The sequence below is a fragment of the Callospermophilus lateralis genome, chromosome 10 (assembly GCF_048772815.1).
Source record: "Callospermophilus lateralis isolate mCalLat2 chromosome 10, mCalLat2.hap1, whole genome shotgun sequence".
Classification (NCBI taxonomy): domain Eukaryota; kingdom Metazoa; phylum Chordata; class Mammalia; order Rodentia; family Sciuridae; genus Callospermophilus; species Callospermophilus lateralis.
The window spans coordinates 119048917-119120254 of record NC_135314.1 but is presented as its reverse complement, the minus strand read 5'-3'; the positions used below and the strand labels follow the sequence as shown (position 1 = coordinate 119120254).

Genomic DNA, 71338 nt, shown 5'->3' with positions numbered 1-71338 from the left:
ACAGGAATGCAGGAAAGCTGAATGAAGACTTTAGCCATAAAAAAGGGGAAGACATTGCCCTTCCACGGATTCCACCTCTTGGTAAACTGTTACCACTGTTTACCAGCGATGAGTCCTTGTTTCCCCAATGCTGAAGTAGAACACCAGAGAAGCACGCCGAGGCAAGGTTAGAGTGGGAAGTAGAAGTTTATTAAAGGACAGCATAAGATTTCTCCCCAGAGGAAGAAGGGGGCCCAAGAGGTGGAATCCTGTCGCATTCCTGTCCTTTGTTCTGTTAGGGTGGGGCATAGGTGGGCTAAAGGAGTAATCAGGGCAGGAAGGACTTTTGGATTAGCATCTCTAAATTTGCTGAGAGCTATTTCATTAACATTTCTTTGGGATGGGCTCTGAGCCTTGGGGACATTAACATTCCAAGAGTTGTTCTGCTTTTCCAGGACTCCATTCTCAACATGGCCTTCATTTTCGATTTTACCCAGTAGTAGACCAGATTTACCTAACTACACTAACTGCCTATCTTTAAATCTGGCTTCAGTATCACAAGTTTGAGGCCAGCTTCAGCAACTTAGGGAGACCCTCTGCAAGACTTTTTTTTTTTTTTTTAATAAAAAATTTTTAGGTGTAGATGGACACAACACAATGCCTTTATTTTGTTTATGTGGTGCTGAGGATTGAACCCAGGTCCCGCCCTGCTAGACCAGCGCTCTACCGCTGAGCCACAATCCCAGCCCCAAGACTCTGTCTTAAAATAAGAAATAAAAAGGGCTGGGGATATGGCTCAGTTGTAAAGCACCCCTGAGTTCAATCTCCAGTACCCAAAAAAAAAAAAAAAAAAAAAAGAAAAATCTTTCCTCCCCCAACCCCCAAAACAGGAAAAATTATTTTAGTAAAAGTGGAGTGTCATGAAGGAATGGGGAAATGATTACTGAACAGGATCAAAGAAATAAACAAAAATATTTGCTATACTGGAAAAGAGGTTTTTCCTGAAGGATTTAAATATTGTACTTTAAGGAAAATCTCTAAAACAAAGCTACCCTGTCCCCGCTGTGCTGAGCATAAGGAATAGAGATTCCAAGCGGAGGACAAGGTCCTGAAATCCAGTCTAGCCCTAGGAACTGGGAAGAGGAAGGTGGATCAGGAGCTACAAGGACAGAGGCAGGCAGATGTTTATTTTGCTGCAATCTTCTCCAAGGTCCCCCATAATCCCTGCCCTTTGGGTGCTTAGGATCCTAGAACCCCCCCCTAACCGTGATGGTGACTCGGGACCTCCCACCTCTTTTCCTGCCCTCCCTTGGGTGGGTGTGAGCTCGCTCCCTGCACAGCTTCACCCCTGACCTGTTTCTACTCGCCTCCTTCGCGCGTCCCACCCCGTCTTCCCTCCAGCCCTCTGTTCTTGTTTCACTGCTGTGTGGACGGCCCTTCCTCCAGGTTTCACCCTCAGAGGGGGCGCACCATTTTGCAAGCCTAACCACCCCTCCGCCTGCCCACCACCTCTGAGCTGCCCTGTTCCCCTCTCAAACGCCTTGTGCTCTCCAGCTGAGTTTGTTTTATCCTCATCTGGTTGCAGCCTTCCTACTTTTTTAAAAAAAATATTTATTTTTTAATTGGACACAACGTCTTTATATTTATGTGGTGCTGAGGATCGAACCCAGTGCGATCAATGGTGTGGTCGGTTCACACCAACAAAATCTGTTTTGCAGGGCTGGTCTCGGTTGGTTTATGGGCATTTTCATCTGGTTCTTAGGGTTAGGGTTGTCTGCGGCCTGCCTGTAGCTCTGCTCAGGCCAGTAGCTGGGCCAGGCTGGCCGGCTCCCTTGGGTCTCTTTTTGGCCTTTGGGGCCTCCTTTCTCCGCACCCCCATTCCAGTTTCCCCTCTTCCTTGAGGCCTACCCTCTATATCTATCTTCACGTTTGTCTTCATCCTTCCAGGGCCCAGGAAGCCAGATTTAAAGATAGGTAGATAGTGTAATTAGTTAGGTGCCAGGGTTCTGTTCTCGAGACTAAAAGTCTCAGGGGTCACTCCAGTTGAACTGGGCTACTGGGCTGCACGAAATAACCACACAAGAGACACAAATACCTTTTCCTTTGGGGTCGCTGTGATGGCTCCTCTGACCTTAAGGGTCTGCAGAAAGAGAGAGAGGGAGAGAGCATGTGCTGACCCCTTTTATTGAGGAGAAGCTATTCAAATGAGGCAAGGGGTCAGGTTTCAGGGGGCTGAGTCTATCTTCATGATGTCCACTCTCAGCAGGTTGACTGACACCTGGGTAGGCCACACCCAAGGGCACAGTAAGAGAAGGGGACACACACAATGTGTCCATGGAAGATTCTATCCTAAACAGGGCAAGGGGTTATATTACAAAGGAACTGGTGAGCCTAGCTTCACCCATGGGGCTGTAGCAAGACACACCCATGCAAGAGACAGCGACCCTCGCACCCAAGAAGGGTGGGGAAAGCGCTGCCACATTTCTGTGACTGAGCGCCTCAACACCCAGCCGGGGAGTTAACTAGTCACGTATAAGGTTGGTCTCCCACAGTTAGGTAAATCGGTTTAATAGTGAGTAAAATCGAAAATGAAGGCCATGTTGAGAATGGAGTCCTGGAAAAGCAGAATAACTCTTGGAATGTTAATGTCCCCAAGGCCCAGAGTCCATCCCAAAGAAATGTTAATGAAACAGCTCCCAGCAAACTTAGAGAGGCTAATCCAAAAGTCCTTCCTACCAGGATTACTCCTTTGGCCCACCTATGCCCCACCCTTTGGGCCTTCTCACCTACATTCCATCACTGAAAGATAACAGAACAAAGGACTGGAATGCGACAGGAATGCGGGAAAGCTGAATGTAGACCTTAGCTAAGGAAGGGGAACACTTTCGACCTTCCAGGGATTCCACCTCTTGGGTCCCCTTCTTCCTCCAGGGATAAGTCTTTTATGCTGTCCTTTAATAAAGCGTCTACTTTCCACTCTAAACTTGCCTCGGCGTGCTTCTCTGGTGTTATACTTCAGCATTGGGGAAGTAAGGACTCGTCATCGGTAAACAGTAGTAACACCCACGTGCCACTCATTGACAACCAGGACAATGTCACTGTGCCCACATTTATGCTCCTATACGTTTGTGCATTCTTGCCTCCAGTAACAGGTCCCTTGAGTCTGGTCAGTCCTACCCTCCCCAAGCACAAGGTTTAGGATCAAGCCCAGTGAGAGGTGGGAGGTTCTGAATCCCAAACCTGACACCCTTGATGAGGCCACTAGACTCTCCGTGACTGTTTTCTTGTCTTTTAAATGGAGACATTGTCTGCTTTGCTCAGGAAAACGTAAGATGAGGACCCTTGGACTACCAGTAGAACCTTGGTTTTAAAACAATCACCTTCACATAATACCTGTGTGATCTTTGTTAAGTTACTTCACTTCTCTGTACTTCATTACTCCTACATAGAAAAAGAGGTTTAACTAGCTCCAAATGTGGTCTCCAGGGTTTCCAGGATACTTTTAGGGGATGAATGAAGTCAAACTCTTCCCATAACAACATTCATAGCTATTTCCCATTTTCCATCCTCACTCTCTTGAGTATACAGTGGAATTTTCCAGAAACGATATGACACTGCTCTAATAATAACTTGTAATGGGTCTGTTATTTTTAAACAAATTAATACATTTTATTTTCCTTCTGTTTTTTTGCAGCACTGGGGTTGGACAAGGACACTTTACCACTGAGTACATGCCTATTGCTTTGTACTTCTTAATTTTTGACACAAGATCTCACTAAATTGCTGAGGCTGGGCTCAAATTTGTGAGGGTCCTGCCTCAGCCTCACTCGTCGTTGAAACTACAAGCGTGAGTGACAGCACCGGGCTGAGTTTACACATTTTAAACTTTTTGTTTCATTTTGTTACAAACAAATATCTAGGGCTGGGGATGTGGCTCAAGTTGTAGCACGCTGGCCTAGCACACGTGAGGCACTGGGTTCCATCCTCGGCACCACATAAAAATAAATAAGTGAAATAAAGGCATGCTGTCCATCTACAACTACAATAAATATTAAGAAAATAAATATTAAGAAAAACAAATATCTGTCTATATCCATGTATCTCTTACATAAACAAAAGCCCTTCAGGGTTCTAATAAATTTTAAGTGTAAAGGAGTCCTGAGACCAAAAAGTCTGAGAACCACTAAACGCATTTTCTAGATCTTTCAGGTCATTCATTCATTCAACAAACAACGGTGGCACTTTTAGAGAGAGTCTAAGGTGTTGATGAGACCCGCAGTCCCTGCTCTGATAAGAGTTTACATTTGGCAGCGAAGAGACAAATTAGCAAGGTAGTTTGTAAGAGCTGCAAGTTTAACAGCCGCACGGAGCAGGACAAGGGCCCCCGCACTATCTGCGGCCTGCTCTGAGGTCACGCTCTAAAGCGTAAGGCGCCGGGTTTCAGCAGGGGTCGTCCCGAGGCCTCCAGACCCTGGGAAGCCGAGAACGAGGAGGCGGGGCCACAGTCCCCGCCCCGGCGCTGTCGCAGGGTGACGTCACCAGGCCGCGCCAGCCAATCGCGGGCCGTGCCAGTGTGGGCTCCGCCGTAGCCCGCGGCCTCCGGGCGGCGCTATGGCCCGTCGGGCGGCCCCACAGAGTCGCCATAGCCGCCCGCTTCCTTTAACCCAACGTCCTCGCCGCCGGCTCCGCGCCTCCGCCATGGCCGACGTGGAAGACAGCGAAGAGCCCTGCGCCTTGTCATCCCACTCCGGGAGCGCAGGCTCCAAGTCGGGGAGCGACAAAATGTTCTCGCTCAAGAAGTGGAACGCGGTGGCCATGTGGAGCTGGGACGTGGAGTGCGATACATGCGCCATCTGCAGGGTCCAGGTGATGGGTAAGTGCTGCACGAGAAGCCGGGGCGGCGGGGCGGCCTCCGCGGGCTGAGCCTGGCGCGGGCGGGGAGCGGCGGGGTCGCCCTGCCGGCGCGGGGACGCGGGCCACGCCCAGGCCGCTGGCGCCTTGCGCCGCAATCGGGGGCCAGCGGGGTGGTCTTCCGCGCCAGCGCGGGGGCTGGTGTTCTGCGCGGAGGAACCGAACCAGGTAATTGCAGGTGACGGTGGGTGTGACCCAGAAAATTAAACCGGAAGGCCTGAGGGGAGCAGGGAGGACTTCTTGACGTGCGGGCCAGTCCCTGTTCTGAAAGCAGAGTGCAGAGGGTCAGGGCGGAGGCCGCGTCCGGCTGTGCACTGAGGGTCTCATCACGCGCGAAGCGATGCTCGGGAGTCACGTCCACACAGACACCCTCAATTCAGGAAAGAAAGTATACGGACGGTGCATTTCCTGATTCCTTGCTGCTGCTGCTGCTGCTGCTGCTGGGCTAGTTTTTAAATCAGGATTGATTCAAGACCCAGGCAGATAGACCTCACTTGTTTGAAGTGTGGGTAAAGAATATTTGAATTGCATGGGAATTGAAAAATCTGAACCCTTTATTGCCGGCTGCGGCGGTGCAGGCCTGTAATCCCAGCAATTCGGAAGTCTGAGGCAGGAGGATCCCAAGTTAGAGACCTCCCTGGGCAATTTAGTGAGACCCTGTCTCAAAATAAATACAAAGGAGGAGGATGTATCTCAGTGGTAAATTGCCCCAGGGTCCAATCCCCAGTACCAAAACCAAAAACCTTTTATTCAGAAACAAAACTTCATCTCCATCTATCCTCCTTTCCATAGTAGGATGTCATTTCCTAGGGAAGATGTTGTCCTGCTCTACCATGCCCATATGGTGACCTCTCTTATACAAATAGGTCTTCTTTTTATATTTTGAGTAAAAAATATTGCACCAAATGAAACATTTCAGAACAATCTCTTTGCGCTTTATAGGTTTCTGTTTTGAATCTCAAGACAACTGTTATTTAAATGGATTTAAAATAACTATGAGACTATCTTCAATGGTGAATGATAATGTTTTTTGAAGGTGCATGGAGAAAATTTACGCTTCTTTAGTTTGAAAACGTAGTGGCTTGCTCAGAAAAATAAGCGAATTGGAGAAAGTAAAGTGAATTGTGCATCCTTGTTGGGGAATGAGACTTTGAACATACTACAATTGAGAGAGCTCCCAGCTTACCTTCTCTTCTGCCTTTCATTCCTAAGGACTTGTTTCCAAGATTTACAACATGGGATTCAAGTATTTTTATTTTTACTTTTGGAAGACCTTGATAGTGGGTGTGATCCACTTATTTTGCATATTAAACTATTTTATTTGCATGCAGTACAGCCATCCACAAAGCTAGAATAATAATTTCCAGTTTGGGAGGTATTTTTAACTTATCCAGAAGACTTGACCTTTTGTTCTTTTGCAGAACAAGTTTTACTAAAAAATTTATACCCTAAATTTCCTGTATTCTGGAAAAAGCTAAACTTGCTAGGCAAGCACACCACCACCACTGAGCTACATCCCCAGGTCCCAAATTTCCATTTAATATCTTTCTAGTTTTAAAAGAACATCCCTAAAGAGGCATTTCAAAAGGATCTCTCTCTTAGGGAGCTATTTTCTCCCCAAAGGTGGGGGGGTGGTTAGTAAGTAGAAATCCAGAACCTAAGATATGATTGAGATTTTGCAACAAATAAACTTTACTGGGATACTTAAAGTAGGTCAGAGTGTGGGCTATGTGTGACTCAGGTTCATAATTAACTTTCTAATTATAGCAAATGTTCTGCTTCTCCAAGATTTATTGAGAATATTTACAACAACTGTACTTTGGGTTCAGGAAAGTATCCTGGACTAGACCTTTGTATTTTGTTTATGAGATGTTTGTGGCCACTTGGTGGTCAGGTGACAGCAGAAAAAAATTTTTTTTCTGACTTCCTAGTCCTTAGTCTAGCATCATTTTAAAAGGTGTTAACTGTTATACTCCTTAGAAATGTGCTATTTTAAATATTAGGATCATTATTAAAATAATTTTTTTTATTTGAAACTGTAAGAATTCATGTAGATTTGGGTCAACTTTTTAGAGTAATTCTTAAATCTGTAAGCATGTTTCTAGATTGTGCAACAAGAACCCCCATATTCATATATATTGGAATTTATCTGAAATGCCTAAATGGTGTCCTATATCTCACCATTTACGCATGTGAGATAAATTATTATCTCTGTCACACCTTTCTAGGGTGGGTAACACTCTTGTCCTTGGGTTGTAGCCCCTCCCTGATTCTGGAAGGAGCTGATGGCACGGGGAGTGAGGACTGATGGGATAGGGGAATAGGTTTGCCAGCACAGCCCAGTTGTGAAAGTCAGAGTAACCCTTCGTGATGTATTTTCATGTGGTCATGTCACAGAGCCTTTTGGAGTCTTATTTTCCTGGTTTGTGAAACAGGCACTGGGATCACCAATCCTAATATTCTTAAAATTCAGTGGTTACACAGAACTCAAGCCTGGTAGGGTTGCGGTTAGCGTGGCTTTCCTGTCACATCAGGATCCCTGTGTTCCTGGGCGCTTTTTATTTGTTAGTGAGCTCTTTAAGACACAGCCATGTTCTTTTTTGTGTCCCCAGTGCATAAGTCCTTGCTCAGGGGAGATGCTAGTAATTACAGAATTGAAGGGCTCCCCAGGAGGCAGTGGTTGTTTTTCATCCACACTGGAGAGGCCAGGGCGCTGGTGTTTTTTTAAGGGTAAGAGCATGTGGAGAGGAGCAGACGGATGTCTGAGCATAAACTAGCAGAAGAAGAAAAGCAGGCTTCAGCTCCACTGTTTCTATTTTTACAGAATTATTTTTCTATATTTATTCTGTAAACTGGTTTGTTGTTGATGATGATGTTGTTGATTTGAACTTCCTTTTACCCATCTTGGACTCCTTCCTCTTCCAGCTAATGTAGTACCTTTTTCATCAAGCAGATAGTACTACAGATAGGTTTTGAAAACTTCAGTACATCCTTTAGGTTCCCATTTCTAGTATTTACTCCCAAATAATTTATTAAGATACTTTGCTACCTGTAAAGGGAGCATTTTCTTCTAACAGAGTGTTTAACGTTACCTCCTATCTACTTATTTGGGCTGTGAAGCTCTCACAGGTGAGTATCTCCTCTCTTACCTATAAATAGTCATGGAATGATCGCTTTTTTACAGGAGAGAGAATTGAGGCTCATCTGAAGTTCATAATTGGTCCAGGGCGACAGAACTAGTAAATGCCGCTGAGGCGGGACTTGATGCTAGATCTGCCCAGTTGCCAAACCCTTGCTTTCCCTCCTCTGCCTCACCCCTCTTCACCAGTCTTGTTCACCAGGGTTCTGACCTGTTGGAAACATAGAAAATCACTTATTTTAAAAAAACTTAAAAGTGTCATAGGGAAGAAAGAAAAAAGTTATTTTTTAAGTGTCAGTAAGTATGGAAGACTTAAGAAAATCTGTTTATGAAAGAAGTTTTAATTTTTTGTAGGTTATGTAGTCATGTAGTTAAAAATTTAAGAAGTTAGGCTGAAAACTCCTTCCCATTCTATCCAGTCCTATAAACTTTATAATTGGTGTCTTGGGTATCCATTTAGATGTGTGTGTGTGTGTGTGTGTGTGTAAGGAAATACCAATATATAGGCATGGCTTGTTAAAAATGCTGTCTTAAAAAATAAACTACCCCCCACACACACACACACTGCATGTGAGTGCACAGTAATTTGTACTATAGAGGTGTGTGGTACATTTTCCTCTAGTGGTGCTGTCAAGACTTCTTTTCATCAGAGCTTGTAAAAATAATCCTTAACCCTTGTGAAATTGCTCCTGGTCATAAGTAAATTAGTAGGATGCCTTGTGTTTTATTCCCCTTTAAATAATTATAATCAGATGAGAAGCTAAGTATGAATCTTATCCTCATCTGTAACCTTTAGGGCTTTTATTTCATTTTGAAGTATCTGGGTTTTAAAAATTACATTCTGAGCATCAGAGTGAAAAAGTGCTATTTGTTTACTTTTAGATGCCTGTCTTAGATGTCAAGCTGAAAACAAACAAGAAGATTGTGTTGGTATGTTGTAATTTCTTTCTCCTGCTTTTTAAACTAAGGGTTTTTTCTCAGTCGGGGTGTTTGAATTTGCTATTAAGATTGACTTTATTAATGTACAAAAATAAACTGTAAAGCAGTGAACCATTATTAATATAAAATGTGTTGGTTCTTAAAAGGTCTTAAGGGAATTAATCTGTAAGTTACTCCTTTATTGCTCTAATTAAGAATTGGTTATATAATTTCAAATATAGTCATGGTAAACATTTTGGTAATCAAAAAGAAATAATGATCTCGTTTTAATAGAACTATAAAATAAGGAATTTGTCAAATATCATTTGAATTTTGACTCTAAGTCAGTTTTGATTCTAATAAGGCATTTCTGTTTTCAATTCTCTTAAGGTGCACTAATTAACTTTTTAACTAAGGTAGGAGTTAGAAACCTCAGATGCTAGTGGTAGGTTTCCATGGTGCAGTTGTTCACAGCCTGGTAGATCTTGCTGTCAAGTCAGGTTTGTTTGTGTGTGTTGTGTTTTGTTTTTAGAATGTAGTTTGTATGTTGAAATCTATTAAATTATCTTTATAGTCTTAGACTACAAAAATTGTCTTAATCTAACAGTTTTAAGCAATTCAAAAGTTTTTATGTCCTGGTTCTTAGGGTGATTTTTTAAAATGTTTATAGAGTTTCCTAGAATAAGCTTTGTGCTTGTTGGCATGGCTTACCTTCTGAGTCTTAATAAACAAATAAAATAAAGGCATGCTGTCCATACACAATTAACGCCACCGCCCCCCCCAATTTTTTTTTTAATTAAAAAAAAAATAAAAGCTTAGAATGTTTTTCCTCCCTGCTTCCCACCCTCTCAGCCGGTTTTCATAAATTTTTTTTTCTTCCTTTTTCTCTGTTTCTTCCATATTACCTTGTGCTGTTGTTATATAACTCAGTGGGTCAAGCAAGGGACAAATGAAGCCCACGTTTGATATTGCATTATTTCAGACTGTGGGTGCTGTCTCTGTTTAAATTTTTTCTTTTATGCAGTTTGTTTTAAAAAATTAATTAATATTAATTAGAACTTGTTAAGGCTGGCCTCTTTTATCACAGAGAGACTCCCCTCCATCCAGCTACTTTGATTCATTGTCACATGAGGGATTGCACAGCTTCTGGATGACTTAACAGTTCATCACTTCTAGGAAACAACTCAGTAGATGGATAACTGTTAGTGCTTGGAGGAGTGTCTCTGCCTTATGATGGCCACCTATGAACTGAAAACTTATTTATTTTTTTTTTTTTTAGAGAGAGAGAATTTTTTAATATTTATTTTTTTAGTTTTCGGCAGACACAACATCTTTGTATGTGGTGCTGAGGATTGAATCCGGGCTGCACGCATGCCAGGCAAGCACACTACCACTTGAGCCACATTCCCAGTCCCTGAAAACTCTTGAAACGCATTCTGTCTTGGTAAATAAAAACCAGGAGGACATTTTTCAATAAACCCAAAAGATCTCTAAGGTCAGTGCATGGCCGAGAAGGTCTGAGATCTACAGAACATTCAAGTCCTAATCTCCTGACTTTCTTCAAGAAGAGATCATGTGGAGCTCTTTAGGAACTGGTGGTCATCACCTCACTCGTAGATTCTCAAAACAGGGATGGAAGGTCCTCCAGGTGTGACTTATTTCTTAAATGTCATTTACACATGTAAATTTCATTTACACATGTAAATTTGTATATTTTTATAGATAGAAAAATATTTTGACCAGTCATCTTTATTCAGGATTATGAACCATGACTTTGATTCATAATATAAAATAAGCTATAATTTTTAGCTTAGTAATTTAGATTGAAATGTGTCATGTTGTCTGCTCTTTTCTTTCAGTGGTTTGGGGAGAGTGTAATCATTCCTTCCACAATTGCTGCATGTCCCTGTGGGTGAAACAGAACAATCGCTGCCCTCTCTGCCAGCAGGACTGGGTGGTCCAAAGAATCGGCAAGTGAGAGCGGTAGAAGGCTTTCTTGGTGCAGCTGTTCGCAGCCCTGGTAGATTTGCTGTCAGGTGCCCAGTGAAGGCTAGAACACTCCAGGGAACTAATTCTTCAGATAGGAGTCGCTGGATCTGTGGTTCTTTGGGACTCATCAAAGGCATGGTTTAGCATTTCGACAGTTTTAATTTTCAAGATTCTCCACAATTAAGAAAATAATTTATTAAAGATGGTCTTTCCTACCTCTGTGGTATGTGTCACACACGCTGCTTTTAAAAGTGCTAAAAAGGAGAGAATTCCAGGTGGAATGAAATTTATAATTTACCTATCTATATACAAGGAACTGTGGAAACAGTTCCATTCACAGGAGAGCTTTTTGCATGCTTCTGGTTGATCAGTTAAAAAGAGAGAGAATGTTATAGTGACAAATAAAGTGCAGTGTAAAACCTAACTCTTATCCTCAATTTGTTACTAATATTTTTATGGGAAGAAGGGACAATTCATGACATCTTTATTTGATATAATGATAATTTTGATTTTGGACCAGGGTAAATAAAATCTTTCAGGCAAATGGAATTTTAATTGCCTTTGAAGTTATTCTCTTATCTTTGACTCATCAAGAAAACCAGAATCTATATTTATCTCACAGTTAAATCATTGAGTGTTAAAGGACAGAGCTATTTTCTAGTCCAGGTCAGATTATGTTGTTATTGTGCGTTTTAGACAAAATACTAATGAGGGGGAACTATTTACCAGTGCAGCATTGGATTAAAAAGTTAATCACACAGTGTTTTAATAAATTATTTATTCTGTTTACTTTGAGTTGTTGCAATTTTGTGTATAGCCTTAAACTTAATAAACTTACTTAAGTAAATAATTTGAAAAAAATTCATGCACTCTTTTGTCAGTAAAACTTAGTTTACTACCTAGAAACATAAGTAATTTTGTGTATGGCCTTAAACTAATTTAGTTAAAATAAATAATTTGAAAAAAAAATCATGCACTCTTATTTGTCAGGAAAACTTATAGTTTACTACCTAGAAACATAAATTCAAGAAAATAATTAAAATATTTACTTCACATCTGCAGATTCTAAGGGATGTGAATACATTAAAATGTTTTTAAAATGTAATGATTAGGATAAAAAATAGAATTTTGCATGTTTTCACATTGGCTACTTTTTATTAATCCAATGTCTTTGAAAAATTTTACTTATGTATTTTTTCAGAAATTTCAAGCTACTGGAAAAAAATTACCCAAATCTGGCCATTTAAATGTGCAGTGAACTATTTTAGTAGCTGTTTAACATTTTTCAAAGACTTCTTCCATAATAATGTGAACTAGATACTTGCCTGTGCTGTGGAGAGAGAAGTAGTGTAAGTGTTGTTACCCAGGTCAGTGTGACAATATGTAAATGAAATCTGGAGGATGGTGGAAATAAGTTGATATTCCACACAGCAGAACTACAGTCCAACTACCTAACAAAGCGCTGTTTATACTATACATCAGCTTCTGAGGGCAGAGAGGAGGAGGAGGGCCTGGGACAAAGCCGCTCTGATCCTCCCCATCCTGGGATGATATCAGCTCATCTGCATAGCCATCTTGAAGTTTGGTACATATTGTTCATCAGAAAGAACATGCTGTGACATTTAATTGTGGGTTCTAACACAAAAGCTGAGCGTTGAACAGGTTATTTCATTCTATTTGAATGAATTAGGGTTAGGGTCATTATTTAATTGCATATTTGGAAACTTCAATTAATTGAACTTTAAAATTGCAAAAAAAAAGGGGGGGGGAGTTAGCGTTTAAATTCAGATCATTATAAATAGTTTTCTACCAAATCAGTAAATGTTAGGAAAGTCACATGGAACATTTGTCTGATTTTCCTCATGTGGGACTCTTACATTGCAGGACACCTAACTACCCTGGCTCCTGCCACTAAATACCCATGGTTCCATCTATATCTGTGCCATCTCAAAACCCACATGTAAAACATCCAATGTCGAGGTAGTATTGGTGTCTTGCCTAGCATGTCCAAGGCCCTGGGTTTACCCCCTAACAGACACACACACAAGTCTGAAATTGTTTTAATTGAAATTATCAGAAGAACAATTTTTAAAAAGTGTTCTCTAGGCGATTAATGGAGGCTGGGCATGGTGGCTCAGGACCGTAATCCCAGCTACTTGGGAATCTGAGGCAAGAAGATCACAAATTCCAGGCCAGCCTAGGCAATTTGCCAAATTAGAGAAATAACAATTTAAATTAGGGAAATAAAAAAGACTGGAGATGTAGCTCAGTAGTAGAGCACTTGCCCAGCATGCACGAGGCCCTGGGTTCCATCTTCATCACCACAAGAAAAAAAAAAAGACATCTGATAAAATAATTAAAATATATATATATGATTTTTTTTTGAGAGAGAGAGAGAATGTTTTTAATATTTATTTTTTAGAGGACACAACATCTTTGTATGTGGTGCTGAGGATCGAACCCGGGTCGCACGCACGCTAGGCGAGCACACTACCATTTGAGCCACATCCCCAGCCCCTATATATATGATTTTTTAAAGTTATTGCCAAGGACTAATTTTGGATAATGGACATTGTATATTCTGAAACAAAGAAAAGTCAGTGTTCAGTAAGCCCTTGTTTGAAAAATAAAAGAAGATATAGTGTAAATTTGGAAATAAGGAAAATTGGAATTAAAGTACAGATATATTTAAATTTTAAGCTACTTTATAAATATTCAAATGGTATAGTAAAATACATGAAAATGTTTACATGGGAAGTTCTTTACCATATTTCTAGCTTTCCTTGATACTCAATTGCTGAGACTCTAGAGCCAGGCTATGACTTTGGGTAAGTTACTTCACTACCCCAAACCTCAGTTTCTTCACATGCAGTGTATTTAATTCTTACCTCACTATTCTGTTCTGAGGATTGAGAACCAAGTGGATAAAGGGAACAGTGTCTGGCATGTGGTAGGTAAGTGCCACTGTTACTGTTTCAATTTCTTCCATTTTGGAAGCTTCTTTAATGGAAGTGTTACTTTCAAAACTGTGTTTTCAGGACTGGGGTTGTGGCTCAGTGGTGGAGCGGTCGCCTGGCATGTGTGAGGCGCTGGGTTCGATCCTCAGCACCAACCACCTAAAAACAAATAAATAAAATGAATGTATTGTGTCAGAACAGTGTGTTTTCAGTCATGGGATAAAGCACTCCTGACTGTCCTCAATAAAAAATTGATAAGAGGGCTGGGGATGTGGCTCAGGCAGTAGCACGCTCGCCTGGCATGCGTGCGGCCCAGGTTCGATCCTCAGCACCACATACAAACAAAGATGTGTCCGCCGATAACTAAAAAATAAATACTAAAAATTCTTTAAAAAAATTGATAAGAAAAAGATTAAACATACATTGCCTGTGGCACTCTGAGTTTTGGTGAAGGATGGTAATGAGGCCTTCATGACTCACCTGTTACAAACCTAAAATTAAAATCAGTATAACAAGTCAACATGATTTCCAGATTTTACATTAAAAGTTTTTGTAAATGGGGCTGGGGCTGTAACTCAGTGGTAGAGGGGTTGCCTAGCATGTGTGAGACACTGGGTTCATTTCTCAGCACTCATCTAAATAAATAAAGGTTAATTGACAACTGAAATATATGTTTTTGTAAATGTTGAACTCTGATTTTAATTTTAGGTTTTTCATCTTTGTAGACATTTTCTTGGATTCATACAGATGTGAAGGGTACATTTTTTGAAAATTTGATTTTGAAATGTCCATATAGTGTGGAAAATTGACCCTTTTCCCACAAATCTTCGTTTTCATAGCTCTTGAGAGCAAGAGTAAGTTCTACAATCATTCTGCCTTTTTTGTTTTTTTGGAGGGGGGGTGTCCGTTTAGTGTGTGCACGCCTTATTTCTATATGCTTGATAAACCTGAGTTCACGTTGAGAACAGAATCTGCTTGTCCTTGATTGGCTGCAAGCTAGCATTTGCCGGGGTGGGTGTATCTGCAGGGTGATACAGCAGTGACTGAAATCTTGTCAACCCAGCTTGGAGTCTTGGCTCCATCAATAACTAGCATTGTGATCTTACACAAATGCTTAACTTCTCTTATGCCTCTTCCCTCAACTAAAATAGATTTAGTGTCACTACCTCATAGAGTTGTTATGAAGATTAAATGAATTGTAACTGCTGAAGCATGTATGTAAGCACTCAATAAACATTAGCCATTATTACATCACTAGTGTCACTGCTCATCTTTTGCAGAATTGTGTCAGGTGGTGGACCTGGAGGCACAGTGCTCTGGGAAGGAGAAGGAAGATAGTCATACTCACTTGCAGCTTGTACAGGCTGCAACAAGAAGCCTTTTTTGTGTGTCTTCTGAAAGCCTATTTGTTTAATTTAAATGTATGGGGCATGTAGATACCCCATAGCATTTCTGGGGAGTGGCAGGGTGTCCTTGAAATAACTGTTCACATTGCTTCCAGTTCCTTCCCTTCCTCCTTTCTGTTCATCTCTGTTCCACATTCCCTTCACATTTGCCTGGTCATAACCTTCTACATAAGGAAAGAATTGCCGGGGTGGGGGGGGGTGGGGGGCGGTTCTCACTGACAAAAAGACCCTATTAAAATGAAGAAGTTAATCATTTCCATCTCCAAGGGTAAAGATCTATGCATCCCAATAGTGAAGCCAGTAGCCACCTATAGCTATTAAATTTCAATTTGAATTCATGAAAATTAAAATTCAGTTTCTTGGTTATACTAGCCATAATGCAATGCTCCACAGTCAGGTGGTTAAAGTCTTTGAGCCTCCATTCAAAAGAAAGATAATCTCTGGAGACTAGAATGTTGAGCATGAGCCTTACTTTATTATTTAAATCTTTAAGAAAGAATTATACATTATTAAAGCTGTAGCTGGCCAATTCATTGCACCTGGGGGGTGGGGGAATGAACCAAATTACAAAACCCCAAATTACATGAAACATCTCACTATTAACTTAAAAAAAAGATTATTGACATAGATTGTTATTGTTGGTATAGTATGGTTTTGTAAGAATTTCTTAACTCATCAAAGTGACTTGATAATTCATAAACTTGTGCAGCTGCTAATGTGTCTGATAAATTTATAGTCAAAATTCTCAACCAGGGATAATTTCACCTCATAGAACATCTGACAGTATCTGGAGACCTCTTTGGTGGTTGTACTTGAGCATGGAGCTGCTACTGGAATCTAGAGGCCAGGAACGCTGCTGACCTTCCTATTGTGCACACACAACCCAAAAAGACTTGATGGGCCCCAAATATACATAACCCTAATTAGTAATAATTTACATACACTTTTATGCTTTTGAGAAGTTAGAATTTCCTCTTAGAAACTTGCTAAAAGCGGTCAAACTCTCTATGTCAGATTGTCTTCTAAGAGTTTTTGTATATTAACTCATTTAATTCTCTATTTGTTGTCGTTTGGCTTTTTTAAAATGTATTTTTAATTACAAAAGTAAAAAAAAAAATTACAAAAGTAATAGGAACACCTTGCAGAAAACTTTATTTTAAACGAGAAAGGAGAGGGGCTAGGGCTGGGGCTCAGTGGTAGGGCATTTACCTGGCATGTGTGAGGCACTGGGTTCAATTCTCAGCACCACATATAATAAATAAAATAAAGGTCTATCAACAACTAAAAAATATATTTAAATAAATGAGAAAGGAGAGGAATGGGGGAAGAATGTAAAGGAAGGGAGGAATTAAAACAATAGATACAAGTCAGTAAAGAACACATTCTAATCATCCATTGTTAAACTGAAAATTCCAGGTGATATGTGACAGCCTTGGTTCTATCCCTTTTGTTATTTAAAGTATACCATTTACTTATTTTTTGAGAAATAAGGACATGTATTTACCTATCTTGTAGTATTTACTACATAATCAGATATTATCATCGTTGACATAATTAAAATTTTTCCAGTATTATCTAATACCCAGCTATGTTCAAATTCCTCAATTCTCCCCAACAAATGTCCTTTATAGCTTAAACCAGAATCAAATGCTGCATTTGACTATGATGTCTCAAATTTTTTAAGAAATTTTATTAGCGAATAACAATTACATGGTATAGTGGGATTCATTGTGACATAGTCACACTTACTCATAATAAAATTTGATCAGTTTTGTTCTCTAGTTACCTCCCCTTGCCTCCCTCTCTTTCCTCCCCTAGTCCCCTTCTTCTATTCTGCTGGTCTCCCTTCTGTCTTCACAAGATCCCTTTTTTCCACATGAGACAAGATACACGACCCTTCACTCTTGGCTTTGAACTTTCGATCCTCCTGCCTCAGGCTCCAGAGCCGCTAGGATTACAGGCATGGGCCACCGCATCCAGCCAGACCCTACACTTTTCCAAGTCTGGCTTATTTCTCTTAACACAATGCTCCCCATTTCCATTCATTTCCTGCAAAAGACATAAAACTCCTTTGTATGCGTAGATCACATTTTTTTTTTTTTATCCATTTATCTCTTGACACACACCTGGACTGGTTCCATAGTTTGGGTATTGTGAATTGTGCTGCAATAATCAGGGGTTTAGTATGCTGATTTTAAATTTTTTTGGGGGGTAGTGTTCAAACTTTTTCCTCAATTTTTTTCATTGGTGCCTTATAATTGTACAAGGTAACACATCTTATTGTTTTCTGTGTGTGTTGTCATTCATGATCTAAAGGCAAATATTGATTCGCTGAAAGGGGAGTCTGTTTATGTTAAAATAAGAACATATGAAGAGATCATTGGCAAAAAAATATCCGGTACATTTTTTCATAAATGTTAGAACTATTGGAGTAGGTTATTCCTAGCATTTATCAATTTTGTGTGTGTGTTTGCTTGTTTGGTACTGAGGATGGAAGCCACAGCCTCACACATTTCAGGCAAGCATTTTACCACTGAGCCACATCCCCAGCCTCCAATGTTTTCTAATTTGGTTTCTAGAATAGAACATGTTAAAAATGTTAAGCATTCTTTGAAAACTAATATGTCTGAGATAAAGCCAGGCTCAACAGAGAGATAATGGCTCAAAATATAAATGGTTAATTCCATGTTTAGTGTGGCATCTTCTTTTAAACACTGGTGAATTGGTGGCACATATCTGAACACCTGACTGTAGTGACCTGGGCAGGCAGGAGCTTTCTAGTTTCACACGACAAGCCCAGGACTGGCCCAGTGGGTCATGGTGCCATCAGGAGCCAGGCTCTCTGCTTCCTGCACAAAGTCTCATTCTTGTGCCTTCTCCCTCTGGTGCCAAGGGGACCACTGTCTTCCAGGCAAGCCTCATTTTCACATTCTTGGGGAAAAATGAAGGGCCCGAGGATTTTCATTTTCTTCATCACAACTTTGCCTTTGCCTGAGCCTTGGGAGGTCTGCCTTCCCGGTTTCTAGTCTGTCTCCCTGGATCTTCTGTAGGTGCAAAGGAAAACCAGAGGTGAAGCTCTTGGATTTTCAATCAGAGGAAAGAAAAGGGAGAGAGTAACTGGGAATGGAATTTTAATAAATCGACCTATATTATCTGCCATATCAGCATTTGTAATTAACTTAGGAACAGAAGATGGTAATTCTTCTTCTTCCATCTCTCCCCAATATCCAGCTATTCAAATTAAGCTTGTTGAGAATATGGCCCTCTCTAATGACTATGTTTTTTACTAGAGAAGCTAAATGTTGTGCAGAAAGTGAGGCAGCAATGGTAGAAAGAAAATACTTGGGATAATAAACTTAGTGGCAGTGCTTCCCAGAGCATGCACAGCACCCCCACCACCCCCACCACCTATCTGCTAATGCTTGAGTAATTGATACCATATACATAGATACTTTCTTTTTATTTGATTTTTTTTTTTTTTTTTTTTTTTTTTTTTTTTTTTGCTACTGGGGATTAAACCCAGGCCCTCAATCATGCTAGGAAAGCATTCTAACACTGAGTTATTTCCCAGCCCTTTTTATTTTTTATTTTGAGACAGGATTTCACTAAATTGCTCAGTGGGCCTTGAACTTGGATGCCTTGGCCTCCCTCACTGTCTAAACAACGTTTAACTTCTCTCCTAAAGAACATGATCAGTGAACAGGGCTATATTCTCAACAAGCTTAACTTGAAAAGTTGGATATTGGGGGTTGGCAGAAGAGAAAAAGGAGAAGGAGAAACAAAAGATACTTCACAGAAGAACTTCATATAGGCAGTTATGAAAAGGTACCCAATATTCCTCATTAGGAAATCACAATAAAACACCAGTATACATCCCCTAGAAAAGCTCAAGTTAGAAAGACTGATAACACTAAGTCTTGGTGAAGAGGTAGAGGAATTGGAACTCTTTGCTTATTACTAGTGAGAATGCAAAATGGAATACCAACTTTGGAAAACAGTAAGGCAGTATTTTTAAAAATTTTTTCTATATTTTTATTGGTGTATTATAGTTGTACACAATGATAGGTTGTTGTTACATATTAATACATACACACAATATAACAACAGAATTTGGCCAGTATTACTTTCCAGTACTTCTCCTTTCCTTCCCCTCCTCCTTTCCCCTGGTATCTTTGCTGTACTCTACTGATCTTTTAATTTTTCATGAGATTCCCCTCTTACTTTTCTTTTCATTTTTCTTCTCTAGTTCTCACATATGAGAGAGAACATGAGATCCTTCACTTAATATAATTGCTCAAGTTCCATTCGTTTTCCTGAAAAAGATGTAATTTGATTTCTCTTTATGTCTCAATAAAACTCCATTGGGTATGTGTACCACATTTTCTTTAATCATTCATCAGTTGTGGACACCTAGGCTGTTGCATAATTTAGCTATTGTCAATTGTGCTGCTATAAACATGGGTATGCATGCATACATTACTATAGTATGCTTTCTTTCTTCAGGATAAATATCAAGGAGTGGTACAGCTAGGTCATATAGTAGCTCCACTTCTACTTTTTTGAAGAGCCTTCATACTGATTTCCATAGTGGTTGTACTAATTTATAACTCTATCAACAGTATAAACGTGTTCCTCTGCAAAAAACAAAAAGAAAGAAAGAAAAAAGAAAAGAAAAGGCACTCGACCACTGAGCCACATCCCCAGACTTACTTTGTATTTTATTTAGAGACAGAGTCTCACTAAGTGGCTGAGAGCCTCCCTTCTGCTGAGGCTGGCTTTGAACTCACAATCCTCTTGCCTCTACCTCCCAAGCCGCTGGAATTACAGGCATGCACCACCATGCCTAGCCATTTTTTTCATATATTTAATGGCTATTTCTATTCTTTTGAGAATTCTTTTAGTTTGTTTACCCATTTATTAATTGGGTTATTTGTGGGATATTTTTGTGGGTTTTGTTTTTTGTTTTTTGGGTGTTGATTTTGGTTTTGTTTTTTGAGTTATAGTTGGATACAATATCTTTATTTTATTTATTTATATATGGTGCTGAGGATCAAACCCAGTGACTCACATGTGCCAAGCAAGCGCTCTACCACTGAGCTACAACCCCAGCCCTGGTGTATATTTTTTTGAGTTCTTAATATATTCTGTGCATTACTCCTCTCTCAGAAGAGGAGTCAGTAAAGATTTTCTCCCATTCTGTAGATTCAATCTTCCCATTTTTAATCATTTTCTTTGCTGAATAGAAATTTTTTGATTGATGCCATCCCATTTGTTAAATCTTGGCATTATTTCCTGAGCTTTAGGGGTCCTATTGAGAAAGTCATTGCCTATGCCTATACACCAGAGCGACAATTCTATGTTTTCTTCTAGGACTTGCATAATTTCTCATCTAATTCCTCAATCTTTGATCCACTTTGAGTTTATTTTTGTGCAGGGTGAGTAGCACAAAATGCTTCTCACCATTTGTTTAAAAGGCTGTCTTTTCTCTGATGTTTGGTTTTGGCACCTTCGTCAAGGATCAGATGATTGTGTGGATTTGTCTCTGGGTCTTCTCTTCTGTGACATTGGGCTAAGTGTCTGTTTTTATGCCAGCACCATGCAGTTTCTGTTTCTCCGGCTCTATAGTACAATCTGAAGTCAGGAATTGTGATGCCTCCAGCATTGCTTTTTTGGCTTAGAATTGCTTTGGCTACTCTGGTTCTTTTTATTCTTCCAAATAAAATTAGGACTGTTTTTTCTAGTTTTGTGAAGCATGTCATTGGTATTTTGATGGGGGTTGCATTGGATATGTAGCTCACTTTTGGTAATATGGCCATTTTAACCATATTACTCTACCTATCCATGAACATGGGAGGTCTTTCCACCTTCTTGTGTCTTCTTCAATTTTTCTCTTCAATTTTCTATGGTTTTCATTGTAGAAATCTTTTGCCTCCTTGGTTAGATGTATTCCTAGATGGGATTTTGGGGGTTTTTTAATTGATTTTTTAAAAATAAATCACAGTGGAATGCATTACAATTCTTATTTATTTTTTTTTTTTTGAGAGAGAGAGAGAATTTTTTAATATTTGTTTTTTTAGTTCTCGGTGGACACAACATCTTTGTTTGTATGTGGTACCGAGGATCGAACCCAGGCTGCATGCATGCCAGGCAAGTGCACTACCGCTTGAGCCACATCCCCAGCCCGCATTACAATTCTTATTACACATATAGAGCATAATTTTTCCTATCTTTGGTTGTATATAAAGTATGTCGACACCAATTTGTGTCTTCATACATGTACTTTGGATAAATGATATCCGTCACATTCCACCATCCTTGCTAAACCTCTGCCCTTTATTTGTTTTTTGTTGTTGTTTGAAACTGTTTTGAATGGGGTTGTTTTCCTGATTTCTTTTTTCTTTTTTTAGTTGTCAATGGACCTTTATTTTATTTATTTATATGGAGTGCTGAGAATCAAATCCAGTGCCTCACACATGCTAGGCAAGCACTCTACCACTGAGCCACCAACCCAGCCCCTGTTTGCCTGAATTCTTTCTAAGCAGATTCCTTATTGGTATCTAGGAAAGCTAATGATGTTTATAGGTTGGTTTTGTAACCTGCTCCCTTGCTGAATTTCTTAGCTCTAGCAGGCTTTCAGCGGAACTTCTTGGTGGAACTTTTCAAAATGTAGGATCATATCATCTACAAACAGTGATAATTTGACTTCTTCCTTTCCTATTTTTATCCCTTTTATTTCCATCTTCTGTCTAATTGCTCTGACTAGAATTTCCAGTCCTATATTTAATAGGAGTGGTGAGAGTGGATAGCCTGGCTTGTTCCAGATTTTAAAGGAACCGCTTTCAGTTTTTCCCCATTCATTGTGTTGTTGGCTCTGGGTTTTTTTTACATAACCTTTATGGTGTTGAGGTAGGTTCCTTCCATCCCTAGTTTCTTCCATGTTTTTGTCATGAATGAGTGCTGAATTTAGCCTTTCTGTACATCTACTGAGGAGGCTAAGTGATCCTCATCCTTAATTCTGTTTATGTGATGAATTACACTTATTGATTTGCATATGTTAAGCCTTTCTGACATCCCTGGGATAAAATCAACTTGATTTCCAGGTACAGTAGGGCACACCTGTAATCCCAGCAGCTTGGGAGGCTGAGACAGGAGGATCCCAAGTTCAAAGCCAGCCTCAGCAATTTAGCAATACCCTAAGCAGCTTATGAAGACCCTGCCTACCTCAGAATAAAAAATGAAAAAAGGGCTGGGAAGTGTGGCTCATGGTTAAATGTTCCTGGGTTCAACCCCTGATACAAAAAAAAAAAAAAAAAAAAATTGATCATGATGTAAAAATTTCCTAATATGTTGTTGAATATGATTTGCTAATATTTTATTAAGAATTTTTGCATCTGAGGTCATCAGGGATATTGGTCTGTAGTATTCTTTCCTTGATGTGTCCATAAGGCAGTATTTTTAAAATTTAATATACACAAATTCGGGGCTGGAGTTGTGGCTCAGATGTAGGGCACCCGCATAGCATGTTCGAGGCCCTGGGTCGATCCTCAGCACCACATACAAACAAAGATGTTGTGTCCGTCGAAAACTGAAAAATGAATATTAAAACAATTCTCTCTCTCTCTCTCTCTCTCTCTCTCTCTCTCTCTCTCTCTTTAAAAAAAATAAAAAAATAAAGTTATAAAAAACATAGTTACATTTAAAAATACACACACACACACATACACATTCTATGATACAGCAATTCCATCCCTATGCATTTGCCCAAGAGCAATGAAAATATGTGTCCACAAAAAGACATAAAAGAATACTACTCAGAGATGATTTTTTTCATATTTGTATTTGAAATAATAGTCCTAGACTGGAAACAACCCACTTGTCAATCAGTAGAATACGGTTATATTCATAGAATGGAACACTACTCCGAAGGTTTTTTTTTTTTTTTAAAAAAAAGGAACAAACTATTGATACAGGCTGCCACATGAATGAATCTCAAAACACTATGCTGAGGGGCTGGGGATGTGGCTCAAGCAGTAGCGCGCTCGCCTGGCATGCATGTGGCCCGGGTTCGATCCTCAGCACCACATACAAACAAAGATGCTGTGTCTGCCGAAAACTAAAAAATAAAATATTAAAAAAATTCTCTCTCTCTCTCTCTCTCTCTCTCTCTTTAGAAAAAAAAAAAAAACAAAACACTATGCTGAGCAAAAGAATCCAGGCACAGGGTAGTATTTACCTGTGTGGTTCTGTTTGTTTGAAGTTCAAGAACAGGCGAACTACCCTACTGTGATAGACTGGACTGGGAGGGGCACAAGAATGCTTTCAGATTTGATACAAATGTCGTCTGTTTTGATTTGGGTGACGGTGGCATGAGTTTCATTTGTCGAAACTCATCAATCTGTACATTTAAGATCTGTTCAATTTACTCTATAGGAAGTAAACATTTTTTTTTAATGATAGAAATGGCTATGACTATGTAAGACCATAACCAACATTCTTTACATGTGCCACTAAATGGAAAATACAAGAAGAGGCATTAACGGTGTTCCATTTGTCTCCTTGTTCAACTCTTCAAGAATGCACTCAAATCAAAATAATTGTGTTTCCCATCTTGTTCTGGCCCCCCGTGGAGGTAATCTGAGAAAGCATGGAGTTCATTAAAGGCACTACGCTTTCAAGAAGTTTATCAAAATGCAGAAGAAATAAGAAATGGAAGAGGTGCATTTTTTTAAGGAAAAATATTTTCTTTGTGCCATATGTCCTCTAGAATATTTTTCATGGTCTTAAGTATACAGAATCTTGGAGCTTCCCAATTATAAGTTGGGAATTTTGGTGTATTCTAAAATCCCTCCCTGAACTCTGAACTCTCATTTTTCTAAGAACATACTTTGTTCTTAAGGATTAAAAAAAAAAAAAAAAATAGAGGCTTGGTCCTTCTCATACCTTATACTTAAATGGCCCTTAATGGCCCTGAGACTGTAGCACTGGATTTTTGTGGGGCAGTGCATCTGGAACTGAGAGGTCTTGTGATGTGTACACCCTAATAAAGCCTAGGAGTGCTGGGGATTGCTCAAGTCCACCACACCCTGCTATTAAGTCCTCAAGATTGATGCAAAGTCAAAGGAACTGCTTTGAAGTTCTTACTGAGGTCTCCACCCTCAGCTCCGAAACCCACCACCTAACCAAGGATGTGCCCAGGTCCTCCCATTTCAGATCAGACCAACCTTCCACCAGCTCCACCATCGTGGACCAAGGCAGAAGGGGCCCAAGTCCTCTGCACAAGACCTCCCCCAGCTCCAGCAGCAGCAGCAGAGGGGGCGCTGCCGGGTCCTGTGCATGGCAAGGCCTGTGCCTCTCTGTGCCCCCAGAACTCAGGTTCTGGCCACCACCTCTGCTTTGACTCCAGCAATCTCATCCCACTAGTTCGACTAGTCAGTATCAGAAACCTGGCTTTCCCGATGTGCTCACATCCTCTTAAATATAATTTGAAGCAGTTCAGGACATTTCCTTTTATTCCTCCCTCACTCACTCCTCCCTGACTTCCAAAATGCTTCCTCTGTGCCCTCTGACATTTACAGATATTCACCATCCTCATCCTTCTCTGAAAGTTCCCTTCACTTTCTTCCCACTAAAACCTGGTTCTCCCTGAGGACACTGCTTCCTCTGCGACCCTCCTGCTCACCCCACACGACTGGGCTTGGCGAGGTGCAAGACGGGATTCCTTGGTTGCTGCTCTCCCTCCACACACACCCAGCTTGGAATCTCATGCCACTGGTCTCCAACACTCACCGCACCCTGTGTCCCCAGGCTCACTCCTCTGCACTCTTTGGAGAAGCCAGCTCCTGGCTCTCCATCGCTGTTCATTTGGTAATTCTTGGTTATCTTAACACCCACGTGGATGATGCTTCTCATACCCTGGCTTCTCAACCCACTGACCTCATTTACTCAGAGCTCTTCCGCTGCACCTGGGCTACCAATTAACACAGAGGTCATCCCCTGAGCAAAACTCCTTGAAAGAGTGCTTCCTGGAGCTGCCTGCATTGTATTGTCTATTGAACTGGCTCTGATAAGGCTTTGCTCCCACCTCTCCATTGAAGCCGGTCTTGCCAATCTCCTTAGAGACACCTTTGTGCTACAGACTTTGGGCAATTTTCAGATCTTATCAGATCTTATCGAACTTGACCTCTCAGCAGTTTTCAAGGCAGTCGACAGCTGTGCCTCCTACATATTCTTTCTTCTCTTGGCCTGTGGGATCCTCCCACTGCTGGCTCTAGAATGCCCCACCGCCCTCACCTCCCGGAACTCTGGAACTCAGTCCTTAGTCTTCTCTGCACTCACCCATAGAGTGATCACATCCAGTTCCCACAGTTCTAAATGCTATTTATCCAACGGGTGGCTCCCAATGTCTCCAACCCCCATCAGTCATCTCGGTTTTAGACCCATAGAGCCAGAAGACTATGCGAGATCTCCAAATTTAGTAAGAACAATACCGAGAGCTTGATCCTACCCACAAGCTGCTTCTCCAGGGAATTTCAATCCAGTTTATAGGAAATTCATGCTTCCAGTTATTCAGGCCCAAAATGTTAGAGTCACCCTCATTTTTTTTTTCTGTCACACCCACATTTAGCCCATGGGCAAACCATCTTACAGCCTCCACTGATTTCTCACTGGGGTGACTGCCGTAGCCTCCAGACTGGTTTTGTGTTTCAGTCATGTCCCCTGTGGTCTATGATCCCATAAAACATCCATCCAATTGTAGCAGTCCTCTGCCGAAAACTGCCAGTGCCCTTCCATCACAATCAGTAAGAAAAGCCAAAGTCCTTACACTGGCCGACCAGGCCTGTCTGGTCCGGCCCCTCCACCTCTCAGAGAGCATATTTTACTGTTGGCTCATTCCTTCACTCTGGTCCAGCCACACTGTCCTTCTTGCTGTTTCTCAAACTCCCCAGGCTCGCATCATCCCCAGGGTTTGGAACTGGCTGTTTGACCCACGGAATGCTCTACACTAGGCAGGCAGAGTTCTTGCCTAGCAGGTCTGAGCCCCTGGGTTCCATCCCCAGCACCAGGAGGTAAATAAATACATACAGGGAGAGGGACAGCCTTGTCCATCCACACCCCCCCTTCCCTGCTTTATTTTTCTCCACAGCACTTACCACCATCTGTGATGGGTTGTAAAACCCTGGCCACAATATTTTGCAGCTACTCCTATCAATCTGAGCTTCATGAATGACAGAGAAAATATGGCAGAAGTAGCCATGTGTCAGCTCCACAGCCCAGATCTCAGGAGACTTCATGGCATGGCTTCTGCCTTCACCCTCTTGAAAAACTGCCCTGAGGCTTCAGTGCTTTGAGGAAGACTGTGAAGAAGGGCCACCAGGAGAAGTTCCCTAATTGAATGGAGTTCTGCCTTTTCTTTAGCATAACCCAGGCCGAGACTGGCCTTCTCTTATGGCCTCTGCTGCGTATGAAAATAAGGCTTTCTTTTCTTCGCCATAACCAGATGATCTAATACTATATTATTAAATATTAATTTAAATATGTATTAAAATATTTTCTTAACATAACTCCTTCCCTCACCACGTCAGGGAACATGTAGCTGGGGGCGACATGTTTAATTTTTTATTTTTATTTTCTTGCAGGGGTGGAGATGGGGCCCAGGGCCTTGAACATACTAGGCAAGTGCTCTACCACAGACATACACCCTCAGTCCTTCATTTTTTTCTTATAATTCCCTATTATCTCAACTCAATCATTTTTATTCTCCGCCGCAGGTGGGAAGAGAATACAAGCATTTTAGAAACAGACTTTACTGAAATTTGTAGCAAACTCTTAATGCTTCTCCATGACAGGATACAAAGTTGTGCTAGTCAGGTTTTGGTAAAAGTGACAAAATACCTGTCATAAACAACTTAAACAGAGGAAAGATGTATTGATTTATTTTGGCTCACAGTTCAGAGGTTTGAGTCCAGGGTTGGCTGATTCCTTGGCCCTGGACCTGTGCGAGGCGGAGCATCATGGAGGAGAAGGGCTGGGGGAGCGGGGCTGGTTACCTGGGGTCAGCCAAGAAAGGAAAGGAGGAGCAAAGAGAGGACACAGCACACGCCCCCAGTGACCCACTTCCTCCAGCAAGGCCCCGCCTCCTACAGTTTCGACCGCCTCCCAATAATGCTATCAAGTTATTAATCCGTCAGTGGATTAATCCACCATCGAGGTCAGAGACCTCATGATCCAATTACTTCCCCAAAGCCCCACCTCTGAACATGGCTGCTACATTGGACACCAGTGAGGTTTGGAGGACATTCCAGATTCAAACCATAACAAAAAATGTTTCATGTTCTACTAAAAATAACTTTGGATTTTTATCCCTCATTTCATTCTTCATCATAACCACAAGACATTTTCCCAGGTAATTCCCACATCTGCCCCACAAAATCAAATATATGTTTTGTGGAATTTATTTTGCGTTTTCTTTGCTGACACGGTGCTGTTAAGTGTCCTGTAATAAAATCTCTCACTTCCCATAGAAAGTCAGGATCTTTAAATCTCCTTGTGGGGACACAGGCAGTCCATTTTCTTTGGGACATCAGCCACAACTCATTTCCAAGGTGACTCTCTATCAAGAAGTATCCTCCATTTTCTTCAAATGTACCAATTGCTCTTCTCCCTCAGCTATGGCAAGAGGAATACCCTGTGTTATTGGGTGTGGGCGCCATTCAACAATTAGACTCTTGTTTGGAGAGGAAGATGTTTATGTTGTGCTGTCTAAGATCCCCAGGTTTCATATTTATGAATGTAATTTATGATAGGAATGAGACCCTTTAAGCAGGTCCACAGATTTTTTTTAACCCCCTACTAAAACATGGGCAGGGGCTGGGGATGTGGCTCAGCAGTAGAGCGCTTGCCTAGCACGTGCGAGAACCTGGGTTCGATCCTCTGCACCCCATAAAAAAAAAAAAATAAAGGTATTGTGTCCCAACTACAACTAAAAAATAAAATCTTTAAAAAATAAATAAATAAAACATGGGCAACTTCTACATTAAGTAGCCTCAAAAAGCAAAATTCCTCACCATCTATTCTTGGTATGACTTGTGAGGAAGGCCAGGCTTCCTGCAGATAAAAGGATTTCTTTCTTCAGCTGCTCAGTCATCGTCTGACTGTTGACTAGAGGGGAGCTGAACTTGAGGCTTCGCATCATCTGTGACACCATGCGAGACTTGGAACTAGGGATCTGCTGTTTTAATGGAAACAGCACAAGAAATCATTTGTAAATACAGTCCCATCTTCTTTCTGTGTCAGACTGGATTCTTTCACCTCCCAAGCTGTTCTGTAGAGAACAGAGTGAAAGGAAGTCTGGATGGAAAAAGGTATCCTGAGTTCCTTGTCCCAAAGTGGGACCCCAACCCCAAGTTCTAGTCCCAAAGTGAGACCCTGAGTTCCTAGTCTAAGGATAGCACTTTTTTTTTTTCCCCTGGTTTCAGTTTTAGGCAAGATAAACAATAAGGTCACAAGCTTTCTATTTAAGTCTGCAATTGCCTGGTAATGATTGGGGTTAATAGAAAAATGCTAGATTTTTAACTGATGTTTCCCGAAAGCTAGGACATCAATTGCATCCTAATGGATGCTCCCATTGGACTTGGTACTGACCTCTGGGATGGCTTTAACCATGCTTTGTGGTTTTTACATTAAACTGGACTCTTTTGCCCTGCACAGTGGTACACACCTGTAATCCTAGTGACTCGGAGAGGATCACAAGTTCAAAGTCAGCCTCAGTAATTTAGCAAGGCCCTAAGCAACTTAGCAAGACCTTGTCTCTAATAAAATATAAAAAGGGCTGGGGATGTGGCTCAATGATTAAGCATCCCCTAAGTTCAATCTCCTGTACCAAAAGACAAAACAAAACACAAAACAAAAACTGAGCTCTCAAACACACACAACCCTTGTCCCCGGCCATCTCTGCTCTCTTGTTAGGACCTGAGACTTGCCCTTCACCCTCCAGCCTGTCCTTCCCCTGGGCCCTGAAGGCCCCTCCTGCAGTCTTCTCTGGAACCTGTGTGGTTTTTCTCTTATATTTTTACCCTGCCCTCCACACTGCATCCTCTTAACATGCAGAAAATCAGACCAGCAATTTTTCTCCTCTCCCCACATCCCTCCAGCTGCCACCTCTTCAAACCAGAGCTCTGCTCACAGCCTACATGTCCGCATCTTCCCGCCTCCCTGCACCTGCTTAGGAGCCACAATGACACCCAAAGTGTTCCTCTCCAGAACCTCATGATTTCCATCTCAGCTCATCAATATCATTTATTTATTTATTTTTTAAAAAATCACACAATGCCTTTACTTTATTTATTTTTATGTGGTGCTGAGGATCGAACCCAGTGTCTCATGTGTGCTAGGCGAGTGCTCTACAGCTGAGCCACATCCAGCCAAATCCAGTCACATCCAGTCATTTCTTTGTCCCCATCTCAGGGACAGGCTTCTAGGCTCTCTCCTTCCCAGCTTCTCTCCCACTTCTCTGGCCATTTCTTCTCAGTCTCCCGGGCTCCTTCCCTCCGTGACTGCTGAATGTAGAAGTTCTTCAAGGTTCCTTTCTCATCCCACCTTACCTATCTCTGGGTTTTAATACCTACATCAATTATTACTCACGCCACTGCCCTGGTAGAGGTGAGCCTCCTCCAGACCTCCTCTCTGAAGTCCAGGTCTGTATATCCAGCTGCCCACCCAACAGCTCCACTTGGATGCTTCAGGCACCCCCAACTCCACGTGCCCCAAACTGAAGACAAACCAAGCCTTCTTCCAGATTTCCCTTCTCTTGGTGAATGAGACGACCATCTTCCAGGGCCTCCAAGCTCCAATCCTGTCCTCAGGGCTTATCTCCCTTGTCCTGAGCCTCCAAGTCACAGCTCCTCCCATTTTGCCCTCTGAATGGTTCCAGAATCTTCTGCGGCCATCTCTGTCACCTAAGCAGCTGCAGCTGGATGCGCGGCTGCCCATCACACAGCAGCCACAGGGTTCTTCTGAAATAATAAATATAACCATGCTGTGTGGCTGAACACTCCTTGCTCTTAGCAGAGGGATGGGTCCTTTAAAGGGTAGTTTGGTGCATGATGACATGGGAGTTGCGCTGGTCAGATCCTCTTTGCGCCACGATACTTTCTCTGACCGTGGCCCTCTCTGATCTCTGTCCCTGGGCTCACCCCATGCAAGCTCTCAAGTGACCTTTCCCAGCCAGATCCTGCCAATGGAGACAGGTGAGAGGGCATCTCTCCCTCTGTCTGCATCCTGTGGTGTCTCTGGGGGAGGCTGCCTCTCCTCCGCTATTTCTGCTCCCACCAACAGCCTCTCTTCTGTGGTCCCAGCTCCTACAGGACAGCCCCTGTGTGCCTTCCCTGTGGCTGCCATGATGAATCTCCAGAGTGGGTGGCCTGGAAAACTGAAAGTTATTCTCTCACAGTTCAACACCCGCAGCCCCACATAGAGGCGTCAGCAGGATGAGTCCCTCCGCAGGTCTGAGGGTGACTGACCTGTGTCCCTTGCCTAGCGGCCTGGCCTGCTAACCACCCTGGAGTTCTTTGGTCTATGGCGGCATCACCCCAATATCTGCCTCCGTCTTCATGGGGCATTTTTTTCCCCCCTGTGTCTCCTCTGAGTCTCTGTTTCCAATCTATCTGTCCTTTTTCTCATAAAGACACCATCCCTTGGATTTAGGAGCCACTCTAGTCCATGGTGACTTCATCTTAACTTGATGACATCTGCAATGTCTCTGTTTCCAATTAAGGTCACACCTTCATAGGGACCAAGGATTAAGACGTGAACACAGGTCTGCCTGCTGCAGCTCCTGCTGTGGTTCCATGGTCCACTGACATGGCCAGTGGACTCCTCTTTCTCTGTGTCCCTCCAGCCATGGGGTGGGAACCCCTTTCTGCTAGAGCTAACTTCTGGGCTGCTTCGTCAAGGCCTGTTCGGTTCCGCAGCAGATCTAACAAGGTGTGCAAATACTTCCCCATGTCCAACTTCCTCTGTTGAATTAGCTGGTATTTCTGACAAGACTTTTGGGGATATAGTTCTGATATACTACATATATGTGTATTTTTTTCTTTGCCAGGCAAGGTAGTGCACACCTGTATTCCTGATGTCTGAGGAAGGCTGAGGCAGGAGGATCACAAGTTCAAAGCTAGCCTCAGCAACTTAATGAGGCCCTAAAAAAAAAAAAAAAAATGAAAGACTAGGGATGTAGCACCATGAGGTTTAATCTCCAGTACTAAAAATAAAATAATAAAATATATAATTTTAAAAATGCATTTTAAGATATAAACCTATTATACATTTGTATATTGTTTATTAGTTTTTAGCTATTCTATTTTCATTGTATTTGCTTAAGAATCTAGTATTGAAAGTACAGCTTGGTGTGGTGTTGCATGCCTGTAATCCCAGCTGCTTGGGAGGCAGGGGCAGGAGGATCTCAAGTTTAAGGCCAGCCTCAAGTGAGGCCTTAAGTAACTTAATGAGACCCTTTCTCAAAATAAAAAAGGCTGGGGATGTGGCTCAGTGGTAGAGCGCTTGCCTAGCATGCGTGAGGCACTGGGTTCGATTCTCAGTACCACATATAAACAAATAAGTGAATAAAGATCCATCAATAACTAATAAAAAATTTTAAAAAATAAAAAAGGCTGGGGATGTGGCTCAGTGCTTGGACTTGGGGTCCAATCTCTGGTGCCAATTAGAAATCTAGCCTTACTGATTTGTTTGAACAATTAACCTTAGGATGTATTTTAAAGTGAAAAATCTCTAGGAAAAAAGCAAAAGCCTGCCCTATGATTAATCATTAACCTAAAACATTTTTTATGTTTATTGTGTTTTCAAATGTTGTGTTACATTACAGCATTTTAAAATTATGAACGTGATATCATAAAATAAACTTTTTAAATTTTTTTTTTTTTTTATAGTTGTAAGTGGACAGCATGCCCTTGTTTGTTTAGTTTTTTATGTGGTGCTGAAGGTCGAACTCAGTGCCTCACACATGCTAGGCAAGCACTCTGCCACTGAGCTACAGCCCCAGCCCCATAAAATAAGCTTTAAAGGAGGAAAAATGGAACGGAAGATCTGAACAAAGAGAACTTTTTCCCCTTTTCTCCAGGTTATAAAATTGGTCATAAAAATAATAACATATTATTTTTGCTTTCTACTATTATAAAAGTTATGATTTCCATTCAAAATGAAATATTTCCTGTTTTCATATGAGTTGAGTCTTCTTTTTATGGTAGAATGCAGTCAAACATTTAACTGCAATAGTTTGTGGTTTCAAATCTTGCATGTCATTCAGTTAATCTAATCTTCCTATTTTGCAGCTCCATAGACACCAATTCTTTGTATCAAACACTATTTTGGCACTGAATTATCTAAAGAGCTTACCTAAAATAAATAAATAAATAAAACCAACATTTATTATTTCTATTTTACTTATAATGAGATTGAAACTCAGAGAAGTTAAATAACTTGCTAAAGAGCATACAACTAAGAGCCAGGATCCCTCCCAAGCAGTGCTGGACTTAGTACTCATTACTGTCCCACCATATTTCCAAACCAAATTTCTTGTACTTTTCCCCCACTTAGGAATCCTGTAGTTGTCTCTGCTTCTAAGATAAGAATTTAGTGCCTTTCTTTAATTGGACCTAGAATTTTTGTTTCATTGAGTTGGGAAAAGCACCAGATCCTGTTGTTAGCCATCACATAAATTATTCCATCTTATATAGACCTCTCTATGATATCAGATAGGTCAAACTTTAAAAACAATGATGTTCCACTTAAAATTATTTGTAGGCATCATAATACTTCATAACTTCTACATTTTGTGCCAAATACTATTTAAACTCATTTCATTGGTCAGATAATTTATTTAATTAATTAATTTATTATTTTGGTACCAGGGGTTGATCTCAGGGGCACTCAACCACTTAGCCACACCCCCAGCCCTTTTTTGTATTTTATTTAGAGACAGGGTCTCACTGGGTTCTTTAGGGACTCGTTGAATTACTGAGGCTGGCTTTGAACTCTTGCCTCCGCCTCCCAAGTTGCTGGGATTACAAGTGTGCACCACCATGCCTGGACCTGAATATAATTATTAAAGTTAATTTCACCTGTTTGTTTTTATTGTTTTAACGTGGCTACTAGAAAATTTTAAACTACATTTGTGGCTTCTTATATTTCTTTTGGACAGTGCTAGATTAAGTGATTACTCAGACATTAAACTAGTATGGGTAGAATCCAGCGGTTCCTAGTATATACGTTCATCAGGGAAGGCATGCCCCCTCCCCCAGTGATAAGGTTAAATATCTGTGGTGACAATTCTACCGTTTTCTCCAAGTTCATCAAAATTGTCGGGAAAGGCGCTTTGTCATCAGAAGAAATTCTCAGTCTGATTTTTCACTACCCAGAAATGTGGACCTGGGGCAATATGCCCAGAGCAAGGAAGGGCCAGGGTTTCTTGTGTGTGTTTCTGAGCAGACGGCATAATCAGAGCCACAGTCACCGACGCCGATCATCCGTCCCTGCAATAGAGGCGATCACTTACAGCGCAGCGTGCAAAGCCAAAGGGCACCCACGAGTTCATTACATAATTCTCAGGAGCATGAGGCCAATTTTGTGTCTGTCCTGGGAATGGTGGGAGGCTGACAGGAGGGCCAAGGCAGTGACGATGTTTGACAGTGTGTGTGCTAGAGATTGTTTGTTTGGAAAAAGACTGACTCTCCTCCCGTGTCTCTCTCTCTCTCTCTCTCTCTCTCTCTCTCTCTCTCTCCTTTCTCTCTCTCATCTTCCATGTAAACACATAATACTGAGTGACTTTGTTTCTAAGCTGCCTTAGCCTTGATTTGCAAAGAAAAACCCTGAGTATTCTTCCCTGTAAGACACAGATGTTATTTTTAGAGCGCAGGTTCTTAGCCTGATCTCTGTCGACATCAATCTCTGTTCTTCCTGAGGTCGCAGCCAGTGACAGCTCAGCCTGGTGTGTCCTCCATGGAGGACAGCAGCTCCCTTGCTTCCTAAGGCAAAGATGCAGTGGGACCCCTGAAACCTCACTGCTCGGGCATCTGTAGGAAGACTCCTTGGCATTCAGAGTCCACTGGTGTGACTGTCTGTGGGCCAATCCCTACTGCAAGCCATGAAGCTGCTGTCTGTCTTTGGGGTCATAGAAAATTCTTGTTCACTCAGAGCCCGCACTTCCAGTGGACTCCTTCCCTCTATTTCAGGAATGTGGCTTTTTGTGCTTATGTCACTTAATGGTATGTTTGGGGTCAAGATGATCCTCCTCCAACCCCCTTGTTACACAAGGTTTGTCAGGTCACCGACTCCTGGGCGCTAATAACCAAGCCCTAGCTGGAGGATTCCTGCAGGCTACTCAGGGTGCATCTGGTGTACCCCAAGATCCACAACTTGAGTCCCCAAGACCTCTGGAGACATGTCTGAGGACCCAAAGCTCCCAGCATTCCCTTCTGTACCCTTTTCTTCATGTCAGGCTGTGAGACACCAGGAGGAACCCTCTGCAAGGCTGCTCCCGGAGTGCCCAGCCGGAGCCTGGTGGGAGATGATGTTGTAACTTTAGCAATCCTTCTCAACACTGCAGCTCTCAGGATAAGAAATGAGATGCCTCCTGACTACTACTCACTGCCTTTGGAGGCTGGTAGCTGAATGTGGGGGGCACAAGGTGTGTGAAGGGCCCATGGTAACTGGGCCAAGTGGGACCGGCAGTGGGCAGCCCAGCCCCTGCAGGTAGTGGGCAGCTTTGGCCTTGTGGCTGGAGGGTGACCTGTCAGGTGGGGATCCCACGGCCAGCTATACATAGCCAGCCAAAGCTTCTTACTGGAGGAACGACTTTCTGCCTCCTCTGCGGGTCCCACCCGAGGCCAGAAGGCTGTCCGTAAATCCCCTGGAAGTCAGTTAGTCCCAGAAAGCAACCGAGTGTGGCGGCCACAGGCCCGACAGTCCCGGAGCTGCCCTGCGTCCTTCCTCGGCTGTCCCCTAGAGCAGCGGGAGCGCCCTGCCTCAGCCATGGACATGGGGGGCCTGGACAACCTGATCGCCAACACGGCCTACCTGCAGGCCAGGAAGACGGACTCGGACAGCCGCGAGCTGCAGCGGCGCCGTCGGAGCCTGGCGCTGCCCGGGCCGCAGGGCTGCGCCGAGCTGCGCCAGTCGCTGTCCCCGCAATTCCACAGCCTGTGCGAGCAGCAGCCCATCGGCCGCCGCCTCTTCCGAGACTTCCTGGCCACCGTGCCCAAGTACAGCGAGGCCGTGGCCTTCCTGGAGGACGTGCAGAACTGGGAGCTGGCCGAGGAGGGGCCCTCCAAGACCAGCACGCTGCAGCAGCTGGTGGCCACTTGTGCGCGTGACCCGGGCCCCGAGAACCCACAGTCCTTCCTCAGCCAGGACCTGGCCACCAAGTGCCGGGCAGCCGCCACGGATGAAGAGCGCAAGACCCTGGTGGAGCAGGCCAAGGCGGAGACCATGAGCTTCCTGCAGAAGCAGCCGTTCCAGGACTTCCTGGCCAGCCCCTTCTACGACAGGTTTCTGCAGTGGAAACTCTTCGAGATGCAGCCCGTGTCCGACAAGTACTTCACCGAGTTCCGAGTGCTCGGGAAGGGCGGCTTCGGGGAGGTGAGTGTCTAAGTACCAGGCTTTTCGAGGGGTACAGAGGATGGACAGGCTGGTGGGGTGGGGTTTTGCCATATATATATATATATATATATATATATATATGGTGCCAAGTGGGGAGGTTCCCCAACCCCCTCCCCCCACCCCTTCTTTGATGGCCCTAGGACACAAATACAAACGCTGCAAGAGAGAATACCCAAGTGTGGACTTGACCAAGAACCTCGATCATGGTGGCTACACCTGGAAGGGCCGAAATGCCCTGGACACTGGAAAATGACAGCCACATGACAGGGGGGGCCTCCTTCTTCTCAGCTGTGGTGATGGACCTAAGGCCTTCAAGTCAAGTCCAGAACCTGCTTTGCACCACTGCCGGGCCCTTCTTTTTAAAGTAGAAAACCTTTTTTTTTTTTTTTTTTTTAAGAAATGTCCTAAAAAAAATCTTTATTTATTTAGTTTTATGTGGTGCTGAGGATCCAACCCAGTGCCTCACTTACATGTGCTAGGCAAGAGCTCTGCCACTGAGCCACAACCCCACCATTTTTTATGTAAAATTCACATAACATAACATTAACCCATTTTAAAGTGGACATTTGGTGGCATTTAATGTATTCACTATCTTTTGCCATAATCCCCCCTGGCCAGTTCCAAGACATTTGCATTATTCCTGTGCCCATCAACTGCCCCCACCCCTCCTCCTCCAGCCCTGGAAACCCACTCTGCTGCCTTCAGGGACTTGCCTGCTCTGGACATTCCAGATGGTATGTGATCCTATCTGCCTACCATTCTGGAGGTTACTTTGCATTTCTGCTTGTCGCAGTACTTCATTATTATGGTGGAATTATATTTCATTTCATGGATATACCATGTCATGTATCCTTTCATCTGTTGGTGGATACTTGGGTGGCTTCTACCCTTTGGCTATTGTGCAAAGTGCTAGAATGTCCAAGTATCAGCCTGAGGACCTGTTTTAGTGTGTCATGGGTATATGCCTTGGAGGAGAATCCGGGTCATGCAGCAATTCTGTGTTTAACCTTTCGAGGAACCAACAAACTCCTTCCCACATTTTACAGTCCCACCTGTATTGTTCATTGCTCCAGGGTTACTATTTCTTCACATCCTGCCACAGCTTGTCATTTCTTCATCTTTTTTTAAGTCTGACTGACCTGCCCAGGTGTGATGGCACACGCCTGTAATCCCAGCAACTTTGGAGGCTGAGGCAGGAGGATTGCAAGTTCAAAGTCAGCCTCAACAACTTAATGAGGTCCTAAACAACTTAGCAAGACCCTGTCTCCAAATAAAATAATAAAATGGGGCTGGGGATGTGACCCAGTGGTTGAGCACCCCTGGGTTCAATTTCTGGTACCCCTCACCACCAAAAAAGTATGGGCGACTTAGCCAGGTGAAACAGGGCCTCCCTATAGTACCCTCGCCACCTTGAGAAGCCTCTTCCTGAAAGCTTCCCTCTTCTCAGAAGCCTGCCATCCAGGTCCTCCACAGCCCTTTGAGGTCCCCTCTCCAGTGCCACCGGCTTTTACGTTTTTCCCCTCCCCTTCTCTCTCAGGTGTGTGCCGTCCAGGTGAGGAACACGGGTAAGATGTACGCCTGCAAGAAACTGGACAAGAAGCGGCTGAAGAAGAAGGGTGGGGAGAAGATGGCTCTCCTGGAGAAGGAGATCCTGGAGAAGGTGAACAGCCCTTTCATCGTCTCTCTGGCCTACGCCTTCGAGAGCAAGACCCACCTCTGCCTGGTCATGAGCCTGATGAACGGGGGAGATCTCAAGTTCCACATCTACAACGTGGGCACGCGTGGCCTGGCCATGAGCCGGGTGATCTTCTACACGGCCCAGATGACCTGCGGGGTGCTGCATCTGCATGGCCTCGGCATTGTCTACCGGGACCTGAAGCCCGAGAACGTGCTCCTGGATGACCTCGGCAACTGCAGGCTGTCCGACCTGGGGCTGGCCGTCGAGGTCCAGGATGACAAGCCCATCACCCAGAGGGTGAGTGGCCACCGGCGTCCCAGAGGAGGGGAGAGGGCTGTTCTGCCCCCGGGGCTAACGGAGCCGAGGACTTAATTCTTCCGATTGCCTTTGGGTGGTCACCTTGGATGGAGTGAGTAGAGTAAGAGAATGAGCTTAGCGGCTCTTTGGGGGCAGGGGAGCCTCCTTTGCAAGCTGGGGATGATCCAGGCCTCCATGGTAAGATGAAAAGAGCCGAATCCGCAAAGTCCAGGTGTGTGCCACCAAGAACCACCCCACGGTGCCAGCAGGGGCCTGGCTTTCCTTCCCAGAAAATAAAGGGCCTGGAACCCTAAACCTCCACCATCCTAGTAGGTAGATTTTAATAGGGTGTTAAATAGAAGCAGCTCCTGACACCTAGTGTATTAAAAGTAAAGTGTTCCTTTACTGTTACTGAGTGTGGGACAGGGGAATGTCCTACACGAGAAGAAGGTGAAATCTTAAGTGAAAATATATAGAATAGAATGAAGGCAACTAATATATATTTTTGGTTTGGTTTGGTTTCCTTTTTCTGGTGCTAGGGACTGAAGCCAGGGTCACTCTACCACTGAGCTATGCCCCCTGGCCCTTTTATTTGTTTTTTTTAATTTTGAGACAGGGTCTCACCAAGTTGTTTGAGGCTGGCCTCAAACTTGTGATCCTCTTACCTCAGCCTCCCTAGTAGTTGGGATTATAGGAATATATCACCACAGCCTGGCGACTGATGTCTATTTTGATTAATTTGGTTTGAGGTGACTTGTTGAGAATTCTTTGGTTAAGAGGGGGATTATAATTCAGTAATGAAACTGTGGTGTCTGTGTCAAACAATAGGATTGAAGAAGCAGGGGATATTAGAGATCTGAAGATATTTGGGGGCCTACTGGGTACGAGGGTGAGGGGAGAGGAGGCTCTTGCGCTCTAGTGAGCAGCAGGTATAGAACGGTGGGTAGACTGGCGTGTTTGGTTGTGATCCTCTTGTCTCTGAGGCACCCGTAGCCTGGCGGCTGGAGATGTTCAGGGGCACTGAGACCTGTGATCTGGTGCAGTAGAGAAAGACCTGGGTAGACACGGGGTCATCATGGGAAGCAGCAGTCACCACAGTCACTTGGGAAACAGGTGGGGAGGAGGACCAGGGACATAAGTTGAGGAACATGTAAGGGCTGTGGAAGAAGAGGGGCCGGAGTGAGTTTCAGCTGTGTATCATAGGAAACCCAGTGGCACACACAAGCCAGGTTTATTTTTTCTTATGGAACAACTTGTAGAGATAAGAAGTTTCCGGCATTAATTCAGCAACTGCAGGATGGTTGAATCCCTATCTCTAGAATTCTGGCCTCTTCCATGTGTTGCAAGGTGACTGCTCCAGCCCCAGCCAGCAGGACCATCTTCCAGGCAGGAGAAAGGAGCAAAGGTCAGAAGTAAACGGGCATGCACACACCAGCGGAGTGTGCCCTCTCTTAAGGAGCTTTCTTTGAAGCCCATCCAACAGCTTCCACTTTGATCCTCATTGGCTAGGACTGTTACCTGACCACCCCTATCTGCAGGGGAAGCCAATAAATAACATTTGGAGGGGCTTGAGGGGGGTGGTTCTAGTTAGTAAGGAAGAAGAGGGGCAGGATGTTAGCCTCCTTGGGACTTGAACATCTCCAGCCACCAGGCTACGGGTGCCTCAGAGACAAGAGGATCACAACCAAACATGCCAGTCTACCTACCAGGGAAATGGGAATGTCATGAGTCTACATCAATCGACGCATGAGAACGGAAGTGTATTCACTCATGGTTTTGAATTTGCAGTGTCAGCTTTGTGGAGTAGAAACTCCTTTTGAGTGTTCCGGACACAGGTCATGCTAAGTGTCGCTCTGTCTCCACCTTGCTGGAGGATCGGGACACACACACACACACACACACACATACACACACACACACACACACACACAGCTTTGTCCTTATAAATCCCTTCTCAGTCTTCCTTGGGCTCTGTGCTGGGCCAAGAGAGTGTGTTTAAGGATGGTTCTTTCACCGCCTGTCTGTTGAGCTCTCTGGCTCTTTTTTTTTTTTTTTTTTTTTTTTTTTTTAGAGAGAGAGAGAGAGAATTTTAATATTTATTTTTTAGTTATCGGCGGACACAACATCTTTGTTTGTATGTGGTGCTGAGGATCGAACCCGGGCCGCATGCATGCCAGGCGAGTGTGCTACCGCTTGAGCCACATCCCCAGCCCCTCTCTGGCTCTTTTGGAACCTGCAGGAAGCTATTTGCCCTTCAGCACCATCCGCCTTAACCAGTGCACTCAGTGGAGAGGGGTACAGCTCCGAGACCTCTGCCCCTTTCCCTCTGCTGCCCTTCTGCCCCATGAAACCAGGGAGTTTCATGCTCTAGTCCCCAGGTCTGCCACTGAAGCCCGGGGGCCATGGACAAGATTCCCTGTTCACCCCTCCACAGAGCTAAGTAAACCTCCTGAGTTCCCAAGTATTGCAGCTCCCAAGGGGATTTTAGGGTCTTTTTAAAAATATACCTTTTTTAAAAAAATGTTTATTTATTTAGTTAGTTAGTTAGTTAGTTAGTTAGTTAGTTAGTTTTTTTCCGGCGGACACCACATCTTTGTTTGTATGTGGTGCTGAGGATCGAACCCGGGCCGCACGCATGCCAGGCAAGCGCGCTACCACATGAGCCACATCCCCAGCCCTACCTTTATTTTTATTCATTCATTTTTATGTGGTGCTGAAGATTGAACCCAGGGCCTCGCACATGCTAGGTGAGCACTCTACCACTGAGCTGCAGCCCCAGCCCCTTAGGGTCTTTACATTCCAAATATTTCACAGACAAAATGAAAAATGATGTATTTTCAGGGTGTCTGTAGTCACATACACTGAGCTGTGAGGTCAAGATACTATGTGGAGGACTGGGTGGCGGCCGCTGGCTCTCCGGGTGACAGGCTTACATGGGAGGAAGCGTGCCTGGCCATGGCAGTCAGCATGTGCCCTGACTCTGCAGTCCTTCCAGAAAAGGAAGGGCTTTTGGCTTGGGGAGCTGGCTAGCTCCTTCCCATTCAGGGGTTCGGTCAGCATGTAAGTTGGGATCTCTTCTGCCATGTGACAGAATAGTAGATTCTGGTATGGAAACTCAGTGACTTCAGGGACAAGCTCTGTAAAGGTCCCTTGGCCTTCTCCTCCTTGTCACAAGGTGGCTGCCAACTCCTAACACTGGGGCCAACTGATCCGTTGATGTTAAAGGACCTTGTCCTGGTGGGACCAACCATACCACAGGAGTCCTTCCAGTACGGGTCCAGAGGTCAGAGATAGCAAAAGTCAGAAATTTAAGGCATGAGGGGCTGGCTTCAAAGATGAAGGGCAGGTGGTCCCAGAGGCTGAGTGCTGCCTCTGCTAACAGCCAGCAAGGACATCACAGTGACAGCCATCACTGAGTGAGCCTGGGGGAGGCCCTTGAACTCAGGATGGGACTACAGCCTGGCCAACGTCTCGATTTCAGCCTTGTGAGACCCTCACCAAAGAGCCCTGCCCTGCGATGCCTGAGCTTCTGACGTACAGGACAGCGAGCTAATAATGGACGGGTGCTGTTCTAAGTCCGTGACAATTTGTTGCACAGCAATAGAAAGTTCATATGAATAATTTAAAAAGGAAGGTAGCCAGGGGAAAGAGATTTTTGTATGCTAGCAATCAAAATTAGTGACGAATATACCAAGGTGCCAGACAGGGTGAGGGGATGTTCTTTCCTATTGGATCGGAACTCCTGCCATCTACTGTAATGGGACTGGAGGTTTGAACAGGATGTGGAACTCTGGACCTGACTCTTACAAGTTGGAGAGTCTGCCCCTGGTCTGAGCTAGACCTCCCTGCAGGGACACAGAGCATTCCAAGCTTGTGGGGAGACCATGGATGAAGTGCTTTGGGTATCAATCAGTCTGTAGGCAGAGGGGAGGCACAGGAGATGTTTTAATAGGCAAGTGGCACAACCAGAGTGAGTCTGCCTCCTGCTGCCTGAGGAGAATGGGTTGAGAGAAAGGGATCCAGCAAGAGTTACCATAATGGTCCACCTGTGAGGTAATGGGGAGCTGACGTCAGGCCCTGGCCTCTGAACAGTCAGTGTCCCCTGGCCTCTCACCTGGGCTCCATCAAGACGCAGATCTTTAAATGTGATTGTCCTCAACAGCATTCGGAGTGCATGGGCCACTCTTTTTTTTTTTTTTTTTTTTTTTAATATTTATTTTTTAGAGGTAGTTGGACATAATACCTTTATTTATTTATTTATTTTTAACGTAGTGCTGAGGATCAAACCCAAGGCCTCACACGTGCTAGACGAGTGCTCTACCACTGAGCCACAATCCCAGCCCCTGGACCACTCTTCAAATTATTATTTTTTTTTCTGCCATGTAGGGTTCCTTGGCTATTGGTGAGTGGACACTGACTCAGGGAAGTACTTCCAGGGAAAAAGGGGCCAGGAAGCTCTGTCCAGGCCTGAGAAAGACTAGGGCCAACTTGCAAAGGGAAGGCCAGTGCTCGAGGTAGCCTTGGGATTGAAGTCCTTGGAGGAAAAACTTGTAAAGTCAAAAGATTAACATGTGGAATAAGTTCCTATGATTTAATGTATTACCAGTCGGGGTTCTTACGGCGTAAAACTAAGACCCTTAAGAAAATGAAGCTAATGCACTAAGAAGCCCAGAGGCTTAGCCCCATCCCAGTGTCCGAGCAGTGCCCCTAGGAATCCCCAGCCCGATTCCCAGATCCAGCTCTCTGTATTGGCCTCACTCCCAGGCAGGCCCTCCCCCTGGGAGGCACGTGTGAGGCCTTGGGTTTGATCCTCAGCACTACATTAAAAATAAATAAATAACGGACAGCAGCTCTGTCCTCCCCACTGAGCAACCCCACTGGAGAGAAGGCACTTCTTTGGGCAGCTCGGTCACACGCCCAACTTCAGTGTCCAGAACTGTCCTGCCTGTCCCTGAAGCCAGAGGAAGGATCTGTCCTACCTCAGTCTCATGGATTGAGAGCACAGCAAATGTATTCTTCAAAAGAGAATCAGGATGGGAAGATAAAGAAGGGGCGCCCAGGAACACAAACAGTGACTGCCCCCAGTAACTAATGACACTAAATGGTCTGAAAAGTATAGAAATGTCTAACTCCTTAATCAAGGGATGATGGGGTCTAGGTCCTTTGCAGAAAGGCTCTGAGTGAAATACTGCTATGAGGTCCGTCTTACAGTAGGAAAATTGAGATTTACCCAAGAGACTCACCCACAGATATTATGGGATAGGAGTCCAGGTGCCTCAGATTCAGAAGTGCTTCCTTTCCACTGTACTGAGTTCATGCCCCAAGGCAGACGTGACCTGTGATCTCGATGCTATAAAAAGCCGGCCACTTGGGGAAACTCAGACAGGGGCCCTGTTGGCCTTAGCACCATCTTCTCAGAAACTTCTGAGCCAAGAGAAGCAAGTGAAAGAAGAAGTAAATGCACAAGCCCAAGTGCAAAAGAAGAAAGATAAAGCAGAGGTCCAAAGAAACTTCTAGACTCATGCCCATGGAGGCCAAAGGAGCAGAAGTAAGGAAGGAATGCAGGAGGCTGGAAGACTGGGAGGCTGGGGGGCTGGGAGGCTGGCGCAGGGCTTGGACTGCATGCCCCTGTCCACAGCCCGTCTTTAGTGGATCTAGAACTTCCACAGCCATCCATCACTGAGACCACCTCTGAGAGACCCACCTCGTTCACACCTGAACTGTCCCTGTTGGTCCTTGGCCCTGGCCCTGTGACTTTCTGGACTAAGTCTCTTCTTGGCTGTGGCCGAGTACAACACATGTACAATAGATTATCTGCTATCTTAGCTAAAGAGTGTCTTTTTAAAAAAAAAATCTCATTATCAAGCCAGGCGCAGTGGCTTAGGAGGCTGAGGCAGGAGGAGCGTGTGTTCAAAACAACTTATCGAGGCCCTAAGCAACTCAGTGAGACACTGTCTCTAAATAAAATACAAAAAAACAAAGCCCGGGTGTGGTGGCTGGAGATGTGACTCAGTGGTTGAGTGCCCCTGGGTTTAATCCTCAGTACCAAAAAGAAAACCAAACCTCATTAGCATATTGTCCCAGTCTGGCCTGATATGGACACAAACCGAAAGCCTAACTGAACCTCTGGCAAAGGAAGATTTGAGAAATGAATGTATCTAGGGCAGGATGGGGACAGGTGTCTGAGAGCCAGGCTCCCCTCTCCCCAAGCACAGCGTAATTAAACGTGGTCCCAGCCACTGTCCACACCCACTTGCATGAAACCTGATTAAGTGCTTCTGCTCATGTTAAGCTGACATCTGCACACATACAGTAAAACTGGCTAATCAGTTTTTAGAAATTCTAGGCAAATAAAATAGGAAATTGGATGGCGGGACTCATTTTGGAACTTTTCAAATTCAGCATTCTATTTAGAGCACCGTGACCTTCAGATTTCAGGCACTATGAGTCATTAAAATTTGCTATTTTGTAAAGGATGGGAAGGAGGCCCAACACAGTGGTGCACGTCTATAATCCCAGTGGCTCAGGAGGCTGAGGCAAAAGGATCATGAGTTCAAAGCCAGTCTTAGCAACAGCAAGGCACTAAGCAACTCAGTGAGACCCTGTCTCTAAATAAAATATAAAATAGGGCCAGGGATGTGGCTCAGTGGTAGAGTGCCCCTGAGTTCAATTCCTGGTACACCCTCCCCCCAAAAAAGAATGGGAACGAAGTTAGAACAGTGACCCAAAAACTGCGGGCACACACCTATAATGCCAGCAACTTGGGAGGCTGAGGCAGGTGGGTCACAAGTTCAAGGCCAGCCTCAGTAATTTAGTAAGGCCCTCAGCAACTCAGACTCTTTCTCAAAATAAAAAATAAAAAGAACTGGGGATGTGGCTCCGTGGTAGGGCACCCTGGGTTCAATCCCATACCAAAAAAAAAACAAGCAAAACAAAACACCTCATTATGTGTTTTGTTACCTTGCCCGTCTTAAAACTTCTGACCAACTCTTCATGTTCAGAGAATAAAGAGAAACAGAGGTCAGGTATTGCATTTATGGTGAAGCCTCTTTTGTGCCAAATAAAATGCTAGAGACATAGTGAGTAAGTGATCTCTAAGAAAAAAATCTCTGAATGTGTTTCCTCGAAAGTTAACGTCTACATTCATCACAATCATCATGACTGTGCTAGTCAGTTTTCTGTTGCTGTGACAAAATGCCTGAGAAAAGACCTGAAAGAAGGAATGGTTTATTTTGGCCATGGTTTCAGAGGTTTGAACCCATAGTTGCTGGACCCTGTTGCTCTGGGCCTGTGGCAGCATAATGCATCCTGGTGGCAGGAGTGTGTGGTGCAGGAAGACTGCTCACCTCAAGGGGTTGAGAAGCAAAGCAAGAAAGGAGAAGCAGCCCAAGATCCACTTCAAGAGCACGCCCTCAATGACCTAACTTCCTTCCACTAGGCATCACCCCGTAAAGGTTCCACCTGCTCCTGATAATGCCAGAGGCTGGGGACCACATCTTCAGATATGGGCCCTTGAGGGACATTTAAGATTCAAGCTATAACAATGAACTGGCCCTGAGATTTTTTTTCTCCTTGAGAATTTACTTCTGAGAACCAGTTTGAAAGCCACACGGGAGAGGAATTCTGATTACTTCATAACCTTTTGATCTCACCAAAATAATTACCAAAATCATCAATCAAATTTAACTTATACTATTGAACCCAAGGTCTTGTGCATGCTAGGCAAGTGCTGTACCACTGAGCTATACACCCAGCTCAATTTTTAGTAATTTCAACTGCTACAAAAATTTCAAATCTATTCTCATCATATTTACCACTATAGGAAGGTATGGTGGTATATTCCTGTAGTTCCAGCTGTTTGGGAGGCTGAAGAAAGAGGAGCATTGGAGCTCAAAAGTTTGAGGCCAGCCTGAGCAACACACGGAGGTCCTATCTTTAAAAAAAAAAATGCAGGGGGCGGGGGAATTCCACAATTAAGGACATTCATAAGTATTTATTACAAGGGCTGGTAGCTCAGTGATAGAGCACTTGCCTAGCAAGCACTAGGCCCTGGATTCAATTCCCAACACCACACACACACACACACACACACACACACACACACACATTACTAGTCTCAGAATATTTTGCTGTTGCAGCACTGGGGACCAAACCCAGGGCCTCAACAAGGCAAGTGCTTTACCACTGTACTACATCCCAGCCCTCAGAATTATTGTTAACATTCTTTCATTCAAAATGCATTCATTCACTCATTTGCTCACACCGTTCATTTGAGTATTTATCTCTTGCCAGGACTGAGTGACAGAACAATAAGAAAATTAGTAGACATGATTCCTGCCCTCAGGGAGCTTACCGTCTAGTGGGGGAGATGGAACTGAATAATCACTCAAGTGAATGCAAAGTGTCAGTTCTGATACAGGCTAGGGAGACGGGATACGTGGGATTCTCTGAGGAGGAGTTGATTTCATAGGTGAGGCTCAGAAAGTTAATCACATGGGAAATACTTGCCATCAGAAGGACAGAAGGGATTCCATTCAGCAGTGTTGTTGGATGGGAGCTCAGAGTGGGTTCCCTGGATCAGACAGATTTCCACAGGGAAGGTTTATTGGAGAGCTGTTGCATGAAGCACATCCATGAGGAAGGCCAGGCTGGGCAGAGGGAGAAGCTGAACCCCAACGAGGGAGAACCAAGACCTTAACCAATCCTCAGGGAACGCTGGAGTAGGGGCGGCCCTTCAGAGTTGTCTCAAATCGAGGTGGGGCCCAGGGTTTGGTATCCCTACAGGAGTCCATCACTGGTCTTGAGGCCCTGAAAGGGCTGGAGCCTTGGGAGACAGGTCCCTGCTGCAGAGGGCAGTTCCCAGGAGGGTATAGCTGTGAGCCCTGAGTAGTCAATGGCCCTGGCCAGGCCTGGCGATAAAATTTGCAGAACTGAGTGCAAAACAAAACTGTGGTGTCACTCATCTGATCCTCAGGAGAAAGCTCTCTTCCCGGATTGGCGAGCAGCCACGGTGTCTCTTATTTGCTGTCTCTCCTCATACTCCTGCAAGCTGGGGCACAGCTGAGCAGGTGGAGACCATCACAGTTGCCCCAGTCCCACCCCACAGCTGGATCTGAGGAAGCAGGTGCCTGCCCTCAACCCCCTGCATGCAATCCAGTCCCCACTGGCTCAAAGCAGGCAGCAGTCCCTGGGCTGGGGCCGGGGAGGTGGGGAAGCAGACAGCCAAGAACTAGCCCTGGGAGCCCAGGAGCTGGTGGGAGGTGGCGGGACTGTGTGTGAGCCATGGTGCCCAGCTCTGGCACATGCTCCATCATCTCAATGGACTTTTAAAAAAGCACAAGTTCAAGGATAAGTTAGTACAGACATCAAGACTGCCAGTGCACAGCTTTGAGCCCCAGCGTGGAGATGCATGAGAGCACAGGGCCCCCCTTCCAGGACTCTGGAAGCTGGCCTGGTCCAGCAGCTGGCTGTTAGGGGCTGAGAACCGGAACAGGGGATATGGGCAGAGCAGCCACTACCAGCAGGGCAGAGCTTCTCAGGCCCTGGGAACAGCCAGCACAACTGTCTGATGTTCTGGGGAAAAGAAAGGAAGCCAAGAGGTGAAGGGCTGGTTTGGAGCAAGAGGCAGCGGGGCTGCCAAGGCGCTGGAGAGGTGGCAGGGCCAGGCGGAGCGGGCCGGAGCAGGCCCTGGTAAGGTGCGCTGCCAGCCTTCAAAAGGATTTAACCAAGGGGGCAGCATGCTTAGAATTTTGTTTTGAAAAGATTACCCCAGCTGAAGTGAGAACAGATTAGAGGGGATTTAGGTGGATTGTGGTCATCTGTAATCCAGGGGAGAGAGGGTGGCAGCCTGGGCCACAAAGGGGCACTGGAGACAGAGCACAGTGTTCGCATTTGGGAGAGATTTCAGAATGAGTGGCCTCCATGGTGGTCTAGATATGGGGTTAGGGTGTCAACATTTGCAGAGCTGAGTGCGAGGCCACGTTACAGGCATAGGCTGTGAGAACCCACCAGGGAACCAGGCAAACAGATCCGTGGGACTTTGTGAAGTCCCAGGAGAGCTAAGAGACTGACAAACACGTGGGCAGAAACAATATAGTGTGGTCAGGGTCATCTGGGTAGGAATATAGGAAAGTCACTCAGCCCATGTGACATGGAGTCACAGGATCAGGAAGGGCTTACAGGGGGAAATGACAACCGAATGCAGGTGCAGAGGGCAAGGAAGAGCTAGATAGATGACGAGAAAAGAGAAGAGTGGTAAAGAGCTCAATCACAGTACAGAACAGAATGGTTCTGCAGCTGCCTTGAATGCAGGGTTTTTCCCCTCCACACCAAAGCAAGCCATCAATTCTTCAGTGGGCATTAGCTGGTATCCCCTAATTAAATTGTTCTGACAATTTCTACTTGATAATAATATCCCACAAGATCTGTCTCAGCCCCCAGGACTGCCAGTCCACCTGCAGATGCCAATCACAAACCTCAGGATGCTTGGCGGTGCTTCTGAGCAAACCACTAGAAATTTGAGTTCCCAGAGAGGTCTCACTGGGTCCCTATCCAGTCTATCTGTCCAGGAAGCACAATTACCGGTTTATTATAGAGGACATTCCAAAGGATACAGATAAAGAGACGCATAGGGTGAAGTATGGGCAGAGGGACCAAGAGCTTCTGGGTCATATCAGGGCATGCCACCTTCAGGAATCTGCACGTGTGTTCAGCTATCAGGAAGCTCTCTGAACTCTGTCCTTTTGGGTTTTTATGGAGACTTCATTGCACCAGCGTGACTGAAGCATGGACGACCACAGTGAAATGAGATTGGACAGATAGACTGGGGAGGGACCCAGCGAGACCTGTCTGCCCAGATTCTTCAGCATTCCTTCCTCATAAGTTCAGGGCAGGAGCCTTTTTGAAATGAATGACATTTTTTATCACCTACTATCAGAAAAGGTGGGTCAGAGGTTGCTGGGTTTTCTTTTTTTGCGGGGGGGGGGTGTGAATTGGGCCTTATGCATGCTGGGCACATATTCTAACACATCTCCAGCCCTAAAGAATTTCATAGTGGTCAGCAGCATTAAGGCAGGGGTGGGAGAAGATGAGATTTTCTGTGACCTTCCTTAAGGAAGAAGTTTTGAATCCCAAAACAGGACAAAAACCAATGCAAGACAAAAATCATCCTTGAAGGACAATCAGAAAGAGGGAGTTAGGATGAGGTTAAAAATCAGGGGAGTGAAGCAGGGGCTCTTGGAACTGGGTAGGCAGGCATGCCGTTCCATGACGCTGCAGGAGTAAGACGAGATTGAGCCAGGAAGCCTGCAGGGTGCAGAAGGAAGAAGCAGTCATGTAAGAACACAGGCCAGGGACCAAAAGTTAATTCATCATCGAATCTGCTACAGACACATGTTGAAACTCAGAGTCCATTTCAATTACTGGCAATGAATGGAATATGGTCCTTAAGGTCAATGAGATAGAAAGAGCCTGAGGTTTTGCCACTTTCTGTGGCTGCTGTATCCAGATTCAGATGTGCAGGCCTGTCCCTTGCATGGGGCACCAGACCCGGGAGGTGGGGGTCTGCAGGATGGCTGACATCCAGCTGAGGCTCTGTGCACCAAGCCATTCAGAGTGAGTGCCTTCTAATCAGCACTGATATTCAGCTAGGCTGGCCACAGCCCAGCATGCGCTAGGCAAGTCAGCTCTTCTTGAGCCTGTTGAATCCTTACTGTCTGTTAGGGTTGATGAGGATGAAGAAAGAAGGTAGGGCCAGGGGTTCGGTTCAGTGGTACAGCCCTTGCCTAGCATGCTCGAGGCCCTGCAAAATGACTGCACAAGAAACCACGTTCTAGAGGCTCAATCGCAGTCTCCACTGTTACAATCCTGTATCGCACTGTGGCTGCTCAGGACTTTGCTCCTGTGCCTTGTTCTCTGAGAGGCACAGGGAGCCAACAGGATCCCGGGGCTGCAGCTGAGTGTGTAGCTGGTGAGGGAACCTCCAGGTGGAACTCAGGCATGGCAGTTGTCTTGTGTCCTCACGGCTTCGGCTACGTGGGTTTTCATTTGTGGTTTTACTCTGAAGGCATTAGAGGCACCAAGGAAAATACGTGTCAGCCTGCCGCTGGGTAGAACATCCATACCCCGGCGGAACACACAAGGGCGAGAATGGTTGCTATCCCTGATTTCAGAGATATGCCAGGCCCTCTCTTTCAAGCTGATGGAGTCAAAGCCTTCTGGGTTTTCTGTCTTGTGTCCCTGCCCTGCCTAGAGCCACCAGAATGGAGGCTTGGTGACAATGTGGCTAACATCTGTGGACACCATGGGCCAGGACTTGGGAAGGCACCCATCACTCTAATCTTCATCACAATCCTTTGAGGTAAGGGAGGCTAAGGCTCACCGGGGTTGAGTGACAGGCTAGGAGCACCAGCTAATAATTGGCAGAGCCAGTGCCCGAGCACTTCACCCTTAAGGGTTGGGGAGGGGGAGTCGGCTGGAATCACTGCAGAAAGCATGACTGCAGGCACCCCCTTGGGGCGCTCTGAAACAGTGTCCTCCCAGGGTGTCAGAGATCGCAGGAAGCCCCTCTGGCCCGCAAGTGCTCCCCGCCCAGGAAGTGGCTGGCAGAAGACAGATCAACCGGTCGTCAGGAGCAGAGTGCGAGCCCCCGGGTCTGGGAAGCCTGGGGCTGAGCACGCGGGCGGAGCCTCGAGCTAAGTCCCCTGGGGTCCAGGGCAGCATTCCTCCGAGGTCTGCAAAGGCCACCGCTTAAAGGCGCAGAGGAGCAGCTGGGAACGAGAACAAAGCGGCCAGGCCCCCCTCGGAGGAAGGAAGGAGCGAGCCCCAGGAAACAGCTGAGAGCGCTAAGCTCAGCTTGTTTTTTTCCTCTGCTCAACAGTTCTCCTGCCACGGCAAACAAAAGATGTACATTCTGATTCCCTCTTCTGTTTGGATTGTGCTGTCGACTGGATCTGCTCTGTGATGAGCCGAGGGGAAGAGGCATCCGCGGGCGACTTCTTGCTCGGTTGGCCACTGCCGGCTGCCCGCGTGGCGCAGAGCTGCCTCCTCGGCCTCTCCCTGTCCCTGCCCAGCGGTGTCGTCCGAGCCAAGCCGGCCTGGCCGCACCGGAGGCCCCCTGCACGGGCATTTCTTTTAATGATGGAATCTCAAGCTGCCCATGTTTCAGATTGAGAGCTGGAGGTTGACTCGTGACCTTGACCTTGAAGGACGCGGACACACGCACGCGCACTTTTTCACGGATGTATAAAACTGTTACGATGTGAACTGTGCCCTCTGGGCGCCACCGAGGCCCCTCCCTGTTCCTTCAATGCCGAGGTCCACGGGTCCTCTGGTTCAGAGCCACACTGGAGCTGTGCGGAGTGCAGAGTCCGCCCAGCCTGGGCACTGCCACTTAGCTCCCAGCTGAGAGTGGCAACAGTTAGACGGTCCATGGAAGCCAGCGGTCACAGCAATGGAGGCTTTGTCTGTGCAGGTGCCCCCAGAATAGCAATCTTTTTTTTTTAACAACTTTATTTATGTATTTATTTATTTTTACGTGGTGCTGAGAATCAAGCCCAGTGCCTCACACATGCTAAGCAAGGGTTCCACCACTGAGCCCCAGCCCCCAGAATGGCAATCTTTTTTTTTTTAATATTTATTTTTTAGTTATCGGTGGACACAACATCTTTGTTTGTACGTGGTGCTGAGCATCGAACCCGGGCCACATGCATGCCAGGCGAGCACTCTACCGCTTGAGCCACATCCCCAGCCCCAGAATGGCAATCTTAATCCCACCTAAGGTGTGCATCTTTCTCAAAAGGCAGGACACCTGTGACAGGAGTCCCAGATGGAACTAAGCAATGCACTTAAAATTCTGACCTAGAGGGACTTCTGGCCACCCCATGGGCGGTGGGGGTGTGGGGGTGGGGTCCTGAAAGAGGGACATGGACATTGCCAGGCTTTCTAAACCCTGTGCCTTCTGAGGCTGGATGTACTCTGTTTTGCCTGTCCAGGTGTTGACCATGTGGGGCTGCCAAAAGGCACACCATAAAACCAAAAGCAAAACAAAAACGAAGCAAAGAAAAGAAGAAGCAGATAAACCCCCATAGAAAGTCCTCCACTAAGAGGTCTGTGGTGGCTGACTCGTGGGTGATCCCTACAGCCCTGATAAGGGCAGTTCTGGTCACATGGGCTGAAAGAGACTGTTTTGGTGTCACAAAGACTGATGTGCAGGGCCCTTTGTCACTCCAGGGGTTAAACTGAGCAGGGAGAGGTCAGCGTGGTTGGACCTGCCCCATGCTGCCTGGCGCGCTCTCCTCCCACCCCACTCCGAGGAGGCAGTTCACAGGCCGAAGACAAATGGCATAAAGGGCAGGCAATTAATTTTTTCAGCTGGAGGCTGAGATGGAATGTGGGTGCTTAGCGTCTGGCATGCGCCTCTAATTCCATTCTCCTCAGTGAAATACCTCCGCTCTACAAGGAGGTGGTGCCCTTCAAAATTCCATGGCTGACATTTTCTGTCTTTAGGACCAAGAGGTAAATTTAGTCCCGAAAATTATTTGGAATGAATCTAAAGCTTCTCTGCATACTGTCTCATGCTCTTTCCACTACGGCATCAGGGGACCAGAGTGCTGTACAGATGGCCAGCCAAGTCCTGTATTTCCTTGGGGAGGGAGGAACCTTGTCCCAGAACATGGCTTACTGTCTGGTCCTCATGTCCCAGAAACCTGGGTTGTGTGGAATAGTCCTGCCAACCTGAAGAGTATAGAGACTTCACGTGGGCAAGGGGCAGGGAAGCGCTTTAAGCAAGTGCTAAGGACTTAGTACTTGGCAGACAGGGGAAGGGAAGGAGTGGTCACTAAGAGGGAAAAAGTAAATCCTGAAAGAAACTTGGAGGGAGAAGAAAAAGCCACTTCACCTTCTTCCACAGAGGCAGTATAATGTAGTGGCTAAAAGAGCACATCGATTGGGGCTAGGGATACAGCTCAGTGTTAAAATATGTGGTTAGTAGGGGCTGGGGTTGTGGCTTAGTGGTAAAGCACCTGCCTAGCATGTGTGAGGCACTGGGTTTGATTCTCAGAACCGCATATAAGTAAGTGAATAAAGGTCCATCAACATTTAAAAAAATATGTGGTTAGTACACACAAGGCATTGAGTTGGATCCCCACCATCACAAGAAAAAAATAAAATTAAAAAGGAAATTGCACACCTGTGTTTGAGACTTAGGTGGGTGACCTTGGACAAGATTTAACCTTTCTTGGTTCATTTTTCTAATCTGCAAAATGGGAACAAAATACATATCATATAGGACTGTTATAAAAATTAAATGAGAAATTCACATAAAGCACTTGAAAAGATTTGGCACGGGACAAGCACTCAGCAATGCTGTCTATTATCATCTCCAACTTTTCTCTTAGCGTGTTGTGCAATCCTTGATTCTTGACAAGGTATGTGGTCCACTTTCACCCTATGCCTCCTACTGAGCAACCGATGTTTATCTGGTGTCCTTGTTGGTAATTTTAACCCTGAATCAACCTTACCACTGAAATTTGCTGACTGCAAGAGGCCCATCCACAGAGTACTGAATGTTGCCAGGTAGCACTTCCCCATGGCCACCATCGTAGTAACTTCGTTTGGATGTTGTTAGAGTCTTTCTTCCTGTCTTTCTGACCCCAGTAGAAGAGAAGGAACCCCAGAGAAGCTTTACCCAGAATGTGAAGTCCCGCTGAGAGCTGTGAGGTGGAAAGACCATGTACAGGACTGTCCTTGGCCCCTCCTGGTCCCAGTTCCCCAGCAGAGGGCAGGCAGGCTGGTATTTTCAACTGTGAGTCTAACAGAAGAGGTCTAGTGATGCTCACAGGAGAGGCGCCTCTGTGAGATGGTTTGGCAAGCTCACCAGAAAGGAGCCCAGTTGCCACGCTGGGTCCTCATCTAGCTTCTAATCAGGTTTTTGGAGTTTCACTCTCACATGTGAACAGAGAGTCAAAGATCATTTTTAAAAGATCCCCAAAATGAAAGATAGTACTAAAAGAGAAGAAAGGAACTTCATAGAAAAGAGGAATAATCCAAGAGTAAAAAGAGAACATTTTTTAAAAAAAAAACCTGTAGCTAATGTCTTTTGAGGGTTAAGAGAAATTCTAGCGTTCATGAAAGAAGAATAAGTACACAGGGCTGGGGCTGGGGCTCAGTGGTAGAGCACTCACCTAGCATGCATGAGGCCCTGGGTTCGATTCCCAGTACCACATAAAAATGAAATGAAGATATTGTGTCCCCCTACAACTAAAATATAAATTTAAAAAAAAAGAAAAACAAATACAATAAAACAAGAACGATTCAAGGAAGAACAACAAAGACATTTGGAAATAAAAAATGTACCAAAATGTTTGTAGAACAACATGGACAAATCTCAAAAATACTATGTTAAACAAAAGAAGAAAGAGTACCTACCATAAAATTCCATTTGTATGAAATCCAAGAACAGCTGTCTGCTTCCTGGTTGTCATGTCCCGAGCTGCTCTCCTCTACCACACCCTTCTGCCAAGATGTTCTACCTTACCTCAGGCCCAGCTAAGAACTGAACCTCTGAGACCATGAGCCAAAACAAACTTTTCCTCCTCTGCATTGCTCACCAGGTCTTTTGGTCACAGTGATGCAAAGCTGACTGCAACAGAAATTGGTACTGAGAAGTGGGGTTGTTGCTGTGACTAACTTGACCATGTGATTGACCGATAGAGCTGGTTTGCAGGAGGGGATGGATTTTGAACAGTTTAGTGACTCCAGCTAGAAAAGCTTCAGGCTGTTGCAAGTGGAGCTTACTTAATGGGTGCTTCTGGTGGGAGCTCAGAAGACCAGAATGCCAATAGGACTGTGGACAGCAGTCTGTGGTTTGTTGGTGGCAGACCTTGGCATTAACCACATGCTGCTGGTTCTGCAGGAATGCAGAATGCTGGAGTTAGGGAATCATGGAGGCTTCTACCAAGATTTTAAAGGGAAGCCTGGAAGACCAGGCAAAGTGTAGCAGGGTCAGCGTGGTCTCATGAGGTTTCAGAGGAGGACCCTTTTGGAAATTGGATGACAAGCCATTCATGTTATACTCTGGCAAAGAAATGTTCTACATTTTCCCCATGCCTTTCTTTGAGGCTCCATTTAAATGTGTTGGACTAATTAATCTGACGGAGGAAATTTTAAGGCATTAGAGCATTCAGGGGGTGGCATGGATATTGCTGGTGACTTTTAGCCATGTTTACTGTGATAATCAGAAGTAGAAAGCAGAATGGAAAGATTTGAGAAATTTGCAGTTTGGCCAGAAATGTGGAAGTAAAAACAGGGCTAAGCAGGGTGTGTTTATTAAAGATATTATGGTTACTAAAGAGAGGCAGAGTACTTTACTGAGTGATAATAAAAAAGATGACTTGAGGACATCTCAGGAACTGGCAAGACCACACCTATCTCAGGTTCAAAGGTGTCAAAGTGAAAATTCCTTTGAGAAAGATTTTTTTTTTTTTTCCCAAGCAGAGAAACTCTGCTTGAACAAGGGGAGAAGGAGGGCCTAGGAAGATGTTTCACTCTACTCAGCCACACAGGCACTCAGAGACTGCTACAGCCATGGTCCCAGGAGGCTTGGGATGGTGGCAGACCTTGTAATTAACCATGTGAGGCTGATTCTGCAGGAATGCAGGATGTTGAAGTTAGGAGGTCATGGAGACTTCCACAAGATGTAAAAGAAAAGCCTAGAAATTCAGGTAAAGGGTAGCAAGGTCAAGAGGGTAATGCATCAACATGTGAGAAAGAAACTGAAACTGCACTGGAGCCCCCGGAGATTTAGAGACTCCAGTAACATGGCATATCTGCCAAGAAAAGCTACAGGAATTGAGCAGAAACAAGTCAAGAGAAAGGCCATGTGGGGCAGAGCTACATAGCCCTTTGGAGAGAACATCACAATGCCATGTGCCCCAGATGCGGGATGTGGAGTTACAGAACTTCTGTGCCTAGCTGGGTTTCAGTCTTGCTTTGGTCCCATACCTTCTTTCTATTCCCCTACTTCTTCCTTTTGGAATGAAAATGTTCACTCTGTGCCATCACATATTGGATTTATGTAACTTACTTCTGACTGTTATAGGGGAAAATATGTGCAGGTTTGCTTTGAGTCTCAGGTGAGATTTGGGACTTGGACTTTTGGGAGATGTTAAGATGATGGGAACTCTTCAAAATGGCCTAAGTGTATTTCATATTATGAGCGTTCGAGGGCCAGGGGTAGGATGTTCTGTTGAATACGTAGTGTAGTCCAAAAGCTCATGTATAGGACAATGTGAGAATTTTCAGAGGTGAAATGATTAGATTATGAGAAGTGGAATGGGATCTTTGGATTAATTGGGTGGTAACTCTAGGCAGGTAGGGTGTGGCAAGAGAAAGTAAGTCACTGGTGGGCATAACTTTGGGGTTTATAATTTGTCCTTGGGCAGTAGATATCTCTGTGTTTTCTGATTGCCACGTCCTAAGCTGCTCTCCTCTGCCACACCCTTCAGCCATGATGTTCTGCCTCACCTTGTACCCAGAATTTCGCAGTTGACCAACGATGGACTTGAAACTCTGAGCCCTGGGAGGGGAGGTGGGGAGGAAATCCAAGAACATAGAAAACTAATCAACTAGTCCATGGTAACAGAAACCAGAAAGCGATTGCCTGAAATGTGGGGAGGAGAATTGAATGGAAAGAGACAAAGGGGAACTTTCTAGGTGAATGGAGATGTTTTATAACTGATTTAGGTCTTACTTACAAGATGTATTTTCAAAACGTATTGAAGTGAATATGTAAGATCTATACACATTATTGTGTTAGTTATGGGTCAGTAAAAACAATATTTGCAAAAGTCAAAAGTTCAGTGAAGGATTAAACCTCTAGGTCTAGCTATCAATTTACAGGAAATGCAAAGAACAGAGGAACATATTAAATAACATCACAAGGATGCAGTCAGCAAAATCTGACTGTGAAATTCTGTAGTTCCCTCAATTATTTTTTTCAGTAAAGACTTGCCAAGGGCTGGGTAGAGGAGACAAAGAAAGAATCTATATATTGAAAGAGACTTAAGATCTATATGCACCACGTGTGATGGTGTAAACCTGTAATCCTGGCTACTTTGGAGGCTGAAGTAGAAGGGTCACAAATTTGGGGCCATCCTCAGCAATTTAATGAGACCCTATCTCAGCATTAAAAAAAATTTGCCAGGTATGTATAATATGTCAAATACACTCTACTGCTACACACGGTGATGCAACTCCTGTAATCCTAGTGGCTAAGGAAGCTGAGACAGGAGGATCGAGAGTTCAAAGCCAGCCTCAGCAAAAGGAAGGCAAGCAACTCAGTGAGACCCTGTCTCTAAATAAAATGCAAAATAGGAATGGGGATGTGGTTCAGTGGTTGAATGTCCCTGAGTTCAATCCCCAGTAAACGCCCCCCGCCTTCAAAAAATATACTCTACTGTCATGTATATCTAAAAAGAATAACATTTTAAAAGGAAAAAATAAAATAAAAATTCATTGAGGTTCAAAAAATTTTTGAAGGGCTGGGTATATAGCTTTGTGGTAAAGCAGCCCTAGGTTCAATCCCTAGTACCCCACCCCCAAAATAGAGGAATCCCACCACCAAAAAAAAGAAAATATAAAATAGGAACAAATGATAATAAAATTAAAGAATAAGTTCAGGGTTTCCAAAAAAAAATGAGAAAAATAAAATGGAAGGAAGAAAATGATAGAAGAAATAATGTGAGACAATTTTTCAGTACAGACAGCCATTCGTTTCTGCGTGGAGGGCCAGCTCATAGCCAGTACCACGGATGGAAAGAGCACCCACCAGTCTGACTGGGACATCTCAGGATGCTGGGGTTCTGGGCCCCAAGCCTCACGCTCCTCCCAGTGCCCACCCCCACCGCCTCCTCTCTTCCCTTGAGCTCCCTGTGGGCAGTGCACCCAGGCTGAGCTGACCCTCCACTTTCAGAGTCAGATGAAACAGCATGCTGTGGAGTGTGGACCCTGATTTCCTGGCCAGCTGCTAATTGTTGAAGGATGTGGACCTGTGGACCGAGAAATACAAAGTTAGCTCTTTGGGTAAATCCTTGAATGATGGAAAGCCGAGATGGAGGCCTGGAGTCCCCTCCACCCTCTCCTGTGACTCCTCCTTGTGTCCCTTCCATAAGAGTCCCTTGGGCCCCGGCCACCTGCCTGGCATCCCATCCCTCACCCCTTACTCCTATTTCCCCCTCTACATTCTATTATAAAAGCTTCCAAGCATTCAGCAAAGTTGAAAAAAATTGCACTTGAGCAAGCACCTGTGAAATACCCACTATCTAGAATGTGTCACATTTTCAGTACCTTTATTGGATTATAATTTAAATATCATCAAATTCACCCTTTAAACTTGGCTGTTATTAGCTACATTCACGGAGGTGCACAAACATCACTGGAATCATTTTAGGACATTTTCTTCACCCCCCAAAGACACCATATTCCCTTTAGCAGTTACTCCTATTCTTCCCCTCCCCTCTTCTCTCCCTAAGCAAAACACTAGTCTTTCTGTCTCTGTGGAATTGTCTATTTTAAACATTTGATATAAATGAAAACCATACTCTATATGGTCATCTGAGACTGGCTCATCATTTGGAAGGTTTATCTCTACTGTGGCATGTCTCAGTGCGTCCGTCCTTTGTATGGCCAGACAATTTTCCACTGTATACCAGCAACGTTTTACTAGGCTTGCTTTGTCACATGTCTGTCCGTGGATTCATCCTCTACCCATCCACTGGATCCATCTTCTATCTGTTCTGTGTTTTCCCTCCTCACCAACCCTCAGCAACTTCAGCTTGCAGTCCTCTCAACTCAAGCTCATGTCACACAATTACCAGAAGGGCAAAGGGGTGAGGAGCTGGCGTCTTTAGCCATCTGGTTTTCTAGTAGATGAAGACAAGGAAAAGGGGAGATTGAGGTGGATATTGCTCCTATGGCATTTAAAATGTCTCCATCTCATCCCATCTCTCCCTCCAGCCCCCACTCCCATCATGGCATCCCATAGATCCTACATTTAAGAAATGCAAATTCCTTGAAGTTCCCTGAACACCCCAGTGTTCCTGACTACATCTCTTGCAAATGCTAATTACCTGGATAACCTTCTAGGTAGAACAGCTTGCTCCTCTGTGATTCAGCTCTTCACTGAACCATCCTACACACACACACACACACACACACACACACACAACCTCCCCATACCTACTCCATTTACCATCCACTCCACTTGACTGAATTGACCTTTTGACCTGCCTCCACCAGTCTCTGAATCCTCTGGGCAGGGGCCAGGCCTTCTGACTTGGTATCCCTGGAACTCATTGCAGGATGCGCCTTAATACATGTTTGCTGGAGAGTGACTGGGTATTTTCTAGTCATTATCTTTACAGTTGTTTATTTAACAAATGTATCATTGGGCATGCAACAAGTGGCCCTGTGAGCGCCTGGGTTTGGAGCCAAAGATGAATGAGACTACCCCGAGCCTCACAGACGCCTACGGGACTCTTTTGTCTGGACAAATGCAAAACCAGACAAGATGCCAGGACAACAGATGCAAACCGGAACACATGGTCACCCAAATTATATACCAGCTTTGATGAAAACAGCAGGGCCACGCTGACTCACACCCGGCCTGTTAGACCCCAGTCGCTTCCAGAACTTTCTTCCGTTTAGAGGCAAGCGCTCTACCACTGAGCTGCATCTGCAACCCTCAGAACTTTCTTGCTCAGGCCAATTGCTCATTAGTGCTTGGATCATTTGTGTTTTCCTTGTTATCCACATAGAAATTTTGCATGAAATTTCATATTGTTGAATTATTGCTTATGCTGTACACATAGAAAAACGTAAGCAATTACACAGCAAGTCACTTAATGAACAGTTGAAACACTGTTGACCTCTTCTGATGTACCTTCTGATATGCATAGTTGAAACCAGTGGGTTAGGACTGTGACCTATGTAAATTTGTTAATAGACTGGTTTGCCATATTTATTAGTGGGTCTTTGGGTGTTTCCAGCTTCTGACCATTTTGAATAATGAAACCATGAACATCTCAATATAAATTCCTTACTCTTTTCTCTTAAGTTGTTTCTTTGAGGTACATACTCTAAAGTTCAATAACCTGGTTGGAGAACAGGAAGTTGATGCCTTTCACTTCCTGTTGCTCTATGTCATGTTGACTCCCAAAAGTCTGAGTCAATTTGCAGAGCACATTTATCTGTTTTTCAAAATCTCTGCCAGTAATCCGAATTAAACTGATAGTCATTTTAGGGTGTTCTTTGCATTTTTAATTACTACAAGAGTTATTCATTGTACTTTAACAAGAAGCAATTGCGTTTTTGTGAAAACATTTTATAATATAAACATATACTTTATATTTCTTTATATTTACAAGGCATATTATAGGTATTCATTAAATATTTATTAAATTAATGAATGTATTAAAATCACATGTAGGGGCTGGGGCTACAGCTCAGTTGGTAGAGTGCTTGCCTTGCATGCACAAGGCCCTGGGTTCAATCCCCAGCACCACACACAAACACACACACACAAATAAAATCACATGCAGTTAGGTGGAAGATGCAGCTAAGCAGCAGAGTGCTCTCCTGGAAAGTGTGAGGGGCACTGAAAAAAATCACATGTAGTCACAAAAAGATAAAGACCACTTGATGCCACTTATGTGAGGTTCCTAGAGTAGTCACCTTCATAGAGACAGGAAATAAAAAGGTGGTCGCAGGGGTGGGGAGAAAAGCACCGGGGAGTTAGTGTTTAATGGCTATAGAGTTTCAGTTTTTTAAGATGAAAAGAGTCCCAGAGATTGGTCACACAACAACATGAACATGTTCAAATACTACTAAAAATTTTTGCATATGTCTTATTGCAAGTGTGTGTGTTTGCGTGTGTGTGTGTGTGCATGTGTGTTTGATACCAGGGATTGAACCCAAGGGTGCTTAATCATTAAGCCCCAGCCCCAGCCCTTTTTATATTTTATTTAGAGAGGATCTTGCTAAGTTGCTTAGGGTCTCACCAAGTTGTCGAGGCTGGCTTTGAACTTGCAATCTTCCTGCCTCAGCCTCCCAAGCTGCTGGGATTACAGATGAGCACCACTGCACCTGGCAGCAAATGTGTGTGTGTGTGTGTGTGTGTGTGTGTGTGTGTGTCACACATTGTGTTTAATGGCTACAGAATTTCAGTTTTTTAAGATGAAAAGACTCATATATATATATATATATATATGATAAATATATATATTTATCATATAAATATATATATATATATTTATCTCAGTGATCATTTGTCATAAATATATATAATCATTTGTCATAAATATATAAATATTTATCTCAGTGATCATTTGTCATAAATTGTCAGTAGAAGTGTGCCTACTGTACATACATGTGTACATACCACATATGCACACACATGTATAGTCATACATGTTAAATGAAATTTCATGTGAAATCTTGACAGTGTTAATTTTTCAATGCAGAGATGTGTGTAATTGCACAGAAAAGAGAATAAGAAACATCCTACACTAGATAACATGGAACATTCAATATTAGAAAGTTCTTGGCCTTAAGGAAAAATCATATGCATCTAGTTTCCCATTATATTGGAATTTTTTAAAAAAGGAAAGTTTAGGGAATCTTTGAGACAGCAAATTGAACTTTTCATCTTAAAGATGAGATCATGAAGCTGAATGCAGTGACACACACGGGTAACCCCAGCAACTGGGGAGACTGAGGCAGGAGGATTGCAAGTTCAAAGCCAGCCTCAGCAACTTAACAAGGCCCTAAGCAACTTAGTAAAAACCCAGTCTCAAAATAAAAAGGTGTGTGGGGAGGCCTGAGGATATAGCTCAGTGGTTAAGCACTCCTGGGTTCAATCTCAGGCACCATAAAAAAAAAAAAAAAAAAACAATCAAAACAATATAGGATAATGAGTGGGTAGAGTGCTTGCCTAGCATGTGCTAGGCCTTGAGTTTGCTCCCCACTAGGGAGGAGGGGAGAGATAAGGAGAGGCCAGCTGATTTTCTCACTTCAAGAGAAGCCACAACTTTCACTTCTATAGTGACCCCAGCCAACAACTCCTTATGTCCCACTGGTCGGAGTGGACCACATGGCCTCCCCTGGGCTGCCCCGGAGGCTGCTGGGAAGCAGGAGAAGAGCAGTTAGATGCATTGTCACCCCAAGGAAGTCAGGGAAAGTGGGTTCTGGGTGTCTGCTGCGCTCACCTCCGTGTCTCTGTTCTGCTGTTCGGGCGACAGGCTGGAACCAATGGCTACATGGCCCCCGAAATCCTGATGGACAAGGCGAGCTATTCCTACCCCGTGGACTGGTTTGCAATGGGATGCAGCATTTACGAAATGGTGGCTGGACGGACACCATTCAAGGATTTCAAGGAAAAGGTCAGTAAAGAGGATCTAAAGGAAAGAACCATGAAAGACGAGGTCGCGTTCCACCATGAGAACTTCACAGAGGAGACGAAAGACATCTGCAGACTCTTCTTGGCTAAGAAACCAGAGCAACGCTTAGGAAGCAGGTAAACCGCCACACCACAGAGGTAGGCTGTGACATCCGCACTGCCCGAGCCAGTCAGGAAATATTCTGAATTCTTGTCAAGTCCTGAAATTCTTATTATTTTTCTTTTTCTTTTTCTTTTTTTTAAAGAGAGAGTGAGAGAGAGAGAGAAAGAGAGAATTTTTTAATATTTTATTTTTTAGTTATCGGTGGACACAACATCTTTGTTTGTATGTGGTGCTGAGGATCGAACCCGGGCCGCACGCATGCCAGGCGAGCGCGCTACCACTTGAGCCACATCCCCAGCCCTCTTATTATTTTTCTAATGTGATTGATACATTATATGATCAACTGTCTTCAATGCTTTCAAACAGTATAGCTCTTGATATGGAACTAAAGGTATGTTTTAATTGAAATGAGTTACAAAACAGCTTGCATTGTTAAAAAAAAAAAAAAAAAAAAAAAAAAAGATCAAGTTGAGCGTGGTGGTGCCCACCTGTAATCCCAGCAATTTGGGAGGCTGAGGCAAGAGGATCACAAGTTTGAGGCCAGTCTCAACAACTTAAAATAATATTTTTAAAAAAGCTGATAATGTAGCTCAGTGTTGGAACACCTGAGTAGCATGTGCAACACCCCAAGTTCAATCCCCAATACTGGAAAAAAACAAAAAAGAAAAATGGAAAAAAGTAAAAAAGACAAGATCAGACCTTTGGCAGTGGAAAAAATCGAGGGGATTTAGATTCTACTATATTTACCGGTCTTTTTGTACCAGACAATTACTTACTTTCAAGTTCTTTTAATTACTTGCTTTCAAGAGTTCCAAGTTCTTCACAAATAAAATGGGGGTGGTGGGGGAGGGGTTGCAGGTACAATGGTTAATTTTATGTGTCAACTTGGCTAGGCCACAGTACCCAGAAATTTGGTCAAACATTATTCTAGATATTTCTGTGCAGGTTTTTAGATGAGATTGAGACTTCAATCAGCTGACACTGAGTACAGAAGACCATGCTCCATAATGTGGGTAGGCCTCATCCATTCAGTTGAAGACCTTAAGAGAAAAAGATGAACCTCCCTAGAGGACACGAGAATCTGCAGCCCTTTTGGGTTCAGACTGCAATTCTTCCCCACAGGCTTTGGACCTGCCAAGCCCTCCACAAATGCACAAGCCAACTGTAAAATAATAAATTCCTCTCTGCCTCTGCGCCTCTCTCTCTCTCTCTCTCTCTCTCTCTCTCTCTCACACACACACACACACACACACACACACACACTCAGAGAGAGAGTCAGGAAGGAAAAACTTCCTCTACCTTCTTAGGTTTAGTGCTTGGGGACCCACAAATGAAATCAGCAAAACACAGATTATCAAGGAAAAAGACTGATTTTTATTCATTCAGGAGTTCACACTTAAAAAAATGTGATTATTATTATTATACAAAATATTATTATTATTATACAAAAAATGTGATCATTAGAATTTAAAGCATATATACCATCTTAATAGAAGAAGGGGAAAGGGAGAAACAGAGAAAAACAGTGACTTTTAGAGAAGACGGATGGCCCTTGGAAGGCTACACGGGAATCATGATAGTTTGTGACCATTTCTGTTTAGGTAGGGCCCTGACTCCCTGACTCCTCTGTTGCCTGCGATTAGTCAATCTTTCCTGTTTGGAAAACTCTGGAGGAGTGGGTTTGGGACAGTGGTGTTATTTTGGAAGGCTTTGCTTGTAAGCAGATGGGAGAATTCAGAACCTGCATCTCTTGACTCTCAAACTCTTTCAGCTCCAGATAATTGGGACAGTGGCACCTTCTGGACCCTGTGCCTCCTGTTGGCCCTGTCTCTTCACAGAGCTCTGGGTTTCCGATGGGGAGTGTGTTCAGAATTACTCAACAAGTGAGAGCGATTATTATTAATCATTACTCAATTGTTCTAAGAGAGATATTAGATGATATTTTGAATTTCTTATATTACTTTAATGAAATTTTTAAGATCTAAGAATTGTACAAACATCTGGGCTTGGGGTATAGATCATTGTAGAGCCTTTAACTAGAATGCACAAGTACCTGGGTTTGCTCTCCAGCCCAAACACACACACACACACACACACACACACACACACACACACACACGGAAACCTACAACCACACGGTAGTATGACTGATTTTAATATAGTACCATGTTATGGTTTGGATCTGAATGTCCCCTAAAAGGTCAAGTGTTGAAGGCTTGGTCCCCAATATATTCCGAGGTAGGGTTTCTTGGAAATGATTGTATCATGAGGGTTTTGATCTCACCAGTGGATTGATTCATTTGATGGATTAATAATTTGGATGGACTTCTGGGATATGATAGAGACTGTATGCAGGTGGGGCATAGTTGGAGACAGTTGGTCACTGGAGGCGTGCTCTCAGGGACTATATCTTGTCCCTGGCCCCTTTCCGACTCTCTCTCTCTCTCTCTCTCTCTGCTCCTGGCTGCAGGAACTGAGCAGCTTTCCTCCTCTGTGCCCATTGCCAAGATGTCCAGCTACCCCTCAGGCCCAAAGCAATGGAGCCATCTAACCATGGACTGAAAACTGGGAAGTGACGAGCCAAAGTCAACCTTTCCACTTTAAGTTATTATTGTCAGGCATTTGGGCACAGTGATGAAAACACACCGGAACTCAGCAGCCAAATTCTAACTCCTCCACATGGTTGCTGGTGGAGTCTCTAAAACAAGGTTGCCTTTGGTCAGAATATTTGAACATGGAGGCAAGCATTTAATTTTTGACCTGTTTTTGAATTTTATTTTATTTTTTTCAGGGCTGGAGATGAAACCCAGAGCCTCACAAATGCTCGTGCTCCACCACTGAGCTATACCTGCAGCCCCAACCTGACTTTTGAAAAATAGCCAAACAATATAATATACTAATACAAAGGGGAAGAGTCCTTATCTTTGATTCTTGTTTAAAGTTGTTTTACAGTATTGTAGAAAAATGAATATATTTTGAACAATCAAAAAAACTCGTAAATCTTATCAACAAGAAATATTACTTGATTCTTAAAATTAATTTGCAGTAAAACTTTTTAAAAAATATTTATTTTTTTAGTTGTAGTTGGACACAATACCTTTATTCCATTCATTTATTCTTATGTGGTGCTGAGGATTGAACCCAGGGCCCCGCACATGCTAGGCAAGGGCTCTACCACTGAGCCACAACCCCAGCCCTAGTTTGCAGTAACTTTTAAAGCATGACCTATGATCAAAGTAACTAGTATTTTGAAATTAGATAGATTCTACATCATGTGGAAGTAAAATGTTGAGTTGATTTTCCTATGTAGGTTCCAGGGTTGTATTAGGTCAGCATAAGCTGTGTTATGATAACAAGCAAATCCCAAAGTCTCAACAGCTTCCAGTGAAAAAGATGATTTCCCATTCACACGCAGCCCCGTACCTAGCCCACTGCTCTCCAGGATGTCTCTCTTCCAAGCAGTGACTCAGAGATCCAGGCTGCTTCCATCTTCAGCTCCAGTGGAAGTTGTCCTTCCAATCCCTGTGGCTGAACAGAAAGCAGAGAACTCAGGGAGCTATTCCAGCCCCCGCTGGGAAGTGACACGCTTCACACACCACTTCTGTCCCCCGGAACCTGTCCGCAGATCCTGCGGAAGGGTGAGGGAGCTGGCTAGTGTTATCTTCTTTGTGTCCAGTAAGGAGAGGTGACCCAAATATGGTGACCACTGACCATCACTGATAGTCAGTGGCTGTCCTGACTCTCAAGGTCAGGGAGTCCTAGAGGGTACACAAACAAGGACAGTCAGAAGGCAGGGGGTGGGGAGACCCACAATTTCTCCAGATGACTTCGTTGGAGGGCTACCACCTGCTTCTGAGCCCACTTCAGTTTTATAAAATGAAATGTCAGCAAGCTTTTCCGGAAGATGCCACCTTCACATACTGGATCATTGCTGGAAACTGCTTCATTAAGCAAAGCCCTTCTCCAAAGAGTCTGCTGTCGCGAGTGTTTTGATTAAAACTGTTGACGACACTAGAGAAGGGGCATGTCAGAAACATCTGTTCGGTGAAAGAGAAAGCCTTCCCACATTTTCATGCCAACTTTTTGTATTTTTAAGAGGTTCATTCAAAGGAGATCATGTTTGCTCTAGGTAGTGGTGTCCTCTCCAGCCAGGGCAAAGGCCCAGACAGAGAGTTACCCAGTAGAGAGACCTAGGGCCCCTCCCGCCTGCCTTCACAAGCATTCAAAATACATTAAGCCTCTCTCCTTCTTTAGCCTCCCCAAAGAGGATTTCCTTCTTTGCCTTGACAAGTCTGGGAGTTAATTTGACAAAGAAGTCAAAAGCTTTCCCAAGCGTTCACAGGGTCTCCAGATAGAGTCGACTGTGAGGTTTTGTGATAAAGTAAAAGGTGAAGACCACTTGAGATTTTTTTGCAGGTTTTGTTCTGATCCATCAGTGCAGCAGAACAAGAGCAAATAACCATGCAAGCCGGTGGCTTCAGCGCTTTTTTACCGCAGAATTCCATGCCAGTAGCCCCGTCTTGGCAGGTCGGCAGGCCAAATCCCACAGTGTGTTCCTCGTGTACGGGCAAGTGAATCTCTGCTCCCTTGAGGGTTCTAAGAGTCCATTGTAATCTCTGTGTGGGGTGCAGCCACACAAGAGCCTCTGTTAATGCTCTGGAATATATTCCAATCCAACAACAAGTTTTTCCTGCACCTGCCTGTTTGGACTTTACCAAAAAATGCTGCCTCCCTCGGCAGCCTCTCCTGTTTGTCCAAAGCGGCCTGCAAGGTGATGAGCCTAACAGCATCTCACAAAGCTGCCAGGGAGCAAGTCTGGGGTCAAAGCCCCTTGGTGCTATTTCCAAAGACAGTGCAGGGGTGAGAGTTGATAATGCAGAAGAAGACCAAAGTGATCAGCTTCGTGGCTGCCTCCACACCAGAGGGAGGAGAGGAAGCTTGGATCAGCGACACAGGAAGGCATAAGGCACAGGGTGTGCGTCCTGCCTCTAGGGACATTTAGTTGGGAGGAGAATGTACAGGTGATCTCAGAGTGGCTTGTGGTTCCCTTGTCTTTCCTAATTACTTGTCCAAAGGCTGCGGTCAGTCATCCCTGAAGGACACACCAAGGTCACCTGGACCTGATTCCCTGGACAAGCTATTTGAGAGCTGTTCATCATGACCTCGATCCTGGAGGTTTCCAAGCTCCTGGACACTCGCCATTTATCCACATTAAAGCTGCTTAGAGTGAATTCCAAGGGCCATTGTGAGCCCAAGGACAGTGTGTTCATGCCTGCTGGAAGTCATGGAGGTAGTACAGACTCCTTCCTGGTGGCACCTAGTCCTGTTCCAGCTCCTTGATTCCCTTGGAGACATGCAGTCCTGGCTTCAGTTCTGATCTACTTGGATGGAAGTCTAATTGCATCCTTCTGTCACATTTCAAATCCATCTGATAGATGAAGAGGTGAATGTTACTATATAAATCATACCTCAATAAAACAACTTTATACTTATTTTATTTTGAGACAGTGTTGTTTAGGTCCTCACTAAGTTGCCAAAGCTGGCTTCCAATTTGAGATCCTCCTGCATCAGCCTCCCGAGTTGCTGGGATACAAGCATGCACCACCACACCCAGAAATAAATACATAGATTTTTAAAAATCTATCTTTGAAGTTTCGGTTTATCTCCATAACTCTCCCTCCAGGCTCTTATTATACACAATGTAAGTACACAGACATTGGGTGAATAAGTTCCAGAGGATAGCAAGCCTGCATTTTTTCCTATCTTTTGCTTGCCGGAGGCTTGGTGGCTTGTGGGAGAAGAGAGACACCTGGTAGCACTTCCCTGATGCTGCCCTGCAGACACCATGGGAAAACCCCAGAAGTCCTGATGGGCTCTGGATACAGCGAGATCCAGAGTCACCCAACAGCAGCCCAAGGAATGGCTGCACATCAAAGCATCCAACTGAGTTTCTTTATGAGTGCAGAGCAAATAAAAAAGTTAAAAATAAAGGTATTAAAACAAAGTCACCATATGCCCACAAAGTGCAATAATGACAGTGATGAGCTTCACCTCGTGGAGTGATGCTGGTCCCCCTCGGGCATCTCACCGGGCAGTCTGCAGGACCTTGGGATCTGATGGTGGGGAGGGGCAGAGGGGTCTCGAGGAGATTCTAGAGAAGCCTTCAATTCTTTCCCAAAAAGCCTTTTTTTTGATATCCGGAATGGAAAATGTAAAAAGAGAAACCATGAATGTGAGTAATTTCTTCTAAGGTTGATTTATGACAGAAATTGGCTTCTTCCAAATGGAAGTCATTACTTAATCAGACCAGGAAATGCACTCACATAAAAAGAAAAAGAAAAAAAAAATTATTCTGAATCCGATGCCATAAACAGTCCTCTTCTTATGTTGTTATAGCCTGGATTAAAGAGGAAGTAAGAGAAGTGTGGCAGGCAGCCCCTGAGACTGTCCCCAAGGATCCCCCTCTGCTGCCTAATCCCTTCACCAAGAGAGGAGAATGAGCAAATAGAATATGGTAGAAATGTCGAGATGCCAGTTCCAAGATTAGGTTACAAAGATCATGGCTCCTGTTTGGGTGCCCCCTGTCTGTCTCTCTGTCTCTCCTTCCTTCCCTCCACCATGGAGGCAGTCAACCGCAGTGTTCCGGGCAGCTGTGGTGAGAGTCTCGACCAACAACCAGAGGGGTGACTTTGGAAGCAGATGCCCCAACTTCAGTGGGACCTTCACATGAGACCACAGCCCTGGCCGCTATCCTGCAACCTTGCAGGAAATCTTGAGCCAGAGACACGCAGCTAAGCAATGTCCACATTCTGTACTCACAGAAACCATGAAATAATAAATGTTGGTTGTTTTAAGCCACTAAATTTGGGGGCAATTTATTTCACAGTGATACACAGCTAACACAAGAGGTCATGCCTTCGGACACACACTTTTTCCTTTGTTCTAAGTCAAATACTGGAAACAGTTCTAGCATAGAGAAGAAGGTTTCATAAGGCTGGGGATTGGCTCAAGCGGTAGTGTGCTCGCCTGGCATGCGTGCAGCCCCGGTTCGATCTGATCCTCAGCACCACATACAAACAAAAATGTTGTGCCCGCCGGAAAATTAAAAAATAAATATTAAAAAATTCTCTCTCTCTCTCTCACTCTCTCTTTAAAAAAAAAAAAAAGAGAGAGAAGAAGGTTTCATCATCATAACTATAGTCTCAAATACCAAAAGTATCCTCATTCGCTGTATTGCAAATTGCTAATGGATTGGTATTTGGTTTTGGTTTTATTTTATTTTATTTTTACTTTGTTTGTTTGAGGTACTGCAGACTGAACCCAAAAGGGCTCTACCACCTACAATCCCACCCCCCATCCTCTTTATTTTTACTTATTGTTATTGTTAGTTTTTGTTGTATTAGGGATTGAACTTAGGGGGCATTCTACCACTGAGCCCTTTTATTTTTTTGAGACAAGGTCTCCCTAAGTTTGGCCCCAAACTTGTGATCCTCCTGCCTCAGCCTCCCTGATCAGGGGAGATGACAGGGTGGGCCACTGCTCCCAGCGCCACTTGAATCTTCCTCGTGCTCTATGAAATGCCAACAATTAAAGTCACTCCCCAGTGCCCAACTCTTTAAAAAAAAAAAAAGTCACATCTTCCCCGTGCAGTTTGAAGGCCACCCATGGGAACGCTACTGTCTGTGCCAACTCTGGAGTTCAGGGTGATTTCACGTTGTTATTTTTCAAGGTCATCCCTTAGGTCACTGAGTGGCCTTTTCGGTGTTGGGAGAGAAGAAGCCGGTGGCTCTGCCTCGGTGGGTCCAGGTCTCAGTCCCTTGTCTGCTGTCCCCCCAGGGAGAAGGCGGACGACCCTAGGAAGCACCCTTTCTTCCAGACGGTCAACTTCCCGCGCCTGGAGGCCGGCCTCGTGGAGCCCCCGTTCGTGCCCGACCCGTCGGTGGTTTACGCCAAGGACGTGGACGAGATCGACGACTTCTCCGAGGTTCGGGGGGTGGAATTCGACGACAAGGACAAGCAGTTCTTCCAAAGATTTTCCACAGGCGCTGTCCCCGTGGCGTGGCAGGAAGAAATCATAGAGACGGGATTGTTCGAGGAACTCAATGACCCCAACAGGCCGTCCGGGGACGGGAAGGGCGATTCCTCCAAGTCCGGGGTGTGCCTGTTGCTCTAGAGGGTTCCCCCAGCAGCAGCGGGGAGCAGCCTGGGTGCCTGGGACCCAGAACCTGCGGAACCAGGGCTGGTCAGTGGGAGGACACTGCCAACCAGGACTGGTCACGACAGGCCAGCGCAAGGCTGAAATGTGGGGTCCCCCTGTCTCTGTCCCCCTGACCCCCCATGAAAACCAGCAGAACCCCGGTTTTCACCGAGGTCTGGGGAAAGGAACCCTCAGGTTTATTTTGCTAAAACTACCAGCCTGAGCCCTTCCCCATCACGTCTGAGTGAGTGACGCAAAGTCCCAGGGACACAGAATGGAACTTTGGGGTGGACCCAGCAAATGAGCATTTGCAATTCTTAGTAAATAATCATTTTAGTTTCTCCTCTGTTTATATTCTTTCTTCTCCTCATCCTTCAGCATTTTGTCTGCTTCTGTGCTTACAAAAAGGGTTTTTGAAGCTGGGAATCAGTGTCCCTGATGTTTCTCTCCCTAAACAGAAATGGATTGTTAATATTTTGGCAAGAGTTCGGATCACAGAATCATTTTTAATTTCACTGACAGTTTTACATTTTTAAAAAATAATTTATTATGATAATGTTCAAGCATTTTTTGATTTTTTTTTTTTTTTTTTTTTTTTTTTTTTTTTTTTAGTTATAAGTGGACACAACATCTCCATTTCGTTTAT

General features: G+C 44.4%; 2 protein-coding genes across 3 annotated transcripts; both read left to right on the top strand.

Annotated features, from left to right (window-relative positions):
• Positions 1 to 4549: 4549 nt before the first annotated feature.
• On the top strand, positions 4550 to 11360 carry Rnf7 (ring finger protein 7). Of its 2 annotated transcripts, none has more exons than XM_076867731.2 (3): positions 4550 to 4852; positions 8912 to 8959; positions 10807 to 11360. In XM_076867731.2, the coding sequence occupies exons 1-3, from the start codon at positions 4591 to 4593 to the stop codon at positions 10923 to 10925; spliced, it is 429 nt and encodes a 142-aa protein (XP_076723846.1). In that variant the 5' UTR covers positions 4550 to 4590; the 3' UTR covers positions 10926 to 11360. The 2 variants fall into 2 exon arrangements, with proteins under 2 accessions (XP_076723846.1, XP_076723847.1); XM_076867732.1 differs by having other exon boundaries at positions 4550 to 4845; positions 10807 to 10945.
• Positions 11361 to 35339: 23979 nt separating this feature from the next.
• Grk7 (G protein-coupled receptor kinase 7) lies at positions 35340 to 70668 on the top strand. The gene is made up of 4 exons (XM_076867810.2): positions 35340 to 35945; positions 37504 to 37941; positions 62235 to 62509; positions 70332 to 70668. The coding sequence occupies exons 1-4, from the start codon at positions 35340 to 35342 to the stop codon at positions 70666 to 70668; spliced, it is 1656 nt and encodes a 551-aa protein (XP_076723925.2).
• Positions 70669 to 71338: the final 670 nt, after the last annotated feature.

What these genes read in the sequence shown, in the direction of transcription:
- Rnf7 (XM_076867731.2), top strand. Translation starts at nt 4,591, where the DNA reads ATGGCCCGTCGGGCGGCCCCACAGAGTCGCCATAGCCGCCCGCTTCCT. An exon ending in CTGCAGGGTCCAGGTGATGG is followed by an intron (nt 4,853 to 8,911) that starts GTAAGTGCTGCA and finishes GTTTACTTTTAG; the next exon opens with ATGCCTGTCTTAGATGTCAA. An exon ending in CAAACAAGAAGATTGTGTTG is followed by an intron (nt 8,960 to 10,806) that starts GTATGTTGTAAT and finishes CTTTTCTTTCAG; the next exon opens with TGGTTTGGGGAGAGTGTAAT.
- Grk7 (XM_076867810.2), top strand. Translation starts at nt 35,340, where the DNA reads ATGGACATGGGGGGCCTGGACAACCTGATCGCCAACACGGCCTACCTG. An exon ending in GGAAGGGCGGCTTCGGGGAG is followed by an intron (nt 35,946 to 37,503) that starts GTGAGTGTCTAA and finishes CTTCTCTCTCAG; the next exon opens with GTGTGTGCCGTCCAGGTGAG. An exon ending in ACAAGCCCATCACCCAGAGG is followed by an intron (nt 37,942 to 62,234) that starts GTGAGTGGCCAC and finishes TTCGGGCGACAG; the next exon opens with GCTGGAACCAATGGCTACAT.